The following is a 72089-nucleotide window of genomic DNA, read 5'->3' on the forward strand; positions in this document are numbered from 1 at the left end:
TGTGAAGAGGAACAGGTTGAGATGGTTTGGTCATGTGTTGAGGAAGGATGAAAGTGACTGGTTGAGAAGAGTGATGGAAATGAATGTAGAAGGAAGTAGAGGACCGGGAAGACCGAGAAAGACTTGGCTGAAGATGGTGGAAGAAGAAATGCGGGAAGGGGGTTAACAAGGAGAGATGCAGAAAATAGGGCAAGATGGAGAAGATTGTCATGGGGACCGCAAGGCTAACCCCCGCTCTAGCAGGGAAAATGGCCTTAAAATGCATGTTGTTGTTGTTGTTGTTGTTGAAGACCATGGCTGAACTTGATGTGTTTGAGGAAAAATGGTGTTTAGAAAATGTTCGTGAAGTTCGCCAAAATTAGTTGGTGCTATGGTCGTGGATCTCTTTCTTAAATAATCAAGTCTTTATATATTTTTGGTAGTATTGCTTTATTTTATGTTTTTGTAAAAATGAAATGATTAATTGTTATACTCGTTTCCTTGCTTTCTTTTTCTCTCCTGTTTTGTTGGGATTTTTGATTTTTAAATTGTACATGCACACTTTTATATTTTTGTAATAAAAGGACCTCAAAAGTCAAAAAGAGTTTCTTTTTTTTTTTCTTTCTTTCTCTTTCTTTCTTTCTCTCTCTCTCTCTCTCTCTCTCTCTCTCTCTCTGTCTCTGTCTCTGTCTCTGTCTCTGTCTCTGTCTCTCTCTCTCTCTCTCTCTCTCTCTCTCTCTCTCTCTCTCTCTCTCTCTCTCTCTCTCTCTCTCTGTGTGAAGGCAGGGGTACACCATCCTGGATGTGGCGGATGGCTCCTGCGAGATCGATCAGTTGTCTCTGTGCCATAGACGTGTTCGAGAGAACTGTCCAGGGCTATACAACAACAACAACAACAACAACAACAACATCACCTCCCCGCATATTACCTGTCATGACAGGATGAAGGAATAATGACGGCACTGCCATGGTGAAGGTAGGCACTACGATGTGCAATCATGAGAGGCCGCATGTCTGGATGGAGCACTGAGAGCAGCCAAAGGGGAAACATTGAGGGTCAAAGGTGAAAGTGCTGAGGTGACAAGCTGCATGTGTGGGTGGAGCACAAGTCAAGGGTGAAAGCTAATAGTGGCAGGGGAATAAAAGGAGAGTTGTGAAGCGACGCAGTCAGTCCACAAGTTGTCAGACGACAGACAACGGATTGTGTAGCGAGGACAACGGAACACCTGAGTGCGATGGATCAAGGCTTGTGGTGTGCACGAGTACGCAGAGCTAGACCACGAGCTGCAGAATACCTGAACATACTGTTACGTGCTCCTCCCCGAACCCCCGGTCACGGTGTACCTCCGAGCCCCGAGAGGAGTCACGACAGAAAAATGTGTTATTCTGTGTGTCAAAGATCAATGGAGAAGCCACCCCAATTGTTACTCACAAACAAATATTGTATTAAGATCACACAAGAATAACAGTACAACAACAATAGTATTCAAAAGTACAATCAATATATCCTATGATGGTACCATCAGTTTTGTAATATATAACTCACTGTGCTCCAAGTGAGTGAAACAAGAACATTCCCCAATGTCTCTTATTCCCGGCTTCACGACGAAGTTGATTCGCTCCAGCGATCGCCAGAACGAGGTCCAATCGAGACCAGAATCCCGTGCGGATGGCACGTACAGTCACACAGCCGAAGCTGTACAAAGGCGCCCTCAAGGTGACTGGGAAATCCAAAGGCACCCTACAGGCGACTGAGAGATCACACCCTCGGGTATGGACGAATTAACCTTCAAAAAGCCACGTCACACACACGCCCCAGATCGACGTCTGAATGCGGTGAAATGGTCGAAAAGAGACGAAACTGCGAGCGAAGCACAAGTCCTGCGCGAGTCAAAATGGCCGACGGCCCATACTCGGGTCGAAACGACACGACGATGATTCCTCGGATTCCAACGCCAAACCTGACATGCAGGTTGATCAGTCACAGCGATATCAACTCGGTCGCAGGAATTCCTTTCCCAGGAACCTCAAAAGTTCACTAGCGACTTTCGTTCGACAACGTTCGCCCCGGACCTTGAAGCGACTCGCTTCTTGTCCGACTTCACTCGCTCCGCCCTTTTTTCTCTTCTTCCTCTTCGTAGTCCGGTTCCCGATCCGGTTTCCTGTTTCTTTTAACATTAACTTTTAACTTTTGAAAATAGAAATATCTATTCCCTTTAAATGACAACAATAATAATACATGGAATCAGAAATATTTACAGTGGATGCAAACCACCACAACGGAAGTGACGAATCCGTAACAATACTGCCATTGGCCGTGGAACGCTGACGTGTGCTGCCTAGACCCTTGTGCAGAGTAAGTGTACACCGAGCTCTTGTTATGACTACCGCTTCCGGAACGCACATCTTTGGACCGGCTGGAAAAAAACTAGACATAATTCAACATCACAATGTCATTAGATCTGCCTCCGCCCACATTAGGTCTTTGCTTCCTCTAACTTTGACCGAAAATCTCAAAACCATTTGACCTCAATATCTAATCTGTACATTTGTATCATGGTACATGTACTTAGTTTAGTTCATATCCCTACCTTGATAACAACATTTTTACCTGACATGAGCTCTGATCTTTGACACCTTGGTGCGAACATCAAATCAGTTCATATTTGCATCATAATAAATACTTATTCCAAGTTTGGTCAAAATTCCATCACTGGTTTACAAGTCAACATGGTATCAGAATTTTCTCCGATCTTTGACCTCCCATCTTTGATCTCTTGACCCCATAATCGAATCAGTTCATCTTTACATAATTATACATACTTGTACCAAGTTTGACTGGACAACACGGACAGACGTAAAAACCTAACACGGACGGATGGACAACAGGATGGACAACCCGAACATATAATGCCTTCGGCGACTTCATCAGTGGAGGCATAATGGAGACATAAGAAGACGTTGCACAAATGCCTTGTGCATGTTGGTGAGTGTTCCCAATGTTCGACCGGAGTGCACGCCGGGAGGATCGAGCGCACAATGCAAGGGGAAGCCACACATCTCTTGTACGAGGCTGTTGGAAAGTGTGATGTGGGTGTGAGTTGTGAGCTCCAATGCTCCATGCATCCGTGCGTTAAGAAAGTTGTGGGCCTATCCATCTTTCTTTTCTTTGCAGACGCTGGACACACTGTAAATAGGTACTCAGGGTCTCAGTGTACATGTGCCTTATTTACCACCCCACTACCTACATTTTGATTAGCTCACCCTATAATTACCTTACCTATACTACCTTATGATTACGTCCCACTACCTGAGCTCCTTTGATATTCATTTTTCTTCCACAGAAAGCAATCCTCATGTGTTCCAGCAGAAAATATTCCAATTCAAGAATAACTGACAATGAAATCAAGAAAAAATGCCCATTTTTGTGGAAATAAAATGGTTTAATGCATCTTACACAAGCCTCTTACAACACTTAAAGCTTAAATGTTTTCTCATAATTCATACAAGAAAGCAAACTATCATTCAGAAGCCTCACCAAACACACACAGACACAGACACAGACACTCACACACAGAAATAGATACACACTTACACACACACACGGACAGACACACACACACACAGATAGACACACGCACATAGAGATAGATACACATTTGCGCACACACACACACACACACACACACACACACACCTAGAGAGAGAGAGAGACACACACACACACACACACACACACACACACACACACACACACACACACACAGACAGACAGACAGACACACACACACACACACCTAGAGACAGAGACACACACACACACACACACACACACACACACACACACACACACACACACACACACACACACACACACACACGACTTAGCATGACAAACCGTAGCCACACCCATGCTATGACCAAAACAAGGTTAAAACAGTGAAGATAAATTTTGTGACTGCACAGCGTTGGCTGATAATACACCGTCACAACCCCTGAGCTGAAAATAGCATTTTGTCTGACATCAATAACATTCACATCAATACTATACATCATCAAAATGGTCGCACCATTCAAGCTTTCTCCTAATCATTAAAAGTTTAACTCTCCTACCACCCCACCACAGCTCCCCCCAGAATCCTAATCTATCAACATGACCCACACCAAAATCGACCCACTTTGCTCAATTTATCAATTTATTTATTTATTTATTTATATATATATATATATATATTAACGTTTAGAAAGTCCTCCACTTGGATTCTGGCTCAATCACTGTTCACGGGAATATCGCCTCCACTCATTGTATCGAACACTCGCATCCACACCACATATAACAAAAAATTCCAAGTTCACCGTCTGTCTACTTTGGAGGATCTTTGTCACTTTTTGCGAGAGAAAAAGCCCTTCCGCCCACCACCTTTGTCCGCAGAACTCAGCTTTTCTCCCAAGAGAAGCCGGGCCTTGTCCTGCTCTTCTACGTGAGAGTCGCTTCCCTCGCTTCCTTGTCCTAGTGTTGTCCCTTCGCTTGTTGCAATGGTCTTCCGACGAAACTTCTCCTTGATGGCCTGGGAAAATTAGAAATATCATTTCATGTAAACAGCGAATCAAAAGTGGGACTCACATCAGCTCTAGTTAATGTGCAATGGGTCATTGTGACATCTTAATGCAGATAAAACGGGTCATTGTGACATCTTAATGCAGATAAAACGGGTCATTGTGACATCTTAATGCAGATAAAATGGGTCATTGAGATCTTAACGCAGATAAAACAGGTTATTGTGACATCTTAATGCAGATAAAACAGGTTATTGTGACATCTTAATGCAGATAAAACAGGTCATTGTGACATCTTAATGCAGATAAAACAGGTCATTGAGACATCTTAATGCAGATAAAACAGTTCATTGAGATATCTTAATGCAGATAAAACAGGTCATTGAGACATCTTAATGCAGATAAAACAGGTCATTGAGACATCTTAATGCAGATAAAACAGGTCATTGTGACATCTTAATGCAGATAAAACAGGTTATTGTGACATCTTAATGCAGATAAAACAGGTCATTGTGACATCTTAATGCAGATAAAACAGGTTATTGTGACATCTTAATGCAGATAAACCAGGTTATTGTGACATCTTAACGCAGATAAAACAGGTTATTGTGACATCTTAACACAGATAAAACAGGTTATTGTGACATCTTAATGCAGATAAAACGGGTCATCGTGACATCTTAATGCAGATAAAACAGATCATTGAGACATCTTAATACAGATAAAACATGTCATTGAGACATCTTAATGCAGATAAAACAGGTCATTGAGACATCTTAATGCAGACAAAACAGGTTATTGAGACATCTTAATGCAGATAAAACAGGTCATTGAGACATCTTTATGCAGATAAAACAGGTTATTGAGACATCTTAATGCAGATAAAACAGGTTATTGTGACATCTTAATGCAGATAAAACGGGTCATTGAGACATCTTAATGCAGATAAAACGGGTCATTGAGACATCTTAATGCAGATAAAATGGGTCATTGAGACATCTTAATGCAGATAAAACGGGTCATTGTGACATCTTAATGCAGATAAAACGTGTCATTGAGATCTTAACGCAGATAAAACAGGTTATTGTGACATCTTAATGCAGATAAAACAGGTTATTGTGACATCTTAATGCAGATAAAACAGGTTATTGTGACATCTTAATGCAGATAAAACAGGTTATTGTGACATCTTAATGCAGATAAAACAGGTCATTGAGACATCTTAATGCAGATAAAACAGGTTATTGAGACATCTTAATGCAGATAAAATGGGTCATTGTGACATCTTAACGCAGATAAAACAGGTTATTGTGACATCTTAATGCAGATAAAACGGGTCATTGTGGCATCGTAATGCAGATAAAACGGGTCATTGTGACATCTTAATGCAGATAAAACGTGTCATTGAGACATCTTAATGCAGATAAAATGGGTCATTGTGACATCTTAACGCAGATAAAACAGGTTATTGTGACATCTTAATGCAGATAAAACAGGTTCTTGTGACATCTTAATGCAGATAAAACAGGTCATTGTGACATCTTAACGCAGATAAAACAGGTCATTGAGACATCTTAATGCAGATAAAATGGGTCATTGTGACATCTTAACGCAGATAAAACAGGTTATTGTGACATCTTAATGCAGATAAAACAGGTTATTGTGACATCTTAATGCAGATAAAACAGGTCATTGTGACATCTTAACGCAGATAAAACAGGTTATTGTGACATCTTAACGCAGATAAAACAGGTTATTGTGACATCTTAATGCAGATAAAACGGGTCATTGTGACATCTTAATGCAGATAAAATAGGTCATTGTGACATCTTAATGCAGATAAAACGGGTCATTGTGACATCTTAATGCAGATAAAACGTGTCATTGAGATCTTAACGCAGATAAAACAGGTTATTGTGACATCTTAATGCAGATAAAACAGGTTATTGTGACATCTTAATGCAGATAAAACAGGTTATTGTGACATCTTAATGCAGATAAACCAGGTTATTGTGACATCTTAACGCAGATAAAACAGGTTATTGTGACATCTTAATGCAGATAAAACGGGTCATTGTGACATCTTAATGCAGATAAAATGGGTCATTGTGACATCTTAATGCAGATAAAACGGGTCATTGTGACATCTTAATGCAGATAAAACGTGTCATTGAGATCTTAACGCAGATAAAACAGGTTATTGTGACATCTTAATGCAGATAAAACGGGTCATTGAGATCTTAATGCAGATAAAACGGGTCATTGAGACATCTTAATGCAGATAAAACAGGTTATTGTGACATCTTAATGCAGATAAAACAGATCATTGAGACATCTTAACGCAGATAAAACAGGTTATTGTGACATCTTAATGCAGATAAAACGTGTCATTGTGACATCTTAATGCAGATAAAACAGGTCATTGAGACATCTTTATGCAGATAAAACAGGTTATTGTGACACCTTAATGCAGATAAAACAGGTTATTGTGACATCTTAATGCAGATAAAACGGGTCATTGAGACATCTTAATGCAGATAAAACGGGTCATTGAGACATCTTAATGCAGATAAAACAGGTTATTGTGACATCTTAATGCAGATAAAATGGGTCATTGTGACATCTTAACGCATATAAAACGGGTCATTGTGACATCTTAATGCAGATAAAACGGGTCATTGTGACATCTTAATGCAGATAAAATGGGTCTTAGGGGTCTTTTAGGGGTCTTCGGATTCTACAGGGTCTTAGGAATCTAAAGGGAGGTGTAAGGGCTCTAAAGGTCTACATGTCTAAAAGGTATGTTCCAATAGTCCATAATTAATAGAGGTAATTAATAGACTTAGTCAAGGTCCAATAATAAATAATTAATAGATGTACTCATGGTCCAACTAATGTTCAAACAGTACATAATTAATAGACATACTCACAGGGGTCAACCAAGACTTCACCTCAATAAAGCTTCACGGTCCACCTGTATTTTTCAGTTTTATTATACAGTGTATCCATAGACATTAACTGAATCGATTGAAAATTGACAATGTGCTCTTCACCTTTTGACCCATTCACCTCAAAATCAATAGGCTTCTTCCTTATGACTTGGTGTTGGCTTAGCGGTTAGGATGCGGCTTGGGATCCGAGGATCCAGGGTTCAAATCCCGGGCGATCGCTGAATTAACGCCAGGGGGGTTGACTCAGCCTGTCATCCTTCTGAGGTCGGCAAATTGAGTACCAGTTCACTGGTAATTCCCTGTGTGTCGCAAGAGACCCCTGCTCTGTGGGGAAAAATGGCCTCTAAAGGTGGTTCTTATGACCAACTCTACCATTTTTGGTGAAGTTTCGTAAAGATGGGTTTAAAATTGTGACCTGTGGGCGATTGACGTACACACAGACAAACAGAATAACAGACCAGACCAACTCATATACTTGCGAATCTTAAATTTCGCAAGTAACACACAGACAGGGGTCCAACCCCTCCGGACATAACCTCCGTCCACCTTCGGTGGCAGAGGTAACAAGAGAGATACCCAGATGATGTGCACATTCTGCTTGGTCAAACTTATTTTTGTAAATGGCGATAATAACGGCCTTTTTAAACGCCTGTATAATTTTTTCCCATCTTCCAGCAATGCTTGAAGAAACGCAGCATCATGAGAGAGAGGCCCCCATATTTAAGAGTTTTTGATGGAACACAACCCAATCCTGGAACCTTCACATTTTTCATTCCTTTAGTGCGCTTGACAGTTAGTTCTGCCATAGTTGGTGTTGTGGAAATCAACCAGATCCACAACTTGTTCCATATGTATGGTTTAATCTCAATCAGATCTGTACATCATCCTGTAAAGTACATCATGCAACATACATGTCAGGATCTAGGCATCATATGAGAAAGATTGAATATATCAGTCAATGCAAGCAAACCTAGAATATAGGCGGGTACGTACCATTCAATTCTGCATGGCATTGTATAATGATGTCGCAGGAGTGGCCTCGAGTCGCGGACGTCCGAGGTCTTATAGACACCGCCCAGCGGTTTAAGGGAGCACCACACCTGGGTTCAACTTTGGTACAATTTCACCACATTCTCCCCACCGTTAGAACTATACTGCCGCTCGGCAGGAAGCGAGTGCGCGTCAGCATTAATGGATTGAGGAAGTCATCATTTTATTATTGGGGTGTTAAAGACATATTTCCCTATAAAGTCAGTCGGTCCATCCATAGCGGTCAGGGTGGCGAAATTACCCGGCCAACACAGGGTCGGAAACTACCGGGTACGACATCCCCAAGCCAGGAGTCCCCCTGCTTCGGAGTAGCCGCTGGAGGCAGGTGTCGGAGGGGCACCTCAGTGCCTTCACTGCTTCAGGCAGGGGTGTATCAGGCGAAGGGAGGGACGGTCACGTGGGTCACAATAGTCTAGTCTTACAGCGGGGTCGTCGGCACAGTAGCGAGATAGGATACGTTGTACCTTGGCGAAGAGCGAATGTCCATTCGTCGCAAGGCAACACATGTGTAAATCAGTAAGCCTCTTTACAGTAAGCTGTAACCGTAAGTAAGGTTACATGACAGGAGGCCATTACAGTAAGTCCATTGCAGTCTGTACCTGCCTAGGCTCCCAAGGGTACATGATCGATCCATGTTAGGTCCATGTCATGGAATTACAGTAAACAAGTACAGTAAAGAATTACAGTAAGCTGTAACAGTAAGTAAGATGACATGACAGGAGGCCATTACAGTAAGTCCATTGCAGTCTGTACCTGCCTAGGCTCCCAAGGGTACATGGTCGATCCATGTTAGGTCCATGTCATGGAATTGCCGAGGGAGAGAATCGATGAGAGCCATAACGAGAGTTACTCGACACCGGCAGCGGCCCTGTTGAATCACGAGACTCGAGCGTCCTCTGACGGCAGCTCATACGCATTACAAACTCTTGTTTCGGCACGTGAATCTACCGTTGGCAGCGATCCTTTGCACGAGACACGAGCGGCCTCTGAAGGCTGCCTGGACGACCGGCATGGCTGATTACGACGACGCACAAAACGACCGGAACGCGCCTCCCCAGCGAAGCGTGCAGAACCTCCGCGATGCATACGGCAATCCCGTCCTGCAGTACAGCGCTCGGAGGATCGGAGAAGATCGGCTTTACCGGCTGCCGAGAGAACGTCCCGGATGGACGACAAAAACGACCGAAACGCGCCTCTCCAGCGAAGCGCGCAGAACCTCCGGGATGCATATGGCAATCCTGTCCTGCTGTACAGCGCTCGGAGGATCGGAGAAGATCGGCTATACCGGCTACCGAGAGGATGCCCCGGATGGAAGGATTGTCCCATTCAAAGCGAATTGAATTGTCCCATTCACAAACCGAGAGAGAGTCCCGGCTGGACAAACCTTGCTTGTCTCAGCGTTGTCCCGGATGGATTGTCTAGATGTTGAGATGATTGTCATGCTAGATGTCCCGGATGGATTGTCCATCCACGGATGTCCGACCGATCCATCCATTCAACGCCTTCATTGAATGGCTCGGATCGACCATCCATGGACTCAAAGACTCACTCAAAGACACAAAGACATCCATGGACGTCATCCTGGGTCCCCACAAGGGGCGAGGTGGGAGTCGTTATACCGAACGGCATCCGGATCGCGGCATCCGGATCGCGGATGGATTGCCCAACCTCCTGGGATCCCACCCCCCCCCCCCCCCACCGAGGTTGCAGCGGCGCGCTGCATACCGATGTCAGACGACCTTCACAGTCTGGGTCAGTCTGAGTCACAGTCAGTCTGGGGCAGAGGGAAAATGGAATCAGACGAGGCGTCTCGCGGTCTCGAAATGTGCGTGGATACGAGCCAAGAGCTCTGTCCGATAAACAACAAGCCCAGAGTCAAGGGCGAGCAGGCAGTACGGTGCCCCCGTTACTTGCGCAGGAGACAAGGGAGTCGGGCGCTTCGCTCAATGTCACCATTTCACGAGGTCACCGTGTACTCCCTAAACGGCGCGGGTGCGCGACCTTGAGGTAGCGCCGCGTTACGTAGTTTACGTAAAGGACATTTGGTACGTAGTTTACCAAGGTACATGGAAATGTAAACGAATCCCCGATGATGAGATCGCGTAAAGCACGCAATTACGTTAATGACGTCGTAGGGCAAACGCGTGATTAGTCGGTGACGTCATCAATTGGTTCGGGCACGTGCGGGTTCGTTGGCGAAACCGAAAGTCGTCCTCAGCCTGTCGAGCCAGCGTGGCACGCTGAGACGAGAGGGCGAGCACGCTGGGCCGCAATAATTTGCACGGCCTGAAGTAGCGTCTCGTTCGATGGCTTTCAGGCCGGGTTTGTCCGGGGTTGAAGCGGGGAATAGCGGCAGCAGTGCGGTAGTTATCAACGGTATCTAGCATGATACGATACATCACGCCAACACAAATCACATTTCACAAATCACATGTCACAAATCCCCGAGTGCCGTGAACCCCTTAGAACCCTTTAAGATTGTTTATTAAGGTTATGACAGCGGAAGAAGATGAAAGTTTAGGAAGACCATGCTCGGCGAGTCCCCGAGTGGAGCCAAACGAGCCTCACGCGTTGAGGCGAGTCCGGGCAGCGGTGTTCGCCGGCCTCGCTGAGAAGCCATGCGTAGGTGGGATTCCAACCAGCAGCAACGGGGCCACAGAGTAGTGCCAGCGAGGGGAATCGCATGCGCTTCGCGTGAAGAAGGGGTCCATCCAGCGAAGATGCGGCGCGCGCGACTGGCGCGTCGTGCCTAGTGAGGATGCCATCCAGCGATGGGGCAGCGCGTGATTCGTGCGTGAGGAGGTGATTCCGGCGAGCAGCGATAGGAATCGCCGGCCTCGCCGAGTAGGGCCCGCGAAGGGAGCTACGTGCGGCTTCGCGGCGAGGAGGTGATTCCGAGCAGCGATCGGAATCGTCGGCCTCCCAGAGTATTGCACGCGATGGGTGCAGTGCACGATTCGCGCGGAGGAGGTGATTCCACCGAGCAGCCGGAGTGAGCCGGCCGTGTGAGGCACAGCGTGGTTCCGACGAGCAGTGCGCGATTCGCGCAGAGGAGGTGGTTCCACCGAGCAGCGAGTGGATTCGCGTGGAGGAGGTGATTCCACCGAGCAGCCGGAGTGAGCCGGCCGTGTGAGGCACGGCGTGATTCCGACGAGCAGTGCGCGATTCGCGCGGAGGAGGTGGTTCCACCGAGCAGCGAGTGGTCAGGGTGAGCCGGCCGTGTGAGGCACGGCGTGATCCCGACGAGCAGTGCGCGACCCGCACGGAGGAGGCGATTCCACCGAGCAGCGAGTGGTCGGGGTGTGCCGGCCCGCGCGGAGGAGGCGATTCCACCGAGTAGCGAGTGGTCGGAGTGTGCCGGCCGTGTGGAGGCATGGCCGACATGGGAGTCGTGATCACTCGCGTGGGAATCTCATCTCGGGCCGAGGCACGCAAATCTAGGATGATTCTCTCGGACGGAGCCGTTAGCATTTCGAGCAACCGAGGCTGGACTCGTACCTTCGGCGCCAAGCGGGTCCGTCGTTCCGACGAGGTTGCGGCCGCAGGACGTTTCCCAGTAGCCTCCTTCACCAGGCGCCTTGCCGGAGTCCGTCACGCCTGCTCCGGCGTTCGGGCCCCAGGAGAGCAGTTCGCGCTTTGACGGCGCGGTTCCGCAAAATGCTTGCGCATCCGGTCCCGTCGAGGTAGACCGGCAGCGAGAGTCGTCGGAGCTCCGTGGCTGGAGCTAGCTCAATGGGCCCTCAGCTGGTCATTCTTCTCCGAGGTGGGCCGCACAGGAGCATGGAGAATGTCGGGAAACGCTCGTCTGAGATCAGCGTTCATCCGGCCATCGCCAGACTCGTGTCCCGCCATTCCCGAAGATCTTGATTGAGATTAAGTGTTGTGGAAATCAACCAGATCCACAACTTGTTCCATATGTATGGTTTAATCTCAATCAGATCTGTACATCATCCTGTAAAGTACATCATGCAACATACATGTCAGGATCTAGGCATCATATGAGAAAGATTGAATATATCAGTCAATGCAAGCAAACCTAGAATATAGGCGGGTACGTACCATTCAATTCTACATGGCATTGTATAATGATGTTGCAGGAGTGGCCTCGAGTCGCGGACGTCCGAGGTCTTATAGACACCGCCCAGCGGTTTAAGGGAGCACCACACCTGGGTTCAACTTTGGTACAATTTCACCACAGTTGGTATGCTTCCTGTCTCTTCTTGGAGTGGCAGTTCAAGGCTTTGCAGTGCATCAGCACTTAGAGTGGATGGGTGATTTAATAGGCTTGAAATTATTTTCGTCCAACGGTTGACAATGTCGTCTTCGGATGTGAGAGTTTGAGAACCCCCCTCAGGGAACCTGCCTCTGGAACAAACTCCCTCACTCCCTTCAATCCCACTCCTCCCTCCAGGTCTTTAAAACAGCTGTTCACCACCATCTCTTCTCTTCCCCCATCCAAAACGTTGATCTTTTCTTCCCCCGTTAACATCACCCCGGAACCACATTTTTGAAATACCAACTTCTGTCCTGGAAGTTCTAGCAGTGTCCATTTGTTTTATACCTCTCCCACCCTCCCCCCCCCCTGTTCCCATGCCAACTCTCCCCAAGCCCCCTCCTTCCCACAGATCTCCCGATGTCCCTGCTCTCAAATGTTGTACTTGTGTGCTTCCCTGTCTCTCCCCATCTTGTCTCCTGTTCCCTTTATTGTATGTTTTATGTGTCAGTTTGTCTTTTTGTGATTAATGTTAGCTCTTACACGAGCCTCGATTTTGTATACAAAAACAAAAAAAAGACAAACCATCAGCATTCATGGCTGGAATCATTTTTGAGGATGTAGGCCCATAGACTGGTTTTAGCTCTGCATTAAGCCACTTCATGTTGTTCATATCACTAAGACGTTGGAGCTCATCAGCCTTATTGTCCCACCACTCAATCTTCATGTTTCTCATTTTATGCTGTAGTTATGCCTCGACTCTTCGAAGCTTTTCCTGGACAACATTAATTGTGATTCGTCTTACATCTAAGACCTTCAAGATCTCCATATCATAATTTGATTGATGGGTCACTGAAATGCTTCCGCTGATGGTCAACGTCACCTTCGAACACACTTTTGCTCACCGACTCTGCAATCTCATTTTCGAGTTTAAGTTGCATGCCGACATTCTCCAGCTCATGCACATTGGGATTCCTCGGAAGTTTTGGTTTTGCTGGTGTGATCTATATTTTACAAATACTGCAAATTAAAAGTGATGGGGTGAGCAATATGCCCCTCGCATAGCTCGAGTTGACGGCGCATCGTTAATATAATCCGGTCCAGTAGGGGAGGACTGCATTCCATGCATAATTATAAGCAGGTGAGGACGAACGGAGAAGGGTACAAAAGGGTAAAGAAGGGGTATGCAAGGAGAATAGAGTTGGAAGCGAAGAGGGGCTTGGTAATGGGAAAAGGAAAGACATACTCCGCTGACCTGAGCAAAAAGCGCCTTTTTAGTGTCTCTTTTGAGAGCGAGTGCGAGGTCCAGCCAGGTCCAAGTGCAGTTGTGATATTCCAAACATGGCAGCACCAACACAAAGTCTTTCACGTCCTCCAGATTCTTCTCCTTTTCACCCTGGATAAAGAAGACATCCTGCAAACTCAAAACGAGCGATCATAAAACATCTCACCAATATTTCAGAAATGAAAAAGAATAACTATAAACTTTTATGAAAAACCATTATGGACAAGAAAACGATTTTATAGTGAAAACAAACAAGGAAATAACATGTGTATAGATTTCAAGGTGACAAAGCGTTGAGGCGTACCCTATTGAGACCCACATTCAAATGTGAGACTGTGGGAAACAATTGGCCATGGGAAACACATTCATATAGCACCTGCTCGAAGAAGAGAAATTCCAGGAAGGAGTTGGTATTATATGAAAGAGAGGATCATGGATGGGGATGGAAGATGAAATGAGATGGCGGTGAGCTTTCCCCTTGAATAAGTGGGTAGAACCACATTGGAAGGACACAAGTCAGGATACAAGTGGAAGTATCAAATGTAAAATATATGTATGGGATGGGGGGAAGTGGGTGCAGTGGGTATGAAGGGGAATGGAGGGCCTGGGCATCTTACACTTGGCTACACTAATAATTATTGGTTAGTGTACCAACATTTCAAAAGTATAGTCGAGTGTATGGCATCACGCCAAATGCTCAACAAACAAAACCGCAGCTGACATGGAGACGGTACATGTTGAATGACTGAGTTTGAAGCTAACCATGCGTTAATCCATGTAGAACAGAGCTGTACCCGAGCAGAGTATGCACTTTGTACTCTGAGAAACATCGAAATCACTCCAGTTATCAATATTATAATTAAACCGAAATTAATCCTCCAGGTATGCCAAGCCCAAACATTGGCGCAGCAAATATGGCAGAACCAAACACACAGGCAGCCTTTGACAAATAATAATTTTATTAAAACAGACAGGAGGAGAGAACAGAAAAATAAATCCCAGCACTAGACAACACAGATAGACAACGTAATAATTTACTACGCAATAAAGTTTGTCTGCATGTTTGTCTGCAGAGTTTGTCTGAATAAAGTCTGCATTCAAAAGGAAAAACAGGCAAGTGTGAGTCTGTGGGAGGCTGGGACCTCGTGAGACCGGTAGCTGATGGACCAATGAGCAGCATGGGCAGACGACAGGATGGGTTACACAAATGGCACAGGCGGCCACGGTAGAATGACAGAACGAGCAGCACTGACTGGCATACAAAAGGACGAACAGCACTAACGGGTGGGCAAAATGAAGAGTGGCACTGACAGGTGGACGAAAGAATGAGCGGCACTGACAGGAGGATTAAAAGATGAGCGGACAACAGAATGAGTAGATGACAGGACAACCGGACGAACGGCACACATGAGCAAAATACATGATGAGTGGCACGCATGGGCAGAAGACATGATGAGTGGCACGAATGGGCAGAAGACAGGATGAGTGGCACACATGGGCAGAAGACGCGATGAGTGGCACGCATGGGCAGAAGACACGATGAGTGGCACACATGGGCAGAAGACGCGATGAGTGGCACGCATGGGCAGAAGACACGATGAGTGGCACGCATGGGCAGAAGACACGATGAGTGGCACGCAAGGGGCAGCAGACACGAAGAGTGGCACGCATGGGCAGAAGACACGATGAGTGGCACGCATGGGCAGAAGACACGACGAGTGGTACGCATGGGCAGAAGACACGATGAGTGGCACGCATGGGCAGAAGACAGGATGAGTGGCACGCATGGGCAGAAGACACGATGAGTAACACGCCTGGGCAAAAGACACGATGAGTGGCATGCAAGGGCAGAATAAATGATGAGTGGCACGTATGGGCAGAAGACACGATGAGTGGCACGCATGGGCAGAAGACATACGATGAGTGGCACGCATGGGCAGAAGACACGATGAGTAGCATGCATGGGCAAAAGACACACGATGAGTGGCACGCATGGGCAGAAGACACGAGTATCACGCATGGGCATAAGACACACGTTGAGTGGCACACATGGGCAGAAGACATGATGAGTGGCACGCATGGGCAGAAGACATGATGAGTGGCATGCATGGGCAGAAGACATGATGAGTGGCAGGCATGGGCAGAAGACACACGATGAGTGGCACACATGGGCAGAAGACACGATGAGTGGCACGCATGGGCAGAACACACGATGAGTGGCACGCATGGGCAGAAGACATGATGAGTGGCACGCATGGGCAGAAGACACGATGAGTAGCACACATGGGCAGAAGACACACGATTAGTGGCACGCATGGGCAGAAGACACGATGAGTGGCACGCATGGGCAGAAGACATACGATGAGTAGCACGCATGGGCAGAAGACACACGATGAGTGGCACGCATGGGCAGAAGACACGATGAGTGGCATGCATGGGCAGAAGACATGATGAGTGGCACGCATGGGCAGAAGACACGATGAGTGGCATGCATGTGTGGGAGAGACAGGACCAGCGGCACGAGTTCTATAACGACACATAACGAATGGTGCTAAGCCCTTAAATTCTAACTAATGCCCTGTCCAATAAATGCAACAGTATTTTCAACTAGAACAATGTGACCGTGTCACCAATATGCCTCCACATAGTCCCACAACGGGTAGATGCCATCACTCTGCATATGTATGGGTAGTGGACCACGTTTGTGAAGTTTTGTGTTGATTGGATAATGTTCGTTTTTCTATTCAAGATGGTTGCCAAACCACGTGACCTATGACATCATAATTTTCAAACTATATGCAACAGTGCTGTTAGATGATATTTGTAAAATTTCCCATCGATCGGGTGAGCGGTTTCAGATATAATTATTTAATATTTTCCTTCAATCCAAAATGGCTGCCAAACCATGTCATAAATTATTATTTGTGTACATAAATTTTTGACATGTACATAATTTATTATGACATGCCAAACCATGTCATATGATGTCATAAATTTAATATTGCAATACAAATGGGTCATAGATCATGTGCATGCAATTTCAGATTTTTAGGATAAGGAATTCGATTAAAACATTTTGGCTGGTATACCACTTCACCTATGACGTCACAATTATCATAAAAACATTCTGCATGGGTGTCACTCCTACCCTGAAAGTTTAGTCTCAATCGGACATATGGTTGCTGAGAAAAACGAGGTTTAGCCCGTACGGACAGAAGGACGGACGGACAACCCGAAAACATAATGCCTTCAGCGACTTTGTCGGCGGAGGCATAACAATCATATACAGTACTCTATTACTCCCTAAAGCTAACTATTAATGGTAGTATATTGTCATGTTGTTTCAGTTTTAAATTTAGATTATATTTTTAAAATGCCATCTGAACACGTGGCTCATGATGCCAGGATTTCAGGTTCAAATCCTATTGTGTATTGATTTTTTTCAGTCTCCTGCACATCATCGTAGTTCATGTACAAGTATAATTTTGTCTTGTAATGTCTTTGTCTTCTATGGGATTTGTGTACACACTCCTCCATGAGCCGTAGATCACTACAAATCATTAAAAAAGTGTTATGGGAGAAGTGGAGCGAAGAACAAGTAATAAATAATTCAAATAACAATGCAGAGAGTTTGGTACCATAAAACCTACATGGAGCATCAACGCAAAGCCACAAGAGTGAAGAAGATTAAGCAAACTTGGGGAGGAAGGACATGTATCTTTGTGAGAGTAAACCATCAGAATTTGAAGAAGTTGATAAAATGTCCCACAAATAAGTTCACTTAATATGTTGCACATCCGTCTGTCACCAGAGTTTGACAGAACCGCTACTGTTTATTCACTCACTGCATCGCCAGGATGACACTGTTGATGAAAGAACAGGTGTCATGCGTTGGGACTTGGAACCACTGGCAACCTCTCCCTACCTCCTCACCATTATCAAGGTTGAAAAAAAAAAAAAACTGTGGCCATCAACGAACTGGTGAGAATATGGGGGAGGGGAGAGTCTGCCAAATTTGGCTTCTTCACCGGGCACACTCAACTAAACTATGATTGTTTTTTTGTTTTTTTGGAAATTCCAACTTCTTTCCTGGAAGTCCTTGCAGTGTTCATATGTTTTATACCTCTCCCACCTCCCCCAAGCCATCCCCCTCCCACATTTCTCCCGATGTCCCTGCTCTCAAATGTTGTGTTTGTGTCCTTCCCCCTTTCTCCCCATCTTGTCTACCGCTCCCCTTATTTTTTGTGTTTTATGTGACGTTTTCACTTTTTGTTTGATTAATGTTAGCTTTCACGAGCCTCGATCTTGTATACAAAAAAAAAAAAAAAAATTCTAAGAAAGAATCACTTTCCAAAAAAAAGAAAAGAGGAGCAGGCATTATCGGGATGTGAGCTGTGCTAGTCATGTGACCAACATGTAGAAAAGAGGATGGGTTGGTTAGGAAGGGGACAAGATAAATTGTATTTATTATTGGTTAATAATTTATTATTGTTACTCCAATTTTTTTTTTTTATTGGTTAATAAAACAAACCAAGAGTAACTGAACAGATAACAAACGAACCTTGTATGAGACGTTGAGTGGAACCTGTGGGACCTTGATGTATATGAAGGAGTTATTCTTGGCTGCCCGTTGTTTCATCTTGTCAATGTCGTCGAACACAGTCTGTGGCTGAAGAGTGGGAACAAGAGGAATGAATTGCAGTCCGAGGAAGAAAATGTTTTGAAATTTTAAGATAAATGGAAACAAAATATTGCCTCGCAGGGTGAGAATTGCCCTGTCGAGTCGGTAGTACATAGAAAACAAATAATGTGTGACGAGTATGTGTTCTTGTGTTTCAGTAGTTTGAAAAAGTATAACATCATATTATGGTGTCGAGGTACAAACTACATTGTACTTGTTCCTCCAACTACAGGTACAGGTACAAAATTAAACAAACACACGCACACATGTACGTACATAGTTTGCACGACACGGCTTGCTTTGGAAGAACCTTCGCATTGTAATATAATTGGTTGTATCATACGATTTAAAGTGTAAGAGTCAATGTTCATTTTTTTGCATTTAATCATGTTACATTTAAATTCCTCTAAAGTCGAAACGAATGTAAATCAACTGCATTGGAGGGGCACTGCACTTGTGCTGGAATCGTGGCGTATTTGGCCAATGTTCATTTCCATTTTGTACCATTATTTACCGATTACCTCAGACGCCGAAGGTGCAGAGGTTATGTTTTCACCACTGTCTGTTTGTGAGCAGGATATCTCAAAAAGTGATGGACAGATTTGGACAAAACTTTGTGGACATGTTGGGTTTATGGCAAGGACGAATCGATTCCATTTCAGTGAAGATCCGGATCTGGATTCGAGAATTGTTGAAGTGATTTTTCACCGTTGCGAGATGGGACCAATAGTGATATATAACATGATATTTCAAAAGGTTATGGACGAGTTATGACAAAACTTGGATTACGACTTGGTTAGGTGACCAAAACAAGCCGATTAGATTTTGGTTCAGTTCCAATTCCAGATCCGGCCTATAAGCGGATAGAAAACGTACTGTTTAGCATGGTGGAGGTTTGCGCTCTACCACATGCCGGTGTAGTTTTATTGATGTATTCTTTGTAGAACAACATTATTCACGTTTATTTATATTAGTTTATAAATATTATCAATAGTATATATTATTTATTTTTTATATCTATTAATTTATATTATATCTACATTGCGTATTTGCTGATGAAGCGGTCGGCGAGATGCATCCGTGCAAGTGAGCGGTGTCCGACTGTTAAAATGTATTGGTCCGAGAAAAGTTTAAGTCAAAGATAAACAAGACAAGGCATGCTTTTTGTACACGTAGTATTTCCCCTTATGCAAGACAACAATCCATTGACTGTAACATGGACTCATACTTCAACTGTCTTTCGCATTGAGCGTCTCATCACAGATCCTCTGGGAAATCCTCCCGCACCCTGTAAACGGCTAGGAGGGAGCGGTTCGTCGGCTGCAACAGAAGTGTGATGCCTGTGAGGGATGCCTGGTGTCGAGGAACAAAGAAGAAGCAAAAGGAAACGGGAAATTAAGCAAAAGGAACACATTCATGAAATGGAGGCAGAAAGGCAGATAAAATTAATCAATAGTTCTCTCGTTCAGTACAAGTTACAATGTAAAATCTGCACCATCCACTACGATCATAAACGTCTCTGACAACATGAATTATGTTGGATTGAAAAACTGCCCGAACAAAAGAAAAACGGATCGTGATTTTGACTCGGGAATATGCCAAACAAAAGTGCACAAGAAGAGAACGCAAACACTTGGGAGCAGCTATTTCAAAAACACTGCGAGGAAAGATCACAGTGAAATGGAAAACCAAATACTGCATTGGAGTCATCAGGAGGAACCAGAAGAAGTAAAGAGCAAAGATGGAGTCATCAGAAGGAACCTGGATAGGATTCGGGTTTCAGCCGCGAGCCCGCTACTCCTCTACCCTCAAACCCATCTAAGCACAGCCAAGTGAACCTTCCAGAAACATTTCTGCAAGAATTCACTTCTCCCAAGACAGATACATAAAGAAAGAGAAGAAGCAAGAATTAGAATGAATAAAGAGAAATATGAAAAAGTATAAAGAAATGTGAAAGGAACAAAAATGTTTATGAACAAAGATGATAATGTAAAGTGTTAGAGAGAATAAGCCATAAGTTTGATGGACGGAACAGAGCACAAGATACCACATCCAGACAGAATGCGAAATTTCTGGCAAAAGCTGCGAGATATTCTCTACACGCGTTATGCTCAAGCATTTACTGAACTCATCCGAGAAGAAAATGGCAATGGATGAATGACTCACAGAAAGCAACACCTTCTTAATGCCAAAATCGGAATTAAACAACCTCAAAAACACACCTCTAAACATGCTGACTAACAAACACAATCTTTGAACAGCAATCATCACAGAAGATACATCTCAACCATCAATAAAACAAAAATGGCCGAAGGCATCACAAAAAGGGATGTAGGAAACTGCTATGGAACAATGGACTGCCTCTTGCTCAACAAAGCGATCCTCAAAAACTCTCGAGAAAAAGACATCAAACTGCCAGCTAGCGCGTATGGACTACAACATGGCGTCCAATAGCACGTGGATCGAACAGTGCAATAAATTGGAAAAATTTAAACCAAAATCAATGATCGAATGAAAAATGCAAATGATAGAGCACAACCTTTCTACGATTTCACTCTGAAGAAGAAGAAAATAACCACCTTTAGAGGCCATTTTCCCCCCCGCAGAGCTGGGGTTGGCCTTTTTTTGGGCACCATGGTCCCCTTTTTGAAGCAATGTTTTATGGCCGGATGCCCTTCCTGCCGCCAACCCTGTTAGTCGCTTCTTGTGACACACAGGGAATTACCAGTGAACTGGTACTCAATTTGCCGACCTCGGAAGGATGACAGGCTGAGTCAACCCCCCTGGTGTTAATTCAGCAATTGACCGGGATTCGAACGTAGGATCATAGGATCCCAAGTTGGCACCCTAACCGCTAAGCAAACACCAGGCTGATTTCACTTTGAAGGAACAGTTCAAATCCCGGATGTTGAAATACAACAAGGTATCTTCCAGGGAAACAGTCTCTGGAGATCGATGATCAATGTCCTGCCATTTTCTTAAAGCCAAAGACAATTTAACCTCCAGGAGGAGAAATTTCAAAGGAACAAACAAAGTCACACCTCCTGAATATGGATGACTTAAAACTCTTCGCGGCACATGATGAAAAACAGAACGGCCAAAACTGGTAAGAGTACTCCATGGGCATTGAAATTGGATGACGCAGGGAAAACAACAACAAACACATGAGAATTGACCAAAAAACAACAACAACAAGAAGAAAATCTCAAGATGCAAAGCCCGTCCGCATCCGCTTTGCACTCAAACTAAACTAGACGTAAACACCAGCTAAGAATATAAAGAAATATACAGTGAAAAAGCGAAAAAAAATTAAACCCATATCTCATTCTAGCACTGAAACACATTATCACGTTCAAAGAACAAAACCATGATGAGGACATGAAGAAAAACAGTGACGAAGATGAGAATCGAAACATGCATGGCCATTACGATCACAATGAGCAGCCACATAAGAGGTGAGGAAGTTAATAATCGCGAGTGGAACTGACCCGTTGTGACAAGCTTGGACTTGTCCTCGTCCTCCGAAGCCTCGTCCTCTTCTGCCTCCCCACGCCCGGGAAAGAAAAATCCCATCATGCGCTTGAAGAATTGGAATGTGAAGTTGATATCCAGAGGGACAACATTCACCTGCGGCAGTGACAAATCCACTTTGTCCAATCACCAAGGCAATTTTTTTGTTACATTTCTGCTTCTTCTTCCCCAGTTTTCCCTTCCACTTCTGTTAGTTAGCACCTGTACCCAGGATGTTCAGCCTCTGTGTCCTCCTCTTCCTCCCCTTGGTCTCATTCTTCCCTGTGTCCTTTCTTCTTCCAGGTCTCTCTCTATCTTGTCCCTCTGCCCTGCTGTTGATGAGTTTCTCCCCACACATCAATATTGCCACTGTTTACCTCCACCTCCACCACCGAAGGTGGGCAGAGGTTATGTTTTCACCCCTGTCTGTTTGTCTGTCTGTGACCAGGATATCTCAAGAAGTAATGGACGGATTCGGATGAAACTTGGTGAACAGGTTCCATGTGTATAAATAACCACCTTTAGAGGTCATTTTTCCCCGCAAAGCGGGGGTTGGCCTTTTTCGGGAACCGTGGTTGTTGTTGTTGTTGTTTTTGGTCCCCTTTTTGAAGCAATGTTTCACGGCCGGATGCCCTTCCTGACGCCAACCCTTTTTGCCGCCTTTAACGACAAACAGGGAATTACCAGTGAACTGGTACTCAATTAGCCTACCTCGGAAGGATGACAGGCTGAGTCAACCCCCCTGGCGTTAATTCAGCGATCGACCGGGATTCGAACCCAGGATCCTAGGATCCTAAGCCGGCACCCTAGCCGCTAGCCCAACACCAGGGTTTTGTGTGACAATGTGTGACAATGACATGTGTGACAATGACAAATCGATTCGATTTTGGTGAAGATCCAGATCCGGATACGATAATTTTTAAATTTGTTGAGTGATTCTTCACTATTGAGTGATGGGGCCAAAAACGATATACGGCATGATATTTCAAAAGGTTGTTGATGATTATGACAAACCCACGTGGATGAGTTCGTTATGCGACAAGAACAAGTCATTCGATTTTGTTTCCGATCTGAATCCAGATCCGGCCTATCAGTGGGATACAAAATGTAAACTATTCAGCCTGGTGGAGGTATGCGCTCTACCAAGTGCTGTTCCAGTTTCTTTCTGTTACGTCATGTCTGTCCTGTGTTCTAGCTCCTCCACGAGCTTCAAGTCTGTGTGCAATTTTAAAAAATAAAAAAAATTACAAAAAGCAAGTCATTGTGAAGTCATCACAATGTACCGTATCTTTCAGTCTGCAAGTCGATGCGGAGTACAAGTCAAATTGGCTAATTTTCCCATTTATTTCCTTCATTTATAGATCAGTCGATTTGAAGTATAACACGAAGCTGGATCAACTATGGCAAATAGCAAAACATAAATTAGGAATGTAAAAAGTTTTTCGCCGTGTTTGCTATCATATAGAGGTGCAGTATTTAAAACATAAGTGAGAATTGCTTTTCAATACATGGCCCCGACCGATGTGTCGGACATTATTAATGTCCAAGAAGGGCATAACTCTGGGGAAAATTATGAAATGTCCCGAAACTCGAACTTGTTCTGTAATTTATCATAATAAAGCCATGTACCAGTTTCAGTTGAATATGTTAAAGGGTGTGGGAAAAGGTCTGAAAAACCACAGGTGGGATGGACGGATGGACGGAGAGCAAACCTATAGTCCTATCTGGTAAAACCGGTACGGGACTAACAAGCTGCAGAATCATTACCAGCACTGCCTCATAACACTTCATATTTTGTGACAGTTCAGTGCAAACTTAAGAAACAGGAACACCTGACATATTGTAATACAAGCACTCAATGTTTGTCCGCCTAGCTTTGCAGCTGCGATTAGCCTTCTTGGTTTTCTCAACACAAGTATTGCATAAAACAAATTGAAAGCAAGTATAAGAAGACTTAAAAGCATTGATTTCCTTGCCTTAAAGAAGAAAATCTTAAACAATCACCTTCCCTATAAATTCATGAGTAACAGAAAATTTTCGAGTGGAAAGAGGCTTGAGCATCTTTCTTATTTGATGAAAGTCATTTTGTGAGACAATTGTTTGCAAAATTCAAACTAAACATATTCTTGAAACATATGAAAGATTCCTCACTTCAAAATGTTCCTTAACAGAGATGCCACCCACAGGAGGGCCCACCCTGCTGAATATACGAAGAGCCAGCTGCCGCCCAGGTGCCACAGACTTCTGGGGACGGATAACCTCCTGAATCAATAGATGGTTGAGGGACAATGAAGACAGAGAGTTCCACATCATTTCCACAAAAAAAAGAAAACATTTCGTACGAAGAAGATAAAATGTGGAAAGGAAAATAAGGGAGAGAGAGGGTTTGGGGCTGGGACAGGGAGAGGGTTGGGGGTTAGAGTCAGACATACTGTGTCACTACCGACCACACGTGTCATACCAGAAAATAATGGAAGCACTGTGCACTCCCTCACCGGTAACTACGTATATATATAATTTAGAGAGAAAATGAATGTGAAAATTATCGTAAAACAACGAATGCTCGTATACACATTTATATACACGGCATTTCTACCTGTCGCTTCGCTGACGGATTTTATCAAAATTCAACGTGTTGTACTTCACAAACACCGTGTTGCTCTGTTCACTCTATCATTTTCTGGAGGTCATCTTCCATCTAATTGGAGGTCAGCACACATCAACTTCAACCAACCTTGCTGATTATATATGGCGTGAGCAATATTCACTTCCGATTCTCTATGAAGCTCAGTGTCATTTGATTTGGTTTTAACCTCCGCTTATAATTAGAGAAATTAAACATTTTCAAATTTTTCGAATTATTCTCAATCAGATTTCTACATCACCATAATGCATTGTTCATTTGTTTAAACTTCTGAATTTGTTTGTTTGTTTTGCTAATTTGTTTGTTAATTTGTTTTGTTAATTTGTTAATTTGTTTAAAGTGGACATCTCTCTGACCATTCTCAGAGAGCCTACTCAGCATCAACGAGTCTGGCATTTCACTCAGGCCAACTGGCATGGTCTTCAAGCAGCCATCAATCATCTGGACTGGTCTCCCATCTCTACCACCTCTGACATCAACTCATCCTGGGAATTCTTTCAAAGTAAATTGCTCTCTCTCATGCACAGATTTATCCCATCTCGTCTTCAGTTGTCTTACCCTTCCTCCCGTCCATGGTACACGGAATCTTGTGGTGAGGCAGTTGCCCTGAAACAACTTGCCTTTGCCTCTTGGAAAGCAAATCCAACAGAAGGCAATCTCATTTCCTTTCACAAAGCCCGAAACAAGTGTGTGTCCACCCTCAGGAGAGCCAGGAAGTACTATCTCTCTACTCTCAAGACCGAACTCTCTTATCTGTCTCCCTCTTCCAAATCCTGGTGGCATCTGGTGAAATCTGTTTCTGGTGTTTGTTCCCCCTCCATCACCTCGCTTACCTCAAATGGCTACACAGCTGACACCGCACATGACAAAGCCGAATGCCTCAACTCTGTGTTTGCCTCTAAATCTTGTGTCCCAAACCTATCTCTCTCTGTACCCACAGTACCCAGTCAAACCCAGCTGCTCCTGGACTCTGTGTCCTTTCCTCCTGACAAGGTGGAAAAGTTTCTGCCAATCCTCGACTCTGATTCTGCAACTGGACCTGACGGCATCAGCGAACGGGTCCTAAAATCCTGCTCTGCACGTGAAATCTGCACTTTGCACGGTCATTCTACCGCTCCTCTTATTATATACTTTGTGTGTCTGTTTGATTTTTTTTGTGTGATAAATGTTAGCTCTTTCACGAGCATCGATCCTGTATCCAAAAAAAAACTAAAAAAAAAACAAAAAACTTTGTTCAGATAACAAGAAAATTTGTAATAGAAGGTTCCACAGAAAGTTTGGCGGGGCAAGTCCCAAAACTGAGGGAGTAGTTCGGGGATGGACAAACAGACAGACAGACACTCCTGTTTTATTGTATATCATCAAATGAAGAGCACAATACTTTGGTTTAATCCTGAAAATGATGGTCTCACCTGAGGGAAACTGGGAAGTAGACTTTTCATGGTAAACCAGCCAAGCTCCAAAAGGTGTTCTGCTGTATCATCAGATTTGTTAACCTAAGAGAAAGTACATTTTGATTTCTGCTCTGGAGTCAGTGCAGTGGTAAATGGTAAATGGGTTGCAGTGTGAAGTGTACACAACTCCCATGACCAATCACAACACTCAATTTCCCTCAAACTTTTACCCCTGTATTCATGAAACCATTCATTCGTGTACGAGTTTGAGTGAGACGGAGTAGGTGGACAGTTGAAGAAGGCCGGGAATTTGTGCAGGGCAAATCTGCTGCAAACAGCATCAATATAGTTACATTCCTCTGCTTGCTCCATCCAGCTGTTGCAATACCTTGCTGTAGAGAAAACGTTGCAGCTCAAGTGCGGCAATGCCCAGCTGACCGTCCTACTCGGTCAGCTGCCAGCCGGCAAGTGCAAACAGCACCTCTGTACGACGCACCACGCTTCCCTCGTCGGCCGCACGTCCAACCCGCTCCCATTGCCTTTGCACCTGGTAGTCTTTGAAACATCTGGAACAAAATTAAGATCTAGTGGGTTGGTACTGCAAGGCATTATGGGATGCTGTACATTTTCCCACTAATACACAGAAAGACAGACACACATGCAGGCATAACACAATTGGGATGACAATTAGAAGATCTCAGTCAGGTGGGATATCAGGTAGGCCAATGCAGGCTGAGCTCAAAGTTTAACCTCCAGTCAAATTGCAAGCGGACCAAATAAAATAGCAGACGCCATGGGGTAAGATAGACATTGTGATGCCATCTAGCATAGGCCTGAGAGCTTGGCAGAGAGTTTTGACCACCTGCCCTTCATCTGTACTCACTCTTCTTTCTTCTCCAGGTCTTTATCAAGTTGTGACCACCTGTGCTTCATGTCTACGCTCACTCCTGCGATCATCTTGGAAAGATGCAAACATCATCCCTATTCACAAGAATAAGGCCTTGATCCAATACATCATCTTGTATTTGTCACCATATTGGGCTCGTGCAGCTGCTCCCATATTGCTGCCGAAGAAGGGACGCAGTCCAAAATTCCGCTATCTGCAGGATGCCCACGGTCCATCAGCAACCCCCTTCCAGTGAAACTCCCAAAATCCAGAATCAACGCTCACTTCCACTCATTCGTTCCTCTTTTTTCCCCCCACATGTGGAACCACCTTCCACATTCTCTTCAATCTCATTCTTCCATCCAGGTAATCAAGACCACTGTTCACCACCATCTCAGATAATCCCCCATCCAAAACCATGATCTTTTCTACACTGGTTAACCAACCCCCACCCTCAAATTTTGCTTATGTGTCCATCTCGGCCACCCCTCGCGTTCTCCTCTACACCCTCATCGTTACCCACAACCCTTGTTTATCCGTCTGTTTTTTTCCGCTTCTCCTGCTATGTTGCTTCCTGATCTGATCTGTGGTCTATCTCTTCCACAAGCCTTGACTCTGTACACAAAAAAATAAATTAAACTCTTGGCAAGAAGCCGAGTCCGAGACCAAACTTCTCACTCGTCATGGGCAGGTTGATGGACTCAGTTTTATATTACATCAATTTGGGCCTCACTCAATCCTCCAGCCGTAATGTCCCACCATCCTCCTCCAACTTACACAGATCAAAGATGTTCTTCTAGAATACAACACCTGGTAACCTTCCTCAATTCAAAAATGAATGCTCACTTCCACTTGCACCATCTACTCTCATCTATGAACAAACTCTACATCTGTCGATTTGTGTCCCTCCTTCCGGTATTTCAAGAGTGCTGCCCATTGTCGTGTCATGCGTCACTTCCAGTATTTCAAGAGTGCTGCCCATCGTCATGTCAAGCGTCATTTCATAGCCACAGCTGCTCTCTCTGACCTCTCCACTTCCTACCAACCCCTTTCCTTTCTGCAAATCAACCATTGTGTGATGTCCTGGTCTTCCTGTTCCAATTTGATTCTCTGTCAGTCTGTGAACCTGCTATCCTCTCTCACTTAGCTCCTCCATGGGCCTAGATCGTTAAATTGAAAAAGTGCAGTTCAGTCAGACCTGATCAGAATATTGAGCTCTTCGCTGCGAGCCTGCAGATCAGCCTTGTCCTGTGTCAACTTATCCTGTAGGTCATGGATTCTCTGTACCAACTCTTCTATCTCACCACATTCTTCCAGATCCTGAAGACAGCAAGAGATATTTCAGAATTAACAATAGAACATGGTGATAAGACGGACAAAGTTGTATCGAGGCTTCAATTAAAACGCAAGAAGCTGTCCATTTACAAACACCTCTGCCTTTCTACCAACTACTCCTTCCTTGTGTATGTAGCATGCAGGTGTTTTTTAAGCAATATTAAATATACATCTCCCACCAAATTTGACCAAATGAAGAACATATACCTTATGATTGTTGTAAATCTCTCTTTCGAGCTGTCGTGTTTGTGAAAGTTGAGCACGAAGCGCTTCCTGCAGGTGTAGAATACCACTTCGCTGCTCCTCAGGATGACTTGATATCTCAAGCTGAAAACGTACTCGCTGCTTTTTCTCGCTGTGTGCCTGAACAAGAGCAGACCTAACAGGGAAGGCCGCTTTGAAATCAAAATATCATGGTGCCGAAAGTGATACCCTGGGAAATGTAGGCCAATAAGGTAACGGCTAATACTAGAATGGCACTCGGTAGAGAGCATACCTCTGCCAGGCTGAACAGTTTATATTTTGTATCACACTGATAGGCCGGACCAAGGTTTGTCATAATCGGTCCATAACCTTTTGAAATATCATGCTACATATCGTTTTGGCCCTATCTCAATTATTGTGAAGGATCACTTATAAATTAAAACTTTTCATATGCAGAAATACAATCAAAAGGTGGTGTTTGTTGGTGGTGGGAAAAAATATCAGTTCACTGTTTCCTTGATAATTGTTGTCTCTTTCTTCCCAGTTAAACTCATTTTCTATATCCAGTGACATTGATCTAATCTTTTAAAAACCTTTGTTCAATTTACACTACAACCCAAAATCATCAAGCTTCCTCCTTTGCCATATAAAATACCATTAGAACCCTTAATTATCAACAGCTTGCACCTTGCGTCGTGGTTCAACGTAAAGGAGAAGATTGTTGAGGATGTCCAAAATCATAACATACTGTGCAGGATTTGTACAAATCTCCAGGTCATTGTGAATCAAAGTGAAGGTGTCCACAGCACCTGAGAACAGAAAAAAAGGATTTGAGATGCTCAAAGTGCAACTTATAAATAACGAGTTTATTGTTTGTATTCCCATCTGAAGTCCTGGCTCTTGATGTGGAGAACAGGTTGAAGTCTCATATGCTATGTTTACTCAATCGATACTGATGTTCTAATTTATGGAAAGCGAGGAGGGGTAAGGAGCGAGGAGGAGGAGGAGTGGGATGAAAGTGGGGGAGGAGTGGGGATGAGAATGGGAGAGGGGAGTGGGGAGAGCTGGGAGGAGGTGGGAGGGAGCAAGGAAGGAGGGGAGAGCAAAAGCAAAGGTACCTGGCATTTCCAGGCAAGGGCCGGGTCCCTACTTCCACCCTTCCCCGCCCGACTCCCACCCATTCTCCTCTCTCCTCACGCTCCGCATCATCCCTCCAGACTCCCGCCTGTCCCACTCCCTCCTCTCGCCCCGCCTCATCCCTCCAACCACCCAACCCTTCCTCCCTCCTCTCGCCCGCCCATCCTTCCAGACTCCCACAACACCTTTTCCCTCCCTCTTCCCACCCCAACCACCCTCCCTCCTGCCACCTCCGACCTTTCCTTCCATCCTCCCACCCACCGCCCCTCCTCCAGACTCCCGCCCCACCTATTCCCCTCCCTCCTCCCACCCAACACCTCCCACCCATTTCGCTTCCTCCTCCCACCTGGGTACCCGGCTTTGCCCGGGATCTAACATACATCGATTGGACTACCACAATTAAGCACATGTTTAGAGACAAACATTTTATTTATCAACCTGCAAAATATTTAACAGAAACATCAACAAAGCTGAACATGTTATTGTAACCCTTTAGGTAGACAATATTGAATGCTTTTCTTTTCCTTCAAAGGCCAGAATATATAAATTGTTTAGCCCACGTAAAGTTGACCATGTGAAAAAAGATGTTCACAATCTGTTTTGGTGTCAGACAATCGAAACGCACTTTCTAACCAACTATATTGTGTAGGTATATGGATCAAAATCACTTGTTTTAAAAAGAATTCAGGGTGGATATTTCAAGAAGTTATCTAAGGTGGTAACCTTTTTTCTAAAAACTCTTCTTTCACCCTGGAGAGTTACGTCATTAGATGAGCAGTAAAATTACCTGTAAAGCGAGGTGTTTGTACTATTTTGATTAGCACATTGAAGATGTCACATGACTCCTTCACCTGTCTTAACGATCGTTGGAACAGTTATTTTTCACATCTGATACCATATTTGATGATCGGAGCTTCCCATCGCACCAATTATATAGGTATCTAGGCTGAAATCTGAAAAAAGTTGGGCTTTTTATTGCTGAATATGGAGGTGGGAGCATACATAGCCTTCCTTAAATAAATACACATATGCGCTTCAGATATAAGAATCGGTGATTTCTTAAATTTTTCAGATTTCACTCCAGATTTCGACAGTAAAAGTCCAGCAGCTCCGATCCTCAAATCAGAAGACAGATTTTGATTATGTACTTAAATTAGTCTGTGAGAGGCTATCGTGGGAAATCTAATCGTATAATGCATAAAATCACTCCAAGCTCCTAATTTAAAACGATAGCACCAACAAAAGTGATATATACAGTGATCTGTAGGAATGAAGATCAGACATTCGATGATGCGAGTGAGGAAAGTGAAAAAAAAAATTTGAGTGCTTAATCGTGCAGAAAACATAGCAGCCTGTTCTAAGGCAAGGAGTTTTGAGCACACCGAAACAAAGCTTTGGACCCCTGCAAGGGATCACAGGCTGACCAATGATAAAGCCGATTTTTGTTTTAATTTAAAAAGGCCGTTAATTATCTTCAAAAGGGGTGTTTAAATTTACCCAAACACTCAACTTTCATCCATGCACTCCCATGGAGTTCCCTTAGCATGCATGCAAAGTTTCGGGCCACTAGGTTTTATGGTTTTGGAATTATGAAGGAGACACACACATTCCCTTTACATTACCTTGCATTTTTTGTGGTGGAAATGATCTTTTTCTGATTTTGTATGAAAAATGATCACCAAAAATGCTTTCCTATCATTTGAATAAAATTTGTGTTTGTACGCATGAAAAAACTGTAATAGTAACCCGTGAAGTTACTTGATCGACAGTCAATCCGCATTACTGAGAGATATTGGATCACACAAAACTTGCAAGAAAATGGTTTTTCCAGATATCACAAAGTTGAGCCCATCAGGTGCCAAACTAAAGATGACTAACTGTGCATTTAAAGTTTGGATTCTTCAATCTCAGTTCCCCTTTCATTCATGCGTTCCAGGTACTATTACTAACAGAACTGGTGCAAAGATTCTCCATATCCATACAAAATACAGTGTGGGTACATGTTTCAAGTGGCAAATTACTTCATCCTTTCACAGTCAAAGAGAACAAGCGTTACGCCTAGGTCCCCCATCTGTGAAGTGATGTGAGTTGACAAAGTGGAAGACGCAGGAAACATGGAAGAGTCGATAATATTTGCGAGTGGGTTGGAGACACACCCACACACCAGATTAGAAGTTGGTACTTCGCTTATTTTTCAAGATATTCCACTCACAAGGTTCAGACATATATGGTGGCGGCCATCTTGGATTTTGACGTGGCGACCCAATTTTCAATAGCGTTCTTCCTTATGCGTAGATACACCCACACACCGGATTAGAAGTTAGTAGTTCATTTATTTTTCAAGATATTCCGCTCACAAGTTTCAACGCACGCATGCACACACGCACGCACGGACGCACACACGGACGGAGGGGAAAACCATAGTCCCCCTTTCGCTCCGCGGTGCGACGGGGGACAAAAAGCATTGAGGTCATTATTTTTCAGGTATATGAGTATATTATAAGTAAGTGGCATTTTAGGCCTTATGGAAAACAGGTGAATACATGGTGCAACGAAGATGCTTAGAGCCAGATGTGCCAAGTAAATATGATGCAAAATCACTGCCAAATCCTCACCTTCTTGTTTATGTAGGGGATCTTGCTGTCCATGTGGATCCTCAGGAGGCTGTGGAGGTGCAGGGAGTATATGAGTGATGTCGTGGCTGTAGTTGATGTAGTACATCCAACAAGAACAGCGAGAGACGATTCGCTGCAGTTGCTGTCCGATGGGGCTCAGAGCGTCTCCCTCTATCCGGCCGCACAATGCAAGATTGTTGTAATATTTCATCTTATGGTACAGGGTGTGATAATAAAAAAAACCAAACCCATAAAAAAAATACACAATACATTCATTTTTATTTTGAATTACATAAATCTTCAGGAATATGTGCTACACTTTGTGTGACACAGGTGTGCCAAATAACAGAAAGGTAACTTGTAAGACTTCAGTTTGGCACTCGGTCGATCACATGCTCTGAATTTCCACCTCCTGTGCTGAATACAGATTTGAACACGACGGGCGAAGTTGTTGATTACACGCTGACAATGGGCAAGTAGGATGGACCGAACCTTTCTCTGTGGTTGCTTGTTTCAGCTCAAAGATGCCTCCAGAGTTATCCTTGTACACATTGTCTTTGAGATATCCCCAAAGATAACATTCTAGTCGGCTCAATTCAGGGGAATGTGGAGACCACTCGACGCTTAAGCGTCAGCCAATCGCTCTCTCATCGAAGTGGCTTGTCACTCACTCACGGGACTCATTTGCGGTGTGAGGTATTGTCCCATCCTGTGAAACCATTGTTCTTCTCTTCGAAAGCTTATCCTTCAACTAAGAGAAGTCCAGAACTCATTCAGCACCACAGAGTTGCTGGTCATGGCATTACCGTCCTCATCTTCAAACCAGAATGGTCCAATGATGCCAAGCTTGCTCATTGCACACCAGGCCGTACACTTCACTGAATGTAAGGGTCCCTGGCAAACCACATCACATGTTACTGTGCCCCAGTAGACATCGTTCCTTGAGTTGACTTGGTCATTCAACAAAGAGTGAACCTCGTTAGAGAACCAGAAGACATTGAGAAAACCTGGCTCCTCCTCGATTTTCTCTGCAAATCACCACGCCATTTTGAGATGCTTGTTTTTGTCTGGGTCAGTGAGTTTGTGGCTGGCGTGTATTCTGTATGGACAAACTTTTATGTCTTGGAGAATCCTCCTGAGACTTAACACTGTCAGTCCAAGTCATTGACTGTGGCGGTGGAGCAACTTTGGACTGTTTCCAATCGAATGTGGGACCCTCCCAATGACATCAGGAGTTCTCAGCAAAGAACATCCACAATGAGTTGGTCTGTGGTTGATTTTGAGTTGATATTGTTCACAGTTCCTTGCTGTACAAATCTCTTCAACTCCTTGAACATTCTCTTTGCATGGGGTATCTCTCCAGTTAAATTTTCTCTTGAACTTCCTGAGTCTGGAGGAAGGATTGCATTTCAATGTGGGATTCTACAGAAGAAGCCTTTTATTCATTTGTCCAGGGCATAGTTTCCGACAGGATGTCAGCTATCATTATTGCCTGAATATGGGACAATAAAGATTTATTATTATTATTATCTGAATTCCCTGAAATTTCCCTGAATATGGGACAATAAAGATTTATTATTATTATTCCCTGAATCCCCTGAAATTTCCCTGAATATGGGACAATAAAGATTTATTATTATTATTCCCTGAATCCCCTGAAATTTCCCTGAATATGGGACAATAAAGATTTATTATTATTATTCCCTGAATCCCCTGAAATTTCCCTGAATATGGGACAATAAAGATTTATTATTATTATTCCCTGAATCCCCTGAAATTTCCCTGAATATGGGACAATAAAGATTTATTATTATTATTATTATCTGAATTCCCTGAAATTTCCCTGAATATGGGACAATAAAGATTTTTTATTATTATTCCCTGAATTCCCTGAAATTTCCCTGAATATGGGACAATAAAGATTTATTATTATTATTCCCTGAATTCCCTGAATATGGGACAATAAAGATTTATTATTATTATTATTATCTGAATTCCCTGAAATTTCCCTGAATATGGGACAATAAAGATTTATTATTATTATTATCTGAATTCTCTGAAAATTCCCTGAATATGGGACAAGATTTATTATTATTATTATCTGAATTCTCTGAAAATTCCCTGAATATGGGACAATAAAGATTTATTACTATTATTATCTGAATTCTCTGAAAATTCCCTGAATATGGGACAATAAAGATTTATTATTATTATTATCTGAATTCCCTGAAATTTCCCTGAATATGCGACAATAAAGATTTATTACTATTATTATCTGAATTCCCTGAAATTTCCCTGAATATGCGACAATAAAGATTTATTATTATTATTATCTGAATTCTCTGAAATTTCCCTGAATATGGGACAATAAAGATTTATTATTATTATTATCTGAATTCCCTGAATATGGGACAATAAAGATTTATTATTATTATTATTATCTGAATTCCCTGAAATTTCCCTGAATATGGGACAATAAAGATTTATTATTATTATTATCTGAATTCTCTGAAATTTCCCTGGATATGGGACAATAAAGATTTATTATTATTATTATTATTATCTGAATTCCCTGAAATTTCCCTGAATATGGGACAATAAAGATTTATTATTATTATTATCTGAATTCTCTGAAATTTCCCTGAATATGGGACAATAAAGATTTATTATTATTATTATCTGAATTCTCTGAAATTTCCCTGGATATGGGACAATAAAGATTTATTATTATTATTATTATCTGAATTCCCTGAAATTTCCCTGAATATGGGACAATAAAGATTTATTATTATTATTATCTGAATTCTCTGAAATTTCCCTGGATATGCGACAATAAAGATTTATTATTATTATTATCTGATACAAGAGAACAAAACGAAATAAATAAAATGGATGGTGACCAAAACAGAGCTGGGTTTAGTTCTTTTATTTTTTTTGGCACAACCGGTGCTCGACTCCATTTACATCATTATATGAACAGATTTGAAAAAAAAAAAAAAAATCACGGCCGAACCGTTTATCTATTCAAGTGCTTGACTTGGTGGTGTAATGGCTGGGGCATCCGCTCAGAGGTTGGGAGATCGGCAGTTCGATTCCGACTCCGGCTGAGTCATACAAAAGACGTTCAAATGGTATGTGCTGCTTTCTCACTTAATGCTCTGCAGTTAGAAGATAGAGCATGGACAAACCCCATGGCATCCATGGAGGGGTCGTCCTTAATTACACCGCTGAGTGCAGAGAGATATAAGTGATGGCATAAAGGAACAGCATCGCTGTATAAGTGATGTGTACATCGTTACATCACTTCCCACAAGCTCAGCAGCTGTGTTTGTCTGAGGAGAAGTCTTGTGTGTCGTCTGATGTATTTGTCTGCATTGTATAATTTCCATTTCATCTGCATTATAAATCTCTGATGATTCAAGGGCTCCTTCTTCCTGTACCAAATATTCATCCACCCGGCTTGAAAAACATTATCAGAAAACTCCACTAAACACAAAGAACACGACTTGCCTCTCGTGTAGCCACATATTATCATCTCACTCAAAATGATGCCCGACTGTGTATCCAATTCTAGATTCAAATATCTGTCGTATTTATAGAAGTTATGCTGAACAGTCAATCATTCTCCATTCAATCCGTTCTCATTCTGTATCAATGTCACCTAGACAACCTTACCATATCCCCTATTTGACGACCGTGTCAAATTAAACATGTCTGCTCGTACATGTGCTCAGGTAAACCCATTCAGAGTAACCTCAGATGGAATCCTTCTGGTCCTGCCATCTTTCCTTCCTTCATGTTCTGGAGCCGCTGCTTTACTACCTCCACATTTACTTATACAGTGCGTATCAAAAAAAAAAGGTAATCCGAATTCAAGGGGTTAATATGCAAAGTTATTTATTTTGACAATTTACATGTGGTTTACTAATTGAGAGGAGATCCTCAGCTTTCCATTGATACCTTCCACGCATCATTGCTGTCACACATGACCGAGTACATGTTCATTGAAAATGACAAGTTCAAATCGCATTTTTACAAGTTTGGCTAATCGATGTAAGTCAGGAAAATTGCTGCAAAATGAACGTCAGATGTGAACTTTTCTCAGGAATGATTGGCCTTTATGCACCCACACCTTCAACATGTCCACCTCCCCTTTCAACACAAACCTCACAGCGGTGGAGCATGCCCTGAACTGCTCGTCTCACCATAGCCGGGTCATTGCGCAAAGCAAGTGGTATTAATGTGGCATCATGGTTAACACACATCTGCAGTACACCTTTTAAAGGCCATTTTCCCTGCGACAGTGGGGGTTAGCCTTGCGAGCCCCGTGACAATCATGGTCCCCTGTTTGAGGCAATGTTTTTATGGCCGGATGCACTTCCTGACGCCAACCCTTTCGTCGCCTCTTAGGACACGCAGGGATACGGTGTACCTATTATAAACTGGGGCACACACCGGCTGAATATAAGGTGAATGGTACTGAAACTGGTGAATATAAGGTAAAAAATATCTCAGCTAACCTGATAGTACAACTATTTATTTGATGTAGACCAGATGTGAGCATCAGGTGACAAGCCTAAAGTGAACTGTTGTGAGAATCCACTTCCTTACACACTTCATTTATTACCAGGCATCAGAGTGCGTGTGAGTATGTTGGAATGCACAAGTCAATTCACGATACCAGGATAGCTCATTTCACGTTACACAATAAAATCTCTGACCTAGACTGTCAGAATAACTCATTATGCATGATCAGGTGCGGGTCCATGTAATTTTCCTCGAGGTTTGCACCTATTAATTAAATGACGTTCCGTGCATACATGATATAACGTTGCAATATATGGTACATTTTGTTGTACAATGGGTGAAAATGTACTTTTCACATTATTTCAAGGCTTATTGACTTGTTATCCCTCTCCCTTTTTCTTCTACCTCTCTCTGACTCAATCTCTATATATATACATATATATATATATATATATATATATATATATATATATATATATATATATATATATATATATATATATATATATATTGTTGCGGATATGGGATTTGCATCCATCCATATCCGCTTGTAAATATTCCCCTATTTCCTCAATACTTCCCAACTATCCCCAATCCCCCATTCCCTAGTCCCATTTTCTGTAAACAACACTCTGTAGACCCGACCTCCCCCTATTTCCCCCATTAAATGTCGTGCCCAGGTTCACCGCATCTCATGTAAGACAACTATAGGACATCTTGCTAGTTATTCTTAGTCTATGTCAGTTAAGGACTCGTTTCCATTAATTCTGACCCTTCGTTGCACCAGAATGTGATTGTATGGCACCGTTAGGAAGTTTAGGACCTCCCAATACCTCCCCGCAGCTCTTCCTCACGGTTCAGCAACAACAACAACAACAACAACAACAACAGCAACGGCGGCGGCGTACACAGGGAGTGCGCGTCCTCACTCCGGCTTGGTTGGTAGGGGGGTGTTGGGAGGGCACGAGGCCTTCCCAACGAGCCGCCATCGAACATGTGCTCGACGGGGTTACCAAATAGGGGCTCCCTGTCAGCTCCTCGTCAAGGGCGGAGCCCGGTAACCCCCGCACCCAATGGAAGCGGCGGACCGGCCCCAGGGGGGCGGAGCCAACCAGCCGAGGGCGTGTGACTCCCCGTTGAGCATGCGCAGGAAGAGGGAGGTGACGTCAGACGCGCGCTGAGCTTGGAGCAAGCAAGACGTACCCTCCGAGCGCTGTGAGGCCTCCCCGCATCTCTGGACTGGACCGTGCTTTATCCTGTCCCCGAGCCAAGGTGCACCTTGTGCTATCGACTACCTGTCCCTTCCTGCCATCAATCCCTGTGTAAGTCAGCCTTGTTCCGTTTGTCTGTGGTCTGTCTGGGCTAAGATAAGACGGTAATTAAGTGCCCATCTCTTCTGTGTCTTTTACCTCACTCTGCCGTGTAATCTACCCCCTTTTCTCCACCACTGTAATTATACCCTCCTCCGGAGGTCTTGAGAACTGTACCCTTGCGTCGTTTCATCTATCCCAGTCGTTGTGTCCTTTCCATCATTGATTTAGCATAGCGCGATTTGGTCAACGTCTGGGTGGAATCGGGGTCTAGTCGGGGAATAACTGTTCGGTCGCGGTCATACCAACCGCTCGGTCAAAAATAACATCCAAACCGCGTCCGTAACAATATATATATATATATATATATATATATATATATATATATATATATATATATATATATATATATATATATATATATATACATGTATATATATACATGTATATATATATGTATATATAAATATATAGATACATATACATATATAGATGCATATACATACAGTCACGTGAAAAAGTAAGTACACCCCATGTAAAGTTTTGACTTTTTCAATATATTTCAACATACAGCTATTTGATATTCATTTCAACAATATTGATAGATAAAGGCGATATAACATAACAAATATCATGAAACATTTACATTTTGTAGTCCATTGTATAATTTAAATAAACATAAATGCAAATTTCGCATGTGGAAAAAGTAAGGACACCCCTACATTTATCACTACTTCAAATACCTAAAATTAGAATCAGGTGCACCAGCTCAGGTGCAAATGATTAGAACATCGTTCGAGAGGATCTTGGAGGAACCTGTCTTATTTAAACCTCAGACATTTCGTTTGGTTTGCTCTTTGTTGTTGAAGTGTGCGGCGTCACCATGCCTAGATCAAAAGAGCTCTCTGAGGCCCTCAGAAAGAAGGTTATAGATGCCTACTAGTCTGGGAAGGGATTTAAAAAGATCTCCAAACAATTTGAAATCAATCATTCGACTGTCCAGAAGATCATCTATAGGTGGAAAAGATTCCAAACAACTGCCAACATTGATAGATATTGGCAGTTGCGGCCAAGCCGCCCCAGCAAGTTCAGCCCGAGAGCAGACCGCAAGATGCTGAAAGAAGTCTCTAAGAACACCAGAATGTCATCACGGGACCTACAGGTAGCTCTTGCCACTGTTGATGTAAAAGTGAACGAGTCTACCATTAGAAAGAGGCTGCACAAATTTGATCTACATGGGAGGTGTGCCAGGAGGAAACCTTTGCTGTCCAGAAAGAACATCAGGGCAAGACTAAAGTTTGCCAGTGAACACCTCGGCAAAGACGAGCACTTCTGGAACAATGTGCTCTGGACAGATGAGTCAAAGGTAGAGCTATTTGGCCACAGTACCAGAAGACATGTTTGGCAAAAACCAAAGACAGCATTTGACCACAAGAACCTGATACCAACTGTAAAGCATGGTGGTGGAAATATTATGGTTTGGGGCAGCTTTGCTGCATCAGGGCCTGGGCAGCTCACCATCATAGAATCCACTATGAATTCTTCATTGTACCAGAGGGTGCTTGAGGATAATGTGAGGCCATCTGTCAGAAAGTTGAAGCTCAACCGAAGGTGGACCTTGCAACTTGACAATGACCCTAAACATACCAGTAAATCCACGAAGGAATGGCTGAAAAGAAAGAAATGGAGGGTTCTGGAATGGCCAAGTCAAAGCCCGGATCTAAATCCCATCGAGATGTTGTGGGGGGATTTGAAACGAGCTGTGCATGCAAGAAACCCCTCAAACATCACACAAGTGAAAGAATTCTGCATGGAGGAGTGGGAAAAAATTTCTCCCAGTCGATGTCAGAGACTGGTAGACAGTTATAAGAAACGCTTACTTGAGGTTGTTTCTGCCAAAGGGGGCAATACCACCTATTAGAGCCAAGGGTGTACTTACTTTTTGCACATGCGAAATTTGCATTTATGTTTATTTAAATTATACAATGGACTACAAAATGTAAATGTTTAATGATATTTGTTATATTATATCACCTTTATCTATAAATATTGTTGAAATGAAGATCAAATCGCTGTATGTTGAAATATGTTGAAATATGTTGAAAAAGTCAAAACTTTACATGGGGTGTACTTACTTTTTCACGTGACTGTATATAGATACATATACATATATAGATACATATACATATACATATACAGATACATAAACATAAATAGATACATATACATATATAGATGCATATACATATTTAGATACATATACATATATAGATGCATATACATCTATAGATTCATAATACATATACATATATAGATACATAATACATATACATATACAGATACATATACATATATAGATACATATACATATATAGATACATATACATACAGTGCATTCAGAAAGTATTCAGACCCCTTCACTTTTTTCACATCTTGTTGTGTTGCAGCCTTATGCTGAAATCGTTTAAATTCATTTTTTCCCTCATCAATCTACACTCAATACCCCATAATGACAAAGAGAAAACAGGATTTTAGAAAGTTTTGCAAATTTATTAAAAAGAAAAAACTGAAATATCACATTGACGTAAGTATTCAGACCCTTTGCTATAAATAACCACCTTTAGAGGCCATTTTTCCCCGCAAAGCGGGGGTTGGCCTTTTTCGGGAACCGTGGTTGTTGTTGTTTTTCGGTCCCCTTTTTGAAGCAATGTTTTACGGCCGGATGCCCTTCCTGACGCCAACCCTTTTTGCCGCCTTTAACGACAAACAGGGATCTCATGGTTGTTCAGAATTTTGCCTTTGCTATGACACTTGAAATTTAGCTCAGGTGCCTCCCATATCTCTAGATCATCTTTGAGATGTTTCTACACCTTGATTGGAGTCCACCTGTGGTAAATTCAATTGATTGGACATTATTTGGAAAGGCACACACCTGTCTACATAAGGTCTCATAGCTGACAATGCATATCAGAGCAAAAACCAAGCCATGAGGTCGAAGAAACTGCCTGCAGAGCTCAGAGACAGGATTGCGTCGAGGCACAGATGTGGGGAAGCCTACAAAAAAAATTCTGCTGCATTGAGGGTTCCCAAGAGCACAGTGGCGTCCATAATTCTTAAATGGAAGAGGTTGGAACAACCAGGACTCTTCCTAGAGCTGGCCGCCCGGCCAAACTGAGCAATCGGGGGAGAAGGGCCTTGGTAAGAGAGGTGACCAAAAACCCGATGGTCACTCTGGCTGAGCGCCAGAGATCCTGTGTGGTGATGGGAGAAACTTCCAGAAGGACAACCATCACTACAACACTACACCAATCTGGGCTTTATGGCAGAGTGGCCAGACGGAAGCCTCTCCTCAGTGAAAGACACATGAAAGCCCGCTTGGACTTTGCAAAAAAACACCTAAAGGACTCTCAGACTGTGAGAAAGAAGATTCTGTGGGCTTTCTCAATGCAACTTAACTTGGCAAAGATCCTTAATGCAGAGGCATGACTGAATCTTATCTTGGCCTGTCCACTGTTGTTTATAAGACAGAAATAGTTTCCCGTGAGAAAGAGCTGTTCCTTTGTTAAAGCAAAGCACAGCTTGTTGTTCAGAATTCCTTTGTGCGCTGGGTGTGGCTGGAAAAGTATATAAACCGGTTGCTGGCCATAGCTTTTAAGAAATTGTGGATTACTGTGATGGGATTGATGTGACTGTATCATTTCAGTGGTGTTACTCGCTTACACGCCAATCATATTTCTTCCATGCATGTACTGTTAATAAATATTTTGTAAACTGTCCGAGTTCGACATGTTGCTTATTCCTGGTTGGGAGTTGGGTGCCTTCGGCGTAGCATTGCCAGCATTGTGGGTATCTGCGGGAGGTACTCTGCCCATTGTTTGTTATCCGATGATGCCGTATCGAGCATATCTGCTAATTTTAATAATAGATTTAATGAAGCATTTGCATTCTATAACTCACGGAGTTCGAGTTGTTTTCGACGCTGATGGAAAATTCCCCGAAGCGTTTTCATTGTTTAAGATCTCTGATGCTTTACCGTAAATTGCAAACTGTAATCGATTGAATGAAGGATTTGCATTCTATAATTCACGGAGTTGACTTGTTTACACATCTGGTGGGATATCCCACGAAGCTCGTTTATAGTGCATTTTTGCTTATAGTGCATTTTTTATAGTGCTAAAATTTTAATTTTAATTTTTAAATTTAATTTCCTCTGCTTGTTTCTCTTCTCTCCTCTCTTCTGCTTTCCTTTCTTCTTCTGCTCTTTCCTTTTCTGCTTTCCTTTCTTCCTCTGCTAACCTTTCCTGGAGTTCTCGAATTTAAATTTAATTTAATTTTAATTAATTTAATTAAAATTAATTTAAATTTTAATTTAATAAAAATAAAAATTTAAGTGCCAGGAATGGCCACAAAAGACGAGGCTTTTCAATGCTGTCCAAGCTGTGCTACTTTGCACAAGTTACATACTCAGTGTCCAGCTGTACCTACAAACCACCTGTGAACTGATTTTAACTAAACATTGTATAACACTATTTTTTGAAATCCTGTTGAAAGCTTCATGTTCTCTACATCATAAACATGGTGATATTGATCATTAACTTTCTGTTCTTTCTGTTTTGTTCTGCAGCTGGTGTTGTGGCGCAGCAGAAAGGGAGCAGCGAAAGCATGGAGACGCATGCCATCGGAAGTAACCTGAAACACGCCCCGGACAGGAGGGGAGGTGGTGGCACAGAGAAGACAGAAGAGAACTGAAATTCAAATAGCTTTGTACAGCAGTGGATAATAAAAGTGTTAATTACCACTCGGTCCTACTTTGTCACGTCATGATTTTGCATAAATTACAGAGTTCTGAGGTGAAATAATGTTGAAATGAGGTTGAAAACGAACGTTGATGTCCAGTCTAAACCGGACGTTGGATCAACGTTGGAAAAATGACGTTGATCCAATTTGCAAATCCAACTCGTTTTCAACCTCGGGTCCACGTCGAATCTTGACGTTCATTCAACGTGGATCCAATGTCTGTGTGCCTACTGGGAATAGCCATCCCTGAGGTGAAATTACACATCGAGTCGTAAATCATTAAATATAAAACCATCCTCGCAAATTTCACTTCATCTTTTAGCGACACAAATCAAGGCCGCGATAAAATTCACGGTTCGTTGAATAAAAATTAAACGAAAGACGTTTTATTTATGAAAAACCGTTGCGGCCTAGAACTCTAGTCAAGAGACGAGACATCGCGTCGGCGGCCGTTACATTTAATAATCTGTCAATGCTCCATGATTTCAAAAACTGGAATAAAACAAGACAGACTTACTCGCTTCAAAGCTGAGTTGGTGAAAAAGTCTCCGAAATCCATGTTGATGATCAAAGCTGCCCGAACACGGTGACCGTCCAGATCCCTTCTGACGTGAAACGCGATGGCGCCGAATCCGGATTCCGGAACGTTCAGGGATCCAACTGATGCCACTTGGATGGCAAACTGAATTTCCGACGAAAAACACGAAACAAACGACAAAAGGTTTGTGTTTCGTTTATATCGTCTCGGTACATCGTTTGTGACTGTGTGAGAGTTTCATCGTGTCGTCATTCCACATCCGGTAGGTAGGATGTCCGCCATTATGGGGGTGAACGGCCCAGAGGGAAGACCCATGCATGGTTCAAGTGCAAATGTTCTCTAATAAAATTGAATGAGGCCTGGGATCGAGCGAAGATCGGACCCACCTGTTTATAAAATGCCCGATATATGAGGGAGACAGACGGAGTCTTGTCCACAATGTCACCATTACGAATTAGAGAAGGCGATCAAAGCGTCAGATGTGACGGGAACCACAAGTCTGTTGAACCAGAAGCATCCCCGGCGCTGTGTAGCGGTGCTCAGATCCCCAAAAGAGAGCGGGAAATACCACGGCCGCCTCAACTCCGGTCAAGTTGTGATGCGTGGCGTATCTAGAGCCTCACGGTTCTGAAAGCGCCATCAAAATAAAATATATGAAGAAGAAGAAGAATTACTGCGCCGTCAAGAGCTGCACAAAAACAGGGGAAGGAGGTTCAAGGAACCAGTTTTGTTTGTTCTTTCGTGTGTCCGCAGTTACAACGAACCCGGGAGAAAATTTTAACATATTTGCGTCACTCGTCCCATGAAACGCATGATACCGACGAGATACATGTTGAACGAAAAATACAACATGGAATCGCAGTTTGTTTATGAACAGACAACAGTGGGAGAAGATATGACCTTGGCTGAGAGGATGGTCCACGACGTACACACGGACACTCGCTTCTTGCCTGGGTTCGAATCCCAACCCAGCTATAAACTGTCCAGCCTGGGTTTGAATCCCGACCCAGATATAAACTGTCCAGCCTGGGTTCGAATCCCGACCCGGATATAAACTATCCAGCCTGGGTTAGAATCCCGACCCAGCTATAAACTGTCCAGCCTGGGTTAGAATCCCGACCCAGATATAAACTGTCCAGCCTGGGTTCGAATCCCGACCCGGATATAAACTATCCAGCCTGGGTTAGAATCCCGAACCAGCTATAAACTATCCAGCCTGGGTTAGAATCCCGACCCAGATATAAACTGTCCAGCCTGGGTTCGAATCCCGACCCGGATATAAACTGTCTAGCCTGGGTTAGAATCCCGACCCAGCTATAAACTGTCCAGCCTGGGTTAGAATCCCGACCCAGATATAAACTGTCCAGCCTGGGTTCGAATCCCGACCCGGATATAAACTATCCAGCCTGGGTTAGAATCCCGACCCAGCTATAAACTATCCAGCCTGGGTTCGAATCCCGACCGAGCTATAAACTGTCCAGCCTGGGTTAGAATCCCGACCCAGCTATAAACTGTCCAGCCTGGGTTTGAATCCCGACCCAGCTATAAACTATCCAGCCTGGGTTCGAATCCCGACCGAGCTATAAACTGTCCAGCCTGGGTTTGAATCCCGACCCAGCTATAAACTGTCCAGCCTGGGTTTGAATCCCGATCCAGCTATAAACTGTCCAGCCTGGGTTCGAATCCCGACCCAGATATAAACTGTCCAGCCTGGATTCGAATCCCAACCCAGATATAAACTGTCCAGCCTGGGTTCGAATCCCGACCCAGATATAAACTGTCCAGCCTGGGCTCGAATCCCGACCCAGATATAAACTGTCCAGCCTGGGTTCGAATCCCGACCCAGCTATAAACTGTCCAGCCTGGATTCGAATCCCAACCCAGATATAAACTGTCCAGCCTGGGCTCGAATCCCGACCCAGATATAAACTGTCCAGCCTGGGTTCGAATCCCGACCCAGCTATAAACTGTCCAGCCTGGATTCGAATCCCAACCCAGATATAAACTGTCCAGCCTGGGTTCGAATCCCGACCCAGCTATAAACTGTCCAGTCTGGGTTCGAATCCCGACCCAGATATAAACTGTCTAGCCTGGGTTCGAATCCCGACCCAGATATAAACTGTCTAGCCTGGGTTCGAATCCCGACCCAGATATAAACTGTCCAGCCTGGGTTCGAATCCCGACCCAGATATAAACTGTCTAGCCTGGATTAGAATCCCGACCCAGATATAAACTGTCCAGCCTGGGTTCGAATCCCGACCCAGATATAAACTGTCTAGCCTGGGTTCGAATCCCGACCGAGCTAAAAACTGTCCAGCCTGGGTTCGAATCCCGACCGAGCTAAAAACTGTCCAGCCTGGGTTCGAATCCCGACCCCGCTATAAACTGTCTAGCCTGGGTTCGAATCCCGACGTAGCTATAAACTGTCCAGCCTGGGTTCGAATCCCGACCCAGCTATAAACTGTCCAGCCTGGGTTCGAATCCCGACCCAGCTATAAACTGTCCAGCCTGGGTTCGAATCCCGACGTAGCTATAAACTGTCCAGCCTGGGTTCGAATCCCGACCCAGCTATAAACTGTCCAGCCTGGGTTCGAATCCCGACCCAGCTATAAACTGTCCAGCCTGGATTAGAATCCCGACCCAGATAACCTGTCCAGCCTGGGTTTGAATCCCAACCCAGCTATAAACTGTCCAGCCTGGATTAGAATCCCGACCCAGATTTAAACTGTCCAGCCTGGGTTCGAATCCCGACCCAGCTATAAACTGTCCAGCCTGGATTCGAATCCCGACCCAGATATAAACTGTCCACCCTGGGTTCGAATCCCAATCCACCTATAAACTGTCGAGCCTGGATTAGAATCCCGACCCAGATATAAACTGTCCAGCCTGGGTTTGAATCCCGATCCAGCTATAAACTCTCCAGCCTGGGTTCGATTCCCGACCCAGCTATAAACTGTCCAGCCTGGGTTCGAATCCCGACCGAGCTAAAAACTGTCCAGCCTGGGTTCGAATCCCGACCCAGCTAAAAACTGTCCAGCCTGGATTAGAATCCCGACCCAGATATAAACTGTCCAGCCTGGGTTTGAATCCCGATCCAGCCATAAACTCTCCAGCCTGGGTTAGAATCCCGACCCAGCCATAAACTGTCCAGCCTGGGTTAGAATCCCGACCCAGCCATAAACTGTCCAGCCTGGGTTCGAATCCCGACCCAGATATAAACTGTCTAGCCTGGGTTCGAATCCCGACCCAGCTAAAAACTGTCCAGCCTGGATTAGAATCCCGACCCAGATATAAACTGTCCAGCCTGGGTTTGAATCCCGATCCAGCCATAAACTCTCCAGCCTGGGTTAGAATCCCGACCCAGCCATAAACTGTCCAGCCTGGGTTAGAATCCCGACCCAGATAAAAACTGTCCAGCCTGGGTTCGAATCCCGACCCAGATATAAACTGTCTAGCCTGGGTTCGAATCCCGACCCAGATATAAACTGTCTAGCCTGGATTAAAATCCTGACCCGGATAAAAACTGTCCAGCCTGGATTCGAATCCCGACCCAGATATAAACTGTCTAGCCTGGGTTCGAATCCCGACCCAGATATAAACTGTCTCGCCTGGATTAGAATCCCAACCCAGATATAAACTGTCCAGCCTGGGTTCGAATCCCGACCCAGATATAAACTGTCTAGCCTGGGTTCGAATCCCGACCGAGCTAAAAACTGTCCAGCCTGGGTTCGAATCCCGACCCAGCTATAAACTGTCTAGCCTGGGTTCGAATCCCGACCCAGATATAAACTGTCTCGCCTGGGTTCGAATCCCGACCCAGATATAAACTGTCCAGCCTGGGTTCGAATCCCGACCCAGATATAAACTGTCTAGCCTGGGTTCGAATCCCGACCCAGATATAAACTGTCTAGCCTGGGTTCGAATCCCGACCCAGATATAAACTGTCCAGCCTGGGTTCGAATCCCGACCCAGATATAAACTGTCTAGCCTGGGTTCGAATCCCGACCCAGATATAAACTGTCTAGCCTGGGTTCGAATCCCGACCCAGATATAAACTGTCCAGCCTGGGTTCGAATCCCGACCCAGATATAAACTGTCTAGCCTGGGTTCGAATCCCGACCCAGATATAAACTGTCCAGCCTGGGTTCGAATCCCGACCCAGCTATAAACTGTCTAGCCTGGGTTCGAATCCCGACCCAGCTATAAACTGTCCAGCCTGGGTTAGAATCCCGACCGAGCTATAAACTGTCTAGCCTGGGTTCGAATCCCGACCCAGCTATAAACTGTCTGGCCTGGGTTCGAATCCCGACCCAGCTATAAACTGTCCGGCCTGGGTTAGAATCCCGACCCAGCTATAAACTGTCTAGCCTGGGTTCGAATCCCGACCCAGCTATAAACTGTCTAGCCTGGGTTCGAATCCCGACCCAGCTATAAACTGTCCAGCCTGGGTTAGAATCCCGACCCAGATATAAACTGTCTAGCCTGGATTAGAATCCCGACCCAGATATAAACTGTCCAGCCTGGGTTCGAATCCCGACCCAGATATAAACTGTCTAGCCTGGGTTCGAATCCCGACCCAGCTATAAACTGTCTAGCCTGGGTTCGAATCCCGACCCAGCTATAAACTGTCTAGCCTGGGTTCGAATCCCGACCCAGCTATAAACTGTCCAGCCTGGGTTAGAATCCCGACCCAGCTATAAACTGTCTAGCCTGGGTTCGAATCCCGACCCAGCTATAAACTGTCTAGCCTGGGTTCGAATCCCGAAACAGCTATAAACTGTCTAGCCTGGGTTCGAATCCCGACCCAGCTATAAACTGTCTAGCCTGGGTTCGAATCCCGACCCAGATATAAACTGTCTAGCCTGGGTTCGAATCCCGACCCAGATATAAACTGTCTAGCCTGGATTAGAATCCCGAACCAGATATAAACTGTCCAGCCTGGGTTCGAATCCCGACCCAGATATAAACTGTCTAGCCTGGGTTCGAATCCCGACCGAGCTAAAAACTGTCCAGCCTGGGTTCGAATCCCGACCCAGCTATAAACGGTCTAGCCTGGGTTCGAATCCCGACCCAGATATAAACTGTCTCGCCTGGGTTCGAATCCCGACCCAGATATAAACTGTCTAGCCTGGGTTCGAATCCCGACCGAGCTAAAAACTGTCCAGCCTGGGTTCGAATCCCGACCCAGATATAAACTGTCTAGCCTGGGTTCGAATCCCGACCCAGATATAAACTGTCCAGCCTGGGTTCGAATCCCGACCCAGATATAAACTGTCTAGCCTGGATTAGAATCCCGACCCAGATATAAACTGTCCAGCCTGGGTTCGAATCCCGACCCAGATATAAACTGTCTAGCCTGGGTTCGAATCCCGACCGAGCTAAAAACTGTCCAGCCTGGGTTCGAATCCCGACCGAGCTAAAAACTGTCCAGCCTGGGTTCGAATCCCGACCCAGCTATAAACTGTCTAGCCTGGGTTCGAATCGCGACCGAGCTATAAACTGTCCAGCCTGGGTTCGAATCCCGACCCAGCTATAAACTGTCCAGCCTGGGTTCGAATCCCGACGTAGCTATAAACTGTCCAGCCTGGGTTCGAATCCCGACCCAGCTATAAACTGTCCAGCCTGGGTTCGAATCCCGACCCAGCTATAAACTGTCCAGCCTGGGTTCGAATCCCGACCCAGCTATAAACTGTCCAGCCTGGGTTCGAATCCCGACCCAGCTATAAACTGTCCAGCCTGGATTAGAATCCCGACCCAGATAACCTGTCCAGCCTGGGTTCGAATCCCGACCCAGCTATAAACTGTCCAGCCTGGATTCGAATCCCGACCCAGATATAAACTGTCCAGCCTGGGTTCGAATCCCAACCCAGCTATAAACTGTCCAGCCTGGATTAGAATCCCGACCCAGATTTAAACTGTCCAGCCTGGGTTCGAATCCCGACCCAGCTATAAACTGTCCAGCCTGGATTCGAATCCCGACCCAGATATAAACTGTCCACCCTGGGTTCGAATCCCAATCCACCTATAAACTGTCAAGCCTGGATTAGAATCCCGACCCAGATATAAACTGTCCAGCCTGGGTTTGAATCCCGATCCAGCTATAAACTGTCCAGCCTGGGTTCGATTCCCGACCCAGCTATAAACTGTCCAGCCTGGGTTCGAATCCCGACCGAGCTAAAAACTGTCCAGCCTGGGTTCGAATCCCGACCCAGCTAAAAACTGTCCAGCCTGGATTAGAATCCCGACCCAGATATAAACTGTCCAGCCTGGGTTTGAATCCCGATCCAGCCATAAACTCTCCAGCCTGGGTTAGAATCCCGACCCAGCCATAAACTGTCCAGCCTGGGTTAGAATCCCGACCCAGCCATAAACTGTCCAGCCTGGGTTCGAATCCTGACCCAGATATAAACTGTCCAGCCTGGATTAGAATCCCGACCCAGATATAAACTGTCCAGCCTGGGTTTGAATCCCGATCCAGCCATAAACTCTCCAGCCTGGGTTAGAATCCCGACCCAGCCATAAACTGTCCAGCCTGGGTTAGAATCCCGACCCAGATAAAAACTGTCCAGCCTGGGTTCGAATCCCGACCCAGATATAAACTGTCTAGCCTGGGTTCGAATCCCGACCCAGATATAAACTGTCTAGCCTGGATTAAAATCCTGACCCGGATAAAAACTGTCCAGCCTGGATTCGAATCCCGACCCAGATATAAACTGTCTAGCCTGGGTTCGAATCCCGACCCAGATATAAACTGTCTAGCCTGGATTAGAATCCCAACCCAGATATAAACTGTCCAGCCTGGGTTCGAATCCCGACCCAGATATAAACTGTCTAGCCTGGGTTCGAATCCCGACCGAGCTAAAAACTGTCCAGCCTGGGTTCGAATCCCGACCCAGCTATAAACTGTCTAGCCTGGGTTCGAATCCCGACCCAGATATAAACTGTCTCGCCTGGGTTCGAATCCCGACCCAGATATAAACTGTCCAGCCTGGGTTCGAATCCCGACCCAGATATAAACTGTCTAGCCTGGGTTCGAATCCCGACCCAGATATAAACTGTCCAGCCTGGGTTCGAATCCCGACCCAGATATAAACTGTCCAGCCTGGGTTAGAATCCCGACCCAGATATAAACTGTCTAGCCTGGGTTTGAATCCCGACCCAGATATAAACTGTCCAGCCTGGGTTCGAATCCCGACCCAGATATAAACTGTCCAGCCTGGGTTCGAATCCCGACCCAGATATAAACTGTCTAGCCTGGATTAGAATCCCGACCCAGATATAAACTGTCTAGCCTGGGTTTGAAGCCCGACCCAGATATAAACTGTCTAGCCTGGATTAGAATCCCGACCCAGATATAAACTGTCCAGCCTGGGTTCGAATCCCGACCCAGATATAAACTGTCCAGCCTGGGTTCGAATCCCGACCCAGCTATAAACTGTCTAGCCTGGGTTCGAATCCCGACCCAGATATAAACTGTCTCGCCTGGGTTCGAATCCCGACCCAGATATAAACTGTCTCGCCTGGGTTCGAATCCCGACCCAGATATAAACTGTCCAGTCTGGGTTCGAATCCCGACCCAGATATAAACTGTCTAGCCTGGGTTCGAATCCCGACCCAGATATAAACTGTCTAGCCTGGGTTCGAATCCCGACCCAGATATAAACTGTCCAGCCTGGGTTCGAATCCCGACCCAGATATAAACTGTCTAGCCTGGATTAGAATCCCGACCCAGATATAAACTGTCCAGCCTGGGTTCGAATCCCGACCCAGATATAAACTGTCTAGCCTGGGTTCGAATCCCGACCGAGCTAAAAACTGTCCAGCCTGGGTTCGAATCCCGACCGAGCTAAAAACTGTCCAGCCTGGGTTCGAATCCCGACCCCGCTATAAACTGTCTAGCCTGGGTTCGAATCCCGACGTAGCTATAAACTGTCCAGCCTGGGTTCGAATCCCGACCCAGCTATAAACTGTCCAGCCTGGGTTCGAATCCCGACCCAGCTATAAACTGTCCAGCCTGGGTTCGAATCCCGACGTAGCTATAAACTGTCCAGCCTGGGTTCGAATCCCGACCCAGCTATAAACTGTCCAGCCTGGGTTCGAATCCCGACCCAGCTATAAACTGTCCAGCCTGGATTAGAATCCCGACCCAGATAACCTGTCCAGCCTGGGTTTGAATCCCAACCCAGCTATAAACTGTCCAGCCTGGATTAGAATCCCGACCCAGATTTAAACTGTCCAGCCTGGGTTCGAATCCCGACCCAGCTATAAACTGTCCAGCCTGGATTCGAATCCCGACCCAGATATAAACTGTCCACCCTGGGTTCGAATCCCAATCCACCTATAAACTGTCGAGCCTGGATTAGAATCCCGACCCAGATATAAACTGTCCAGCCTGGGTTTGAATCCCGATCCAGCTATAAACTGTCCAGCCTGGGTTCGATTCCCGACCCAGCTATAAACTGTCCAGCCTGGGTTCGAATCCCGACCGAGCTAAAAACTGTCCAGCCTGGGTTCGAATCCCGACCCAGCTAAAAACTGTCCAGCCTGGATTAGAATCCCGACCCAGATATAAACTGTCCAGCCTGGGTTTGAATCCCGATCCAGCCATAAACTCTCCAGCCTGGGTTAGAATCCCGACCCAGCCATAAACTGTCCAGCCTGGGTTAGAATCCCGACCCAGCCATAAACTGTCCAGCCTGGGTTCGAATCCCGACCCAGATATAAACTGTCTAGCCTGGGTTCGAATCCCGACCCAGCTAAAAACTGTCCAGCCTGGATTAGAATCCCGACCCAGATATAAACTGTCCAGCCTGGGTTTGAATCCCGATCCAGCCATAAACTCTCCAGCCTGGGTTAGAATCCCGACCCAGCCATAAACTGTCCAGCCTGGGTTAGAATCCCGACCCAGATAAAAACTGTCCAGCCTGGGTTCGAATCCCGACCCAGATATAAACTGTCTAGCCTGGGTTCGAATCCCGACCCAGATATAAACTGTCTAGCCTGGATTAAAATACTGACCCGGATAAAAACTGTCCAGCCTGGATTCGAATCCCGACCCAGATATAAACTGTCTAGCCTGGGTTCGAATCCCGACCCAGATATAAACTGTCTAGCCTGGATTAGAATCCCAACCCAGATATAAACTGTCCAGCCTGGGTTCGAATCCCGACCCAGATATAAACTGTCTAGCCTGGGTTCGAATCCCGACCGAGCTAAAAACTGTCCAGCCTGGGTTCGAATCCCGACCCAGCTATAAACTGTCTAGCCTGGGTTCGAATCCCGACCCAGATATAAACTGTCTCGCCTGGGTTCGAATCCCGACCCAGATATAAACTGTCCAGCCTGGGTTCGAATCCCGACCCAGATATAAACTGTCTAGCCTGGGTTCGAATCCCGACCCAGATATAAACTGTCTAGCCTGGGTTCGAATCCCGACCCAGATATAAACTGTCCAGCCTGGGTTCGAATCCCGACCCAGATATAAACTGTCTAGCCTGGGTTCGAATCCCGACCCAGATATAAACTGTCTAGCCTGGGTTCGAATCCCGACCCAGATATAAACTGTCCAGCCTGGGTTCGAATCCCGACCCAGATATAAACTGTCTAGCCTGGGTTCGAATCCCGACCCAGATATAAACTGTCCAGCCTGGGTTCGAATCCCGACCCAGCTATAAACTGTCTAGCCTGGGTTCGAATCCCGACCCAGCTATAAACTGTCCAGCCTGGGTTAGAATCCCGACCGAGCTATAAACTGTCTAGCCTGGGTTCGAATCCCGACCCAGCTATAAACTGTCTGGCCTGGGTTCGAATCCCGACCCAGCTATAAACTGTCCGGCCTGGGTTAGAATCCCGACCCAGCTATAAACTGTCTAGCCTGGGTTCGAATCCCGACCCAGCTATAAACTGTCTAGCCTGGGTTCGAATCCCGACCCAGCTATAAACTGTCCAGCCTGGGTTAGAATTCCGACCCAGATATAAACTGTCTAGCCTGGATTAGAATCCCGACCCAGATATAAACTGTCCAGCCTGGGTTCGAATCCCGACCCAGATATAAACTGTCTAGCCTGGGTTCGAATCCCGACCCAGCTATAAACTGTCTAGCCTGGGTTCGAATCCCGACCCAGCTATAAACTGTCTAGCCTGGGTTCGAATCCCGACCCAGCTATAAACTGTCCAGCCTGGGTTAGAATCCCGACCCAGCTATAAACTGTCTAGCCTGGGTTCGAATCCCGACCCAGCTATAAACTGTCTAGCCTGGGTTCGAATCCCGAAACAGCTATAAACTGTCTAGCCTGGGTTCGAATCCCGACCCAGCTATAAACTGTCTAGCCTGGGTTCGAATCCCGACCCAGATATAAACTGTCTAGCCTGGGTTCGAATCCCGACCCAGATATAAACTGTCTAGCCTGGATTAGAATCCCGAACCAGATATAAACTGTCCAGCCTGGGTTCGAATCCCGACCCAGATATAAACTGTCTAGCCTGGGTTCGAATCCCGACCGAGCTAAAAACTGTCCAGCCTGGGTTCGAATCCCGACCCAGCTATAAACTGTCTAGCCTGGGTTCGAATCCCGACCCAGATATAAACTGTCTCGCCTGGGTTCGAATCCCGACCCAGATATAAACTGTCTAGCCTGGGTTCGAATCCCGACCGAGCTAAAAACTGTCCAGCCTGGGTTCGAATCCCGACCCAGATATAAACTGTCTAGCCTGGGTTCGAATCCCGACCCAGATATAAACTGTCCAGCCTGGGTTCGAATCCCGACCCAGATATAAACTGTCTAGCCTGGATTAGAATCCCGACCCAGATATAAACTGTCCAGCCTGGGTTCGAATCCCGACCCAGATATAAACTGTCTAGCCTGGGTTCGAATCCCGACCGAGCTAAAAACTGTCCAGCCTGGGTTCGAATCCCGACCGAGCTAAAAACTGTCCAGCCTGGGTTCGAATCCCGACCCAGCTATAAACTGTCTAGCCTGGGTTCGAATCGCGACCGAGCTATAAACTGTCCAGCCTGGGTTCGAATCCCGACCCAGCTATAAACTGTCCAGCCTGGGTTCGAATCCCGACGTAGCTATAAACTGTCCAGCCTGGGTTCGAATCCCGACCCAGCTATAAACTGTCCAGCCTGGGTTCGAATCCCGACCCAGCTATAAACTGTCCAGCCTGGGTTCGAATCCCGACCCAGCTATAAACTGTCCAGCCTGGGTTCGAATCCCGACCCAGCTATATAAACTGTCCAGCCTGGATTAGAATCCCGACCCAGATAACCTGTCCAGCCTGGGTTCGAATCCCGACCCAGCTATAAACTGTCCAGCCTGGATTCGAATCCCGACCCAGATATAAACTGTCCAGCCTGGGTTCGAATCCCAACCCAGCTATAAACTGTCCAGCCTGGGTTCGAATCCCGACCCAGATTTAAACTGTCCAGCCTGGGTTCGAATCCCGACCCAGCTATAAACTGTCCAGCCTGGATTCGAATCCCGACCCAGATATAAACTGTCCACCCTGGGTTCGAATCCCAATCCACCTATAAACTGTCGAGCCTGGATTAGAATCCCGACCCAGATATAAACTGTCCAGCCTGGGTTTGAATCCCGATCCAGCTATAAACTGTCCAGCCTGGGTTCGATTCCCGACCCAGCTATAAACTGTCCAGCCTGGGTTCGAATCCCGACCGAGCTAAAAACTGTCCAGCCTGGGTTCGAATCCCGACCCAGCTAAAAACTGTCCAGCCTGGATTAGAATCCCGACCCAGATATAAACTGTCCAGCCTGGGTTTGAATCCCGATCCAGCCATAAACTCTCCAGCCTGGGTTAGAATCCCGACCCAGCCATAAACTGTCCAGCCTGGGTTAGAATCCCGACCCAGCCATAAACTGTCCAGCCTGGGTTCGAATCCTGACCCAGATATAAACTGTCCAGCCTGGATTAGAATCCCGACCCAGATATAAACTGTCCAGCCTGGGTTTGAATCCCGATCCAGCCATAAACTCTCCAGCCTGGGTTAGAATCCCGACCCAGCCATAAACTGTCCAGCCTGGGTTAGAATCCCGACCCAGCCATAAACTGTCCAGCCTGGGTTCGAATCCCGACCCAGATATAAACTGTCCAGCCTGGATTAGAATCCCGACCCAGCCATAAACTGTCCAGCCTGGGTTCGAATCCCGACCCAGCTAAAAACTGTCCAGCCTGGATTAGAATCCCGACCCAGATATAAACTGTCTAGCCTGGGTTCGAATCCCAACCCAGATATAAACTGTCCAGCCTGGGTTTGAATCCCGATCCAGCCATAAACTCTCCAGCCTGGGTTAGAATCCCGACCCAGCCATAAACTGTCCAGCCTGGGTTAGAATCCCGACCCAGATAAAAACTGTCCAGCCTGGGTTCGAATGCCGACCCAGATATAAACGGTCTAGCCTGGGTTCGAATCCCGACCCAGATATAAACTGTCTAGCCTGGATTAAAATCCTGACCCGGATAAAAACTGTCCAGCCTGGATTCGAATCCCGACCCAGATATAAACTGTCTAGCCTGGGTTCGAATCCCGACCCAGATATAAACTGTCTAGCCTGGATTAGAATCCCAACCCAGATATAAACTGTCCAGCCTGGGTTCGAATCCCGACCCAGATATAAACTGTCTAGCCTGGGTTCGAATCCCGACCGAGCTAAAAACTGTCCAGCCTGGGTTCGAATCCCGACCCAGCTATAAACTGTCTAGCCTGGGTTCGAATCCCGACCCAGATATAAACTGTCTCGCCTGGGTTCGAATCCCGACCCAGATATAAACTGTCCAGCCTGGGTTCGAATCCCGACCCAGATATAAACTGTCTAGCCTGGGTTCGAATCCCGACCCAGATATAAACTGTCTAGCCTGGGTTCGAATCCCGACCCAGATATAAACTGTCCAGCCTGGGTTCGAATCCCGACCCAGATATAAACTGTCTAGCCTGGATTAGAATCCCGACCCAGATATAAACTGTCCAGCCTGGGTTCGAATCCCGACCCAGATATAAACTGTCTAGCCTGGGTTCGAATCCCGACCGAGCTAAAAACTGTCCAGCCTGGGTTCGAATCCCGACCGAGCTAAAAACTGTCCAGCCTGGGTTCGAATCCCGACCCAGCTATAAACTGTCTAGCCTGGGTTCGAATCGCGACCGAGCTATAAACTGTCCAGCCTGGGTTCGAATCCCGACCCAGCTATAAACTGTCCAGCCTGGGTTCGAATCCCGACGTAGCTATAAACTGTCCAGCCTGGGTTCGAATCCCGACCCAGCTATAAACTGTCCAGCCTGGGATAGAATCCCGACCCATCTATAAACTGTCCAGCCTCGGTTAGAATCCCGACCCAGCTATAAACTGTCCAGCCTGGGATAGAATCCCGACCCAGCTATAAACTGTCCAGCCTCGGTTAGAATCCCGACCCAGCTATAAACTGTCCAGCCTGGGATAGAATCCCGACCCAGCTATAAACTGTCCAGCCTGGGTTTGAATCCCGACCCAGCTAAAAACGGTCCAGCCTGGATTAGAATCCCGACCCAGATATAAACTGTCTAGCCTGGGTTCGAATCCCGACCTAGCTATAAACTGTCTAGCCTGGGTTCGAATCCCAACCCAGCCATAAACTGTCCAGCCTGGGTTAGAATCCCGACCCAGCTATAAACTGTCCAGCCTGGGTTAGAATCCCGACCCAGCTATAAACTGTCCAGCCTCGGTTAGAATCCCGACCCAGCTATAAACTGTCTAGCCTGGGTTAGAATCCCGACCCAGCTATAAACTGTCCAGCCTGGGTTAGAATCCCGACCCAGCTATAAACTGTCCAGCCTCGGTTCGAATCCCGATATCGCTATAAACTGTCCATCCTGGGTTCGAATCCCGACCCAGCTATAAACTGTCCAGCCTGGGTTAGAATCCCGACCGAGCTATAAACTGTCTAGCCTGGGTTCGAATCCCGACCCAGCTATAAACTGTCTGGCCTGGGTTCGAATCCCGACCCAGCTATAAACTGTCCAGCCTGGGTTAGAATCCCGACCCAGCTATAAACTGTCTAGCCTGGGTTCGAATCCTGACCCAGCTATAAACTGTCTAGCCTGGGTTCGAATCCCGACCCAGCTATAAACTGTCCAGCCTGGGTTAGAATCCCGACCCAGATATAAACTGTCTAGCCTGGATTAGAATCCCGACCCAGATATAAACTGTCCAGCCTGGGTTCGAATCCCGACCCAGATATAAACTGTCTAGCCTGGGTTCGAATCCCGACCCAGCTATAAACTGTCTAGCCTGGGTTCGAATCCCGACCCAGCTATAAACTGTCTAGCCTGGGTTCGAATCCCGACCCAGCTATAAACTGTCCAGCCTGGGTTAGAATCCCGACCCAGCTATAAACTGTCTAGCCTGGGTTCGAATCCCGACCCAGCTATAAACTGTCTAGCCTGGGTTCGAATCCCGACCCAGCTATAAACTGTCTAGCCTGGGTTCGAATCCCGACCCAGATATAAACTGTCTAGCCTGGATTAGAATCCCGACCCAGATATAAACTGTCCAGCCTGGGTTCGAATCCCGACCCAGATATAAACTGTCTAGCCTGGGTTCGAATCCCGACCGAGCTAAAAACTGTCCAGCCTGGGTTCGAATCCCGACCCAGCTATAAACTGTCTAGCCTGGGTTCGAATCCCGACCCAGATATAAACTGTCTCGCCTGGGTTCGAATCCCGACCCAGATATAAACTGTCCAGCCTGGGTTCGAATCCCGACCCAGATATAAACTGTCTAGCCTGGGTTCGAATCCCGACCGAGCTAAAAACTGTCCAGCCTGGGTTCGAATACCGACCGAGCTAAAAACTGTCCAGCCTGGGTTCGAATCCCGACCCAGCTATAAACTGTCTAGCCTGGGTTCGAATCGCGACCGAGCTATAAACTGTCCAGCCTGGGTTCGAATCCCGACCCAGCTATAAACTGTCCAGCCTGGGTTCGAATCCCGACGTAGCTATAAACTGTCCAGCCTGGGTTCGAATCCCGACCCAGCTATAAACTGTCCAGCCTGGGATAGAATCCCGACCCAGCTATAAACTGTCCAGCCTCGGTTAGAATCCCGACCCAGCTATAAACTGTCTAGCCTGGGTTTGAATCCCGACCCAGCTAAAAACGGTCCAGCCTGGATTAGAATCCCGACCCAGATATAAACTGTCTAGCCTGGGTTCGAATCCCGACCTAGCTATAAACTGTCTAGCCTGGATTCGAATCCCAACCCAGCCATAAACTGTCCAGCCTGGGTTAGAATCCCGACCCAGCTATAAACTGTCCAGCCTGGGTTAGAATCCCGACCCAGCTATAAACTGTCCAGCCTCGGTTAGAATCCCGACCCAGCTATAAACTGTCTAGCCTGGGTTAGAATCCCGACCCAGCTATAAACTGTCTAGCCTGGGTTAGAATCCCGACCCAGCTATAAACTGTCCAGCCTCGGTTCGAATCCCGATATAGTTATAAACTGTCCATCCTGGGTTCGAATCCCGACCCAGCTATAAACTGTCCAGCCTGGGTTAGAATCCCGACCGAGCTATAAACTGTCTAGCCTGGGTTCCAATCCCGACCCAGCTATAAACTGTCTGGCCTGGGTTCGAATCCCGACCCAGCTATAAACTGTCCAGCCTGGGTTAGAATCCCGACCCAGCTATAAACTGTCTAGCCTGGGTTCGAATCCCGACCCAGCTATAAACTGTCTAGCCTGGGTTCGAATCCCGACCCAGCTATAAACTGTCCAGCCTGGGTTAGAATCCCGACCCAGATATAAACTGTCTAGCCTGGATTAGAATCCCGACCCAGATATAAACTGTCCAGCCTGGGTTCGAATCCCGACCCAGATATAAACTGTCTAGCCTGGGTTCGAATCCCGACCCAGCTATAAACTGTCTAGCCTGGGTTCGAATCCCGACCCAGCTATAAACTGTCTAGCCTGGGTTCGAATCCCGACCCAGCTATAAACTGTCCAGCCTGGGTTAGAATCCCGACCCAGCTATAAACTGTCTAGCCTGGGTTCGAATCCCGACCCAGCTATAAACTGTCTAGCCTGGGTTCGAATCCCGACCCAGCTATAAACTGTCTAGCCTGGGTTCGAATCCCGACCCAGATATAAACTGTCTAGCCTGGATTAGAATCCCGACCCAGATATAAACTGTCCAGCCTGGGTTCGAATCCCGACCCAGATATAAACTGTCTAGCCTGGGTTCGAATCCCGACCGAGCTAAAAACTGTCCAGCCTGGGTTCGAATCCCGACCCAGCTATAAACTGTCTAGCCTGGGTTCGAATCCCGACCCAGATATAAACTGTCTCGCCTGGGTTCGAATCCCGACCCAGATATAAACTGTCCAGCCTGGGTTCGAATCCCGACCCAGATATAAACTGTCTAGCCTGGGTTCGAATCCCGACCCAGATATAAACTGTCTAGCCTGGGTTCGAATCCCGACCCAGATATAAACTGTCCAGCCTGGGTTCGAATCCCGACCCAGATATAAACTGTCTAGCCTGGATTAGAATCCCGACCCAGATATAAACTGTCCAGCCTGGGTTCGAATCCCGACCCAGATATAAACTGTCTAGCCTGGGTTCGAATCCCGACCGAGCTAAAAACTGTCCAGCCTGGGTTCGAATCCCGACCCAGCTATAAACCGTCTAGCCTGGGTTCGAATCGCGACCGAGCTATAAACTGTCCAGCCTGGGTTCGAATCCCGACCCAGCTATAAACTGTCCAGCCTGGGTTCGAATCCCGACGTAGCTATAAACTGTCCAGCCTGGGTTCGAATCCCGACCCAGCTATAAACTGTCCAGCCTGGGTTCGAATCCCGACCCAGCTATAAACTGTCCAGCCTGGGTTCGAATCCCGACGTAGCTATAAACTGTCCAGCCTGGGTTCGAATCCCGACCCAGGTATAAACTGTCCAGCCTGGGTTCGAATCCCGAACCAGCTATAAACTGTCCAGCCTGGGTTCGAATCCCGACCCAGCTATAAACTGTCCAGCCTGGGTTCGAATCCTGACATAGCTATAAACTGTCCAGCCTGGGTTCGAATCCCGACCCAGCCATCAACTGTCCAGCCTGGGTTAGAATCCCGACCTAGCTATAAACTGGCCAGCCTGGGTTCGAATCCCGACCCAGCTATAAACTGTCCAGCCTGGGTTTGAATCCCGACCTAGCTATAAACTGTCCAGCCTGGGTTCGAATCCCGACCTAGCTATAAACTGTCCAGCCTGGGTTCGAATCCCGACCTCGCTATAAACTGTCCAGCCTGGGTTCGAATCCCGACCTAGCTATAAACTGTCTAGCCTGGGTTCGAATCCCGACCGAGCTAAAAACTGTCAGGCCTGGGTTCGAATCCCGACCCAGCCATAAACTGTCCAGCCTGGGTTCGAATCCCGACCCAGCCATAAACTGTCCAGCCTGGGTTAGAATCCCGACCCAGCTATAAACTGTCCAGCCTGGGATAGAATCCCGACCCAGCTATAAACTGTCCAGCCTCGGTTAGAATCCCGACCCAGCTATAAACTGTCTAGCCTGGGTTTGAATCCCGACCCAGCTAAAAACGGTCCAGCCTGGATTAGAATCCCGACCCAGATATAAACTGTCTAGCCTGGGTTCGAATCCCGACCTAGCTATAAACTGTCTCGCCTGGGTTAGAATCCCGACCCAGCTATAAACTGTCTAGCCTGGGTTAGAATCCCGACCCAGCTATAAACTGTCCAGCCTCGGTTCGAATCCCGATATAGCTATAAACTGTCCATCCTGGGTTAGAATCCCGACCCAGCTATAAACTGTCCAGCCTCGGTTAGAATCCCGACCCAGCTATAAACTGTCTAGCCTGGGTTAGAATCCCGACCCAGCTATAAACTGTCTAGCCTGGGTTAGAATCCCGACCCAGCTATAAACTGTCCAGCCTGGGATAGAATCCCGACCCAGCTATAAACTGTCCAGCCTGGATTAGAATCCCGACCCAGATTTAAACTGTCCAGCCTGGGTTCGAATCCCGACCCAGCTATAAACTGTCCAGCCTGGATTCGAATCCCGACCCAGATATAAACTGTCCACCCTGGGTTCGAATCCCAATCCACCTATAAACTGTCGAGCCTGGATTAGAATCCCGACCCAGATATAAACTGTCCAGCCTGGGTTTGAATCCCGATCCAGCTATAAACTGTCCAGCCTGGGTTCGATTCCCGACCCAGCTATAAACTGTCCAGCCTGGGTTCGAATCCCGACCGAGCTAAAAACTGTCCAGCCTGGGTTCGAATCCCGACCCAGCTAAAAACTGTCCAGCCTGGATTAGAATCCCGACCCAGATATAAACTGTCCAGCCTGGGTTTGAATCCCGATCCAGCCATAAACTCTCCAGCCTGGGTTAGAATCCCGACCCAGCCATAAACTGTCCAGCCTGGGTTAGAATCCCGACCCAGCCATAAACTGTCCAGCCTGGGTTCGAATCCTGACCCAGATATAAACTGTCCAGCCTGGATTAGAATCCCGACCCAGATATAAACTGTCCAGCCTGGGTTTGAATCCCGATCCAGCCATAAACTCTCCAGCCTGGGTTAGAATCCCGACCCAGCCATAAACTGTCCAGCCTGGGTTAGAATCCCGACCCAGCCATAAACTGTCCAGCCTGGGTTCGAATCCCGACCCAGATATAAACTGTCCAGCCTGGATTAGAATCCCGACCCAGCCATAAACTGTCCAGCCTGGGTTCGAATCCCGACCCAGCTAAAAACTGTCCAGCCTGGATTAGAATCCCGACCCAGATATAAACTGTCTAGCCTGGGTTCGAATCCCAACCCAGATATAAACTGTCCAGCCTGGGTTTGAATCCCGATCCAGCCATAAACTCTCCAGCCTGGGTTAGAATCCCGACCCAGCCATAAACTGTCCAGCCTGGGTTAGAATCCCGACCCAGATAAAAACTGTCCAGCCTGGGTTCGAATCCCGACCCAGATATAAACTGTCTAGCCTGGGTTCGAATCCCGACCCAGATATAAACTGTCTAGCCTGGATTAAAATCCTGACCCGGATAAAAACTGTCCAGCCTGGATTCGAATCCCGACCCAGATATAAACTGTCTAGCCTGGGTTCGAATCCCGACCCAGATATAAACTGTCTAGCCTGGATTAGAATCCCAACCCAGATATAAACTGTCCAGCCTGGGTTCGAATCCCGACCCAGATATAAACTGTCTAGCCTGGGTTCGAATCCCGACCGAGCTAAAAACTGTCCAGCCTGGGTTCGAATCCCGACCCAGCTATAAACTGTCTAGCCTGGGTTCGAATCCCGACCCAGATATAAACTGTCTCGCCTGGGTTCGAATCCCGACCCAGATATAAACTGTCCAGCCTGGGTTCGAATCCCGACCCAGATATAAACTGTCTAGCCTGGGTTCGAATCCCGACCCAGATATAAACTGTCTAGCCTGGGTTCGAAACCCGACCCAGATATAAACTGTCCAGCCTGGGTTCGAATCCCGACCCAGATATAAACTGTCTAGCCTGGATTAGAATCCCGACCCAGATATAAACTGTCCAGCTTGGGTTCGAATCCCGACCCAGATATAAACTGTCTAGCCTGGGTTCGAATCCCGACCGAGCTAAAAACTGTCCAGCCTGGGTTCGAATCCCGACCGAGCTAAAAACTGTCCAGCCTGGGTTCGAATCCCGACCCAGCTATAAACTGTCTAGCCTGGGTTCGAATCGCGACCGAGCTATAAACTGTCCAGCCTGGGTTCGAATCCCGACCCAGCTATAAACTGTCCAGCCTGGGTTCGAATCCCGACGTAGCTATAAACTGTCCAGCCTGGGTTCGAATCCCGACCCAGCTATAAACTGTCCAGCCTGGGATAGAATCCCGACCCATCTATAAACTGTCCAGCCTCGGTTAGAATCCCGACCCAGCTATAAACTGTCCAGCCTGGGATAGAATCCCGACCCAGCTATAAACTGTCCAGCCTCGGTTAGAATCCCGACCCAGCTATAAACTGTCCAGCCTGGGATAGAATCCCGACCCAGCTATAAACTGTCCAGCCTGGGTTTGAATCCCGACCCAGCTAAAAACGGTCCAGCCTGGATTAGAATCCCGACCCAGATATAAACTGTCTAGCCTGGGTTCGAATCCCGACCTAGCTATAAACTGTCTAGCCTGGGTTCGAATCCCAACCCAGCCATAAACTGTCCAGCCTGGGTTAGAATCCCGACCCAGCTATAAACTGTCCAGCCTGGGTTAGAATCCCGACCCAGCTATAAACTGTCCAGCCTCGGTTAGAATCCCGACCCAGCTATAAACTGTCTAGCCTGGGTTAGAATCCCGACCCAGCTATAAACTGTCTAGCCTGGGTTAGAATCCCGACCCAGCTATAAACTGTCCAGCCTCGGTTCGAATCCCGATATCGCTATAAACTGTCCATCCTGGGTTCGAATCCCGACCCAGCTATAAACTGTCCAGCCTGGGTTAGAATCCCGACCGAGCTATAAACTGTCTAGCCTGGGTTCGAATCCCGACCCAGCTATAAACTGTCTGGCCTGGGTTCGAATCCCGACCCAGCTATAAACTGTCCAGCCTGGGTTAGAATCCCGACCCAGCTATAAACTGTCTAGCCTGGGTTCGAATCCCGACCCAGCTATAAACTGTCTAGCCTGGGTTCGAATCCCGACCCAGCTATAAACTGTCCAGCCTGGGTTAGAATCCCGACCCAGATATAAACTGTCTAGCCTGGATTAGAATCCCGACCCAGATATAAACTGTCCAGCCTGGGTTCGAATCCCGACCCAGATATAAACTGTCTAGCCTGGGTTCGAATCCCGACCCAGCTATAAACTGTCTAGCCTGGGTTCGAATCCCGACCCAGCTATAAACTGTCCAGCCTGGGTTAGAATCCCGACCCAGCTATAAACTGTCTAGCCTGGGTTCGAATCCCGACCCAGCTATAAACTGTCTAGCCTGGGTTCGAATCCCGACCCAGCTATAAACTGTCTAGCCTGGGTTCGAATCCCGACCCAGATATAAACTGTCTAGCCTGGATTAGAATCCCGACCCAGATATAAACTGTCCAGCCTGGGTTCGAATCCCGACCCAGATATAAACTGTCTAGCCTGGGTTCGAATCCCGACCGAGCTAAAAACTGTCCAGCCTGGGTTCGAATCCCGACCCAGCTATAAACTGTCTAGCCTGGGTTCGAATCCCGACCCAGATATAAACTGTCTCGCCTGGGTTCGAATCCCGACCCAGATATAAACTGTCCAGCCTGGGTTCGAATCCCGACCCAGATATAAACTGTCTAGCCTGGGTTCGAATCCCGACCGAGCTAAAAACTGTCCAGCCTGGGTTCGAATCCCGACCGAGCTAAAAACTGTCCAGCCTGGGTTCGAATCCCGACCCAGCTATAAACTGTCTAGCCTGGGTTCGAATCGCGACCGAGCTATAAACTGTCCAGCCTGGGTTCGAATCCCGACCCAGCTATAAACTGTCCAGCCTGGGTTCGAATCCCGACGTAGCTATAAACTGTCCAGCCTGGGTTCGAATCCCGACCCAGCTATAAACTGTCCAGCCTGGGATAGAATCCCGACCCAGCTATAAACTGTCCAGCCTCGGTTAGAATCCCGACCCAGCTATAAACTGTCTAGCCTGGGTTTGAATCCCGACCCAGCTAAAAACGGTCCAGCCTGGATTAGAATCCCGACCCAGATATAAACTGTCTAGCCTGGGTTCGAATCCCGACCTAGCTATAAACTGTCTAGCCTGGGTTCGAATCCCAACCCAGCCATAAACTGTCCAGCCTGGGTTAGAATCCCGACCCAGCTATAAACTGTCCAGCCTGGGTTAGAATCCCGACCCAGCTATAAACTGTCCAGCCTCGGTTAGAATCCCGACCCAGCTATAAACTGTCTAGCCTGGGTTAGAATCCCGACCCAGCTATAAACTGTCTAGCCTGGGTTAGAATCCCGACCCAGCTATAAACTGTCCAGCCTCGGTTCGAATCCCGATATAGCTATAAACTGTCCATCCTGGGTTCGAATCCCGACCCAGCTATAAACTGTCCAGCCTGGGTTAGAATCCCGACCGAGCTATAAACTGTCTAGCCTGGGTTCCAATCCCGACCCAGCTATAAACTGTCTGGCCTGGGTTCGAATCCCGACCCAGCTATAAACTGTCCAGCCTGGGTTAGAAACCCGACCCAGCTATAAACTGTCTAGCCTGGGTTCGAATCCCGACCCAGCTATAAACTGTCTAGCCTGGGTTCGAATCCCGACCCAGCTATAAACTGTCCAGGCTGGGTTAGAATCCCGACCCAGATATAAACTGTCTAGCCTGGATTAGAATCCCGACCCAGATATAAACTGTCCAGCCTGGGTTCGAATCCCGACCCAGATATAAACTGTCTAGCCTGGGTTCGAATCCCGACCCAGCTATAAACTGTCTAGCCTGGGTTCGAATCCCGACCCAGCTATAAACTGTCTAGCCTGGGTTCGAATCCCGACCCAGCTATAAACTGTCCAGCCTGGGTTAGAATCCCGACCCAGCTATAAACTGTCTAGCCTGGGTTCGAATCCCGACCCAGCTATAAACTGTCTAGCCTGGGTTCGAATCCCGACCCAGCTATAAACTGTCTAGCCTGGGTTCGAATCCCGACCCAGATATAAACTGTCTAGCCTGGATTAGAATCCCGACCCAGATATAAACTGTCCAGCCTGGGTTCGAATCCCGACCCAGATATAAACTGTCTAGCCTGGGTTCGAATCCCGACCGAGCTAAAAACTGTCCAGCCTGGGTTCGAATCCCGACCCAGCTATAAACTGTCTAGCCTGGGTTCGAATCCCGACCCAGATATAAACTGTCTCGCCTGGGTTCGAATCCCGACCCAGATATAAACTGTCCAGCCTGGGTTCGAATCCCGACCCAGATATAAACTGTCTAGCCTGGGTTCGAATCCCGACCCAGATATAAACTGTCTAGCCTGGGTTCGAATCCCGACCCAGATATAAACTGTCCAGCCTGGGTTCGAATCCCGACCCAGATATAAACTGTCTAGCCTGGATTAGAATCCCGACCCAGATATAAACTGTCCAGCCTGGGTTCGAATCCCGACCCAGATATAAACGGTCTAGCCTGGGTTCGAATCCCGACCGAGCTAAAAACTGTCCAGCCTGGGTTCGAATCCCGACCCAGCTATAAACTGTCTAGCCTGGGTTCGAATCGCGACCGAGCTATAAACTGTCCAGCCTGGGTTCGAATCCCGACCCAGCTATAAACTGTCCAGCCTGGGTTCGAATCCCGACGTAGCTATAAACTGTCCAGCCTGGGTTCGAATCCCGACCCAGCTATAAACTGTCCAGCCTGGGTTCGAATCCCGACCCAGCTATAAACTGTCCAGCCTGGGTTCGAATCCCGACGTAGCTATAAACTGTCCAGCCTGGGTTCGAATCCCGACCCAGGTATAAACTGTCCAGCCTGGGTTCGAATCCCGAACCAGCTATAAACTGTCCAGCCTGGGTTCGAATCCCGACCCAGCTATAAACTGTCCAGCCTGGGTTCGAATCCTGACATAGCTATAAACTGTCCAGCCTGGGTTCGAATCCCGACCCAGCCATCAACTGTCCAGCCTGGGTTAGAATCCCGACCTAGCTATAAACTGGCCAGCCTGGGTTCGAATCCCGACCCAGCTATAAACTGTCCAGCCTGGGTTTGAATCCCGACCTAGCTATAAACTGTCCAGCCTGGGTTCGAATCCCGACCTAGCTATAAACTGTCCAGCCTGGGTTCGAATCCCGACCTCGCTATAAACTGTCCAGCCTGGGTTCGAATCCCGACCTAGCTATAAACTGTCTAGCCTGGGTTCGAATCCCGACCGAGCTAAAAACTGTCAGGCCTGGGTTCGAATCCCGACCCAGCCATAAACTGTCCAGCCTCGGTTCGAATCCCGATATCGCTATAAACTGTCCATCCTGGGTTCGAATCCCGACCCAGCTATAAACTGTCCAGCCTGGGTTAGAATCCCGACCGAGCTATAAACTGTCCAGCCTCGGTTAGAATCCCGACCCAGCTATAAACTGTCCAGCCTGGGATAGAATCCCGACCCAGCTATAAACTGTCCAGCCTGGGTTTGAATCCCGACCCAGCTAAAAACGGTCCAGCCTGGATTAGAATCCCGACCCAGATATAAACTGTCTAGCCTGGGTTCGAATCCCGACCTAGCTATAAACTGTCTAGCCTGGGTTCGAATCCCAACCCAGCCATAAACTGTCCAGCCTGGGTTAGAATCCCGACCCAGCTATAAACTGTCCAGCCTGGGTTAGAATCCCGACCCAGCTATAAACTGTCCAGCCTCGGTTAGAATCCCGACCCAGCTATAAACTGTCTAGCCTGGGTTAGAATCCCGACCCAGCTATAAACTGTCCAGCCTGGGTTAGAATCCCGACCCAGCTATAAACTGTCCAGCCTCGGTTCGAATCCCGATATCGCTATAAACTGTCCATCCTGGGTTCGAATCCCGACCCAGCTATAAACTGTCCAGCCTGGGTTAGAATCCCGACCGAGCTATAAACTGTCTAGCCTGGGTTCGAATCCCGACCCAGCTATAAACTGTCTGGCCTGGGTTCGAATCCCGACCCAGCTATAAACTGTCCAGCCTGGGTTAGAATCCCGACCCAGCTATAAACTGTCCAGCCTGGGTTCGAATCCTGACCCAGCTATAAACTGTCTAGCCTGGGTTCGAATCCCGACCCAGCTATAAACTGTCCAGCCTGGGTTAGAATCCCGACCCAGATATAAACTGTCTAGCCTGGATTAGAATCCCGACCCAGATATAAACTGTCCAGCCTGGGTTCGAATCCCGACCCAGATATAAACTGTCTAGCCTGGGTTCGAATCCCGACCCAGCTATAAACTGTCTAGCCTGGGTTCGAATCCCGACCCAGCTATAAACTGTCTAGCCTGGGTTCGAATCCCGACCCAGCTATAAACTGTCCAGCCTGGGTTAGAATCCCGACCCAGCTATAAACTGTCTAGCCTGGGTTCGAATCCCGACCCAGCTATAAACTGTCTAGCCTGGGTTCGAATCCCGACCCAGCTATAAACTGTCTAGCCTGGGTTCGAATCCCGACCCAGATATAAACTGTCTAGCCTGGATTAGAATCCCGACCCAGATATAAACTGTCCAGCCTGGGTTCGAATCCCGACCCAGATATAAACTGTCTAGCCTGGGTTCGAATCCCGACCGAGCTAAAAACTGTCCAGCCTGGGTTCGAATCCCGACCCAGCTATAAACTGTCTAGCCTGGGTTCGAATCCCGACCCAGATATAAACTGTCTCGCCTGGGTTCGAATCCCGACCCAGATATAAACTGTCCAGCCTGGGTTCGAATCCCGACCCAGATATAAACTGTCTAGCCTGGGTTCGAATCCCGACCGAGCTAAAAACTGTCCAGCCTGGGTTCGAATACCGACCGAGCTAAAAACTGTCCAGCCTGGGTTCGAATCCCGACCCAGCTATAAACTGTCTAGCCTGGGTTCGAATCGCGACCGAGCTATAAACTGTCCAGCCTGGGTTCGAATCCCGACCCAGCTATAAACTGTCCAGCCTGGGTTCGAATCCCGACGTAGCTATAAACTGTCCAGCCTGGGTTCGAATCCCGACCCAGCTATAAACTGTCCAGCCTGGGATAGAATCCCGACCCAGCTATAAACTGTCCAGCCTCGGTTAGAATCCCGACCCAGCTATAAACTGTCTAGCCTGGGTTTGAATCCCGACCCAGCTAAAAACGGTCCAGCCTGGATTAGAATCCCGACCCAGATATAAACTGTCTAGCCTGGGTTCGAATCCCGACCTAGCTATAAACTGTCTAGCCTGGATTCGAATCCCAACCCAGCCATAAACTGTCCAGCCTGGGTTAGAATCCCGACCCAGCTATAAACTGTCCAGCCTGGGTTAGAATCCCGACCCAGCTATAAACTGTCCAGCCTCGGTTAGAATCCCGACCCAGCTATAAACTGTCTAGCCTGGGTTAGAATCCCGACCCAGCTATAAACTGTCTAGCCTGGGTTAGAATCCCGACCCAGCTATAAACTGTCCAGCCTCGGTTCGAATCCCGATATAGTTATAAACTGTCCATCCTGGGTTCGAATCCCGACCCAGCTATAAACTGTCCAGCCTGGGTTAGAATCCCGACCGAGCTATAAACTGTCTAGCCTGGGTTCCAATCCCGACCCAGCTATAAACTGTCTGGCCTGGGTTCGAATCCCGACCCAGCTATAAACTGTCCAGCCTGGGTTAGAATCCCGACCCAGCTATAAACTGTCTAGCCTGGGTTCGAATCCCGACCCAGCTATAAACTGTCTAGCCTGGGTTCGAATCCCGACCCAGCTATAAACTGTCCAGCCTGGGTTAGAATCCCGACCCAGATATAAACTGTCTAGCCTGGATTAGAATCCCGACCCAGATATAAACTGTCCAGCCTGGGTTCGAATCCCGACCCAGATATAAACTGTCTAGCCTGGGTTCGAATCCCGACCCAGCTATAAACTGTCTAGCCTGGGTTCGAATCCCGACCCAGCTATAAACTGTCTAGCCTGGGTTCGAATCCCGACCCAGCTATAAACTGTCCAGCCTGGGTTAGAATCCCGACCCAGCTATAAACTGTCTAGCCTGGGTTCGAATCCCGACCCAGCTATAAACTGTCTAGCCTGGGTTCGAATCCCGACCCAGCTATAAACTGTCTAGCCTGGGTTCGAATCCCGACCCAGATATAAACTGTCTAGCCTGGATTAGAATCCCGACCCAGATATAAACTGTCCAGCCTGGGTTCGAATCCCGACCCAGATATAAACTGTCTAGCCTGGGTTCGAATCCCGACCGAGCTAAAAACTGTCCAGCCTGGGTTCGAATCCCGACCCAGCTATAAACTGTCTAGCCTGGGTTCGAATCCCGACCCAGATATAAACTGTCTCGCCTGGGTTCGAATCCCGACCCAGATATAAACTGTCCAGCCTGGGTTCGAATCCCGACCCAGATATAAACTGTCTAGCCTGGGTTCGAATCCCGACCCAGATATAAACTGTCTAGCCTGGGTTCGAATCCCGACCCAGATATAAACTGTCCAGCCTGGGTTCGAATCCCGACCCAGATATAAACTGTCTAGCCTGGATTAGAATCCCGACCCAGATATAAACTGTCCAGCCTGGGTTCGAATCCCGACCCAGATATAAACTGTCTAGCCTGGGTTCGAATCCCGACCGAGCTAAAAACTGTCCAGCCTGGGTTCGAATCCCGACCCAGCTATAAACCGTCTAGCCTGGGTTCGAATCGCGACCGAGCTATAAACTGTCCAGCCTGGGTTCGAATCCCGACCCAGCTATAAACTGTCCAGCCTGGGTTCGAATCCCGACGTAGCTATAAACTGTCCAGCCTGGGTTCGAATCCCGACCCAGCTATAAACTGTCCAGCCTGGGTTCGAATCCCGACCCAGCTATAAACTGTCCAGCCTGGGTTCGAATCCCGACGTAGCTATAAACTGTCCAGCCTGGGTTCGAATCCCGACCCAGGTATAAACTGTCCAGCCTGGGTTCGAATCCCGAACCAGCTATAAACTGTCCAGCCTGGGTTCGAATCCCGACCCAGCTATAAACTGTCCAGCCTGGGTTCGAATCCTGACATAGCTATAAACTGTCCAGCCTGGGTTCGAATCCCGACCCAGCCATCAACTGTCCAGCCTGGGTTAGAATCCCGACCTAGCTATAAACTGGCCAGCCTGGGTTCGAATCCCGACCCAGCTATAAACTGTCCAGCCTGGGTTTGAATCCCGACCTAGCTATAAACTGTCCAGCCTGGGTTCGAATCCCGACCTAGCTATAAACTGTCCAGCCTGGGTTCGAATCCCGACCTCGCTATAAACTGTCCAGCCTGGGTTCGAATCCCGACCTAGCTATAAACTGTCTAGCCTGGGTTCGAATCCCGACCGAGCTAAAAACTGTCAGGCCTGGGTTCGAATCCCGACCCAGCCATAAACTGTCCAGCCTGGGTTCGAATCCCGACCCAGCCATAAACTGTCCAGCCTGGGTTAGAATCCCGACCCAGCTATAAACTGTCCAGCCTGGGATAGAATCCCGACCCAGCTATAAACTGTCCAGCCTCGGTTAGAATCCCGACCCAGCTATAAACTGTCTAGCCTGGGTTTGAATCCCGACCCAGCTAAAAACGGTCCAGCCTGGATTAGAATCCCGACCCAGATATAAACTGTCTAGCCTGGGTTCGAATCCCGACCTAGCTATAAACTGTCTCGCCTGGGTTAGAATCCCGACCCAGCTATAAACTGTCTAGCCTGGGTTAGAATCCCGACCCAGCTATAAACTGTCCAGCCTCGGTTCGAATCCCGATATAGCTATAAACTGTCCATCCTGGGTTAGAATCCCGACCCAGCTATAAACTGTCCAGCCTCGGTTAGAATCCCGACCC

The 72089-nt window shown here is 46.5% G+C and overlaps 2 protein-coding genes across 2 annotated transcripts; both read right to left on the minus strand.

Moving 5' to 3' along the window:
• Positions 1 to 3401: 3401 nt before the first annotated feature.
• LOC137425660 (bridge-like lipid transfer protein family member 2) lies at positions 3402 to 26362 on the minus strand. The gene is made up of 7 exons (XM_078776939.1): positions 26283 to 26362; positions 24378 to 24488; positions 22205 to 22343; positions 19945 to 20069; positions 18597 to 18704; positions 14006 to 14146; positions 3402 to 4547 (listed from the first exon to the last, which is right to left on the minus strand). Exons 1-7 carry the CDS (start codon positions 26310 to 26312, stop codon positions 4362 to 4364), a joined length of 840 nt encoding a protein of 279 aa, XP_078633065.1. The 5' UTR covers positions 26313 to 26362; the 3' UTR covers positions 3402 to 4361.
• A 251-nt stretch (positions 26363 to 26613) lies between these two features.
• Positions 26614 to 32667, minus strand: LOC144891673 (bridge-like lipid transfer protein family member 2). Its single transcript, XM_078775354.1, is given in 5 exon segments — positions 26614 to 26830; positions 28349 to 28470; positions 28693 to 28848; positions 29377 to 29498; positions 32442 to 32667. Coding segments are annotated over 5 exon segments (828 nt in total). The 5' UTR covers positions 32653 to 32667.
• Between the last annotated feature and the right edge of the window lie 39422 nt (positions 32668 to 72089).

The sequence above is a fragment of the Myxine glutinosa genome, chromosome 4 (assembly GCF_964187855.1).
Source record: "Myxine glutinosa chromosome 4, kmMyxGlut1.1, whole genome shotgun sequence".
Lineage (NCBI taxonomy): Eukaryota > Metazoa > Chordata > Myxini > Myxiniformes > Myxinidae > Myxine > Myxine glutinosa.

What these genes read in the sequence shown, in the direction of transcription:
- LOC137425660 (XM_078776939.1), bottom strand. Translation starts at nt 26,312, where the DNA reads ATGAAAAGTCTACTTCCCAGTTTCCCTCAG. An exon ending in CTGTTAAGGAACATTTTGAA is followed by an intron (nt 22,344 to 24,377) that starts GTGAGGAATCTT and finishes TCACTGCCGCAG; the next exon opens with GTGAATGTTGTCCCTCTGGA. An exon ending in GTCCAAGCTTGTCACAACGG is followed by an intron (nt 20,070 to 22,204) that starts GTCAGTTCCACT and finishes CCTCGACACCAG; the next exon opens with GCATCCCTCACAGGCATCAC.